The 72089-nt window shown below is 35.1% G+C and overlaps 2 protein-coding genes across 2 annotated transcripts; both read left to right on the top strand.

The window, feature by feature from the left end:
- Positions 1–16056: 16056 nt before the first annotated feature.
- On the top strand, positions 16057–27960 carry LOC129262573 (mucin-5AC-like). The gene is made up of 4 exons (XM_054900708.2): positions 16057–16257; positions 20633–20808; positions 23095–23226; positions 24846–27960. The coding sequence occupies exons 1-4, from the start codon at positions 16167–16169 to the stop codon at positions 26727–26729; spliced, it is 2283 nt and encodes a 760-aa protein (XP_054756683.2). The 5' UTR covers positions 16057–16166; the 3' UTR covers positions 26730–27960.
- Positions 27961–44163: 16203 nt separating this feature from the next.
- Positions 44164–71356, top strand: LOC129262574 (thrombospondin type-1 domain-containing protein 4-like). Its single transcript, XM_054900709.2, has 7 exons — positions 44164–44291; positions 44725–44932; positions 48907–49080; positions 49706–49882; positions 52954–53130; positions 61591–61741; positions 68521–71356. Exons 1-7 carry the CDS (start codon positions 44224–44226, stop codon positions 68634–68636), a joined length of 1071 nt encoding a protein of 356 aa, XP_054756684.2. The 5' UTR covers positions 44164–44223; the 3' UTR covers positions 68637–71356.
- Positions 71357–72089: the final 733 nt, after the last annotated feature.

Raw genomic sequence — 72089 nt, 5'->3', positions numbered from 1 at the left:
AAGAAAAATACCTTTGCGTTTCTATAGAGTATAGGCTTATCACTTCATTTATTTGCCTGGTTATACACACTTTACCGATGTATGTCATGGTAGTTATATATTAAGTTCGGCATTCAGTAACTTGAACAAGAAAATATACCAAAAGCAAGATGTGCACAAAACGAAAGTCACCCCTACTTGTATATCCAAATACCTTGACTTGAACGATAACTTTTGGTCAATAATATTTTGCAGGAGAGCATCGATGTCCTCATTATCTATCTATGTGGAAATGAGGTGCCTATAGTCATGAAAGAGTGAGCCCACATCAAATGCAAAAATTTCACTTTAAAAAAAGTCATAATGGTCGTTTGGTGATCAGTAGCTCATAATGGTGCCTTTGTTGTATGCGGTTGGATGTAATTGATATTAAAACATTTTATCATGTGACCCCATCAGATACCTCTCATGAAAATATTGAGGTTCAGTGAGCTCAATATAATATGATCATATTTTTACAATTTTTTAAATAAGTGAAATCAATTGATGGTTTCAGAAAGAATAATCATTCATTCTCTCTAAAGCGGATATGAGGATATGAACATCGGATGTTTTTTTCATGTTATTCTTGTTATTGTTATGGACTTGAATAACTAAACTTGATTATTTTTTTCTTATTTTGGCAAAAAGAAATATCTTTTGAGTTTGGAAAGGGATGGCAGTTTTACATTCTATATGAGCACACTCATGCGGTACGTAAATTTCATTTTAACACATAATGTATATTAGCTGATATTACACACTGATGGTTCAAGAAAATGTTGGAGAAATATCATAACATGACAGTTGAGTTTTGATTGTTTTAATGTTTGTTTTTGTTTCATGCACTTATAAAGTATTTAAAACATGTTAAAATCCAGGGTTAAAATCGTCTAAGGAATGACGGTAAGCCCGATGGCACACGAGAAGCCACACAGTTTGTAATTTGTGCTAGTCTTATATTTTTTGTCCGAATGTGCATTTTATCATGATCATGCATTAAGAAGAAAAAAGATATTGCCAGTCGGGTTAGATTTAAGAGAGAAGTTGTATACATCATGCTCAATAAACATATCACTTTGTACATGGTCCAGACAATTTTTGTCATTTTTCTTTCGTATGGGTTTATAATAAGCTTACTTGTAACACAAATTGAATTTTAAAAAAAATTATATAAGTAAAGTACACTGCAACAATCCCCTACTTTTCCCCTACGTCCAGTGAAGAAACGCTAGTTCATGCTTTTTGCATTAAGCAATTTCCAAGAACACCATGCATATCAACCACTCTCAAATGTCCTAACTTGTAATTTTAGTGGGGGTAATGTTGAAAGATCCCCATCCACAAGAACATTTGTGTCAATCACCCCCCCCCCCCCCAACCAAGCATACCGATCGACACCCATGGTCAGAGAGTATGACAAAAAGGGTTGAGAAGTACATGTACTTTGTACAGATTAGTACAGAGCTGTGAAAGGGATAAGGAAAACAGAATAAAAATCATTATTGATTTTTAAAAGTAGATTAATCTCACAAATGTGGATTTTGATGCGTGCATTAGATTTTGGAAGAAAATCTTTACAATTGTCCTTGGAACTTTTAGTTTATTTATTTACTTTACATGAACATGTAGATAATGCGTACAATTATTTTTGTTGTTCAGCTACATTATTATCTAGCTACAGGTAGCCAGGAAATGATATTGCCAATGATGTACATGAAGCCTCTTCGATAAAGACCCTGACCGGTGTAAAAACAATCATATATTAAAATAAAGGTAATGATTCTTCCAATAGTTAAAAATATTAAATAAAAATCAAAGAAACTACTCCTCCAAAGTACGCTTCGATTGAGCACCCCCATGTCGCCTGGAAATGATGACGTCACGTTGTGTCAGGAGGGTTGTGGTTCCATAGGTTTGTGTACAAAAGCATTGGGTATTTTCTTCCATTTCCATGTTATGAATCCATTTTTTTTTCGTTTTCAGATGAAAATGGCACTCAAAATTATTCACTGTTCAAATTGTTGTAAACCTACAACTATTCACTACTTTTTTGTGATTTCTTTGTTTGGCTCTTATTGGGCCTAAATTGCTATGTCAGGAAAAGTTATTATACATAGTCTAAATGCAGATAGAATTGAAATTTGCGCCAAGTAAGCAGGAAATAAATATGGCAAAAACTAGTTCAAAACTGTAGATTTCATAAATTCAAGCTTGTGAGTAAAAATATATGTGATATCCCTCTGTGATAGAAGTGAAGAGAATGAAATGCGTTATCTGGAAAGCAAAAAAAACCACCCAGTGTTACTGTGTACAAACCTATGGAATCACGACGCTTCTTACACAACGTGACGTTAGGGTCTCGAGGCAAGTGAAAAGCACAATAAAGCCTATTTTCTAAGCGGGGTTCGAAGCCCGATAATTGGAATATTCTTAAGCAAAATACTCAGCTGGGAAGCGGTGAAAATTAATATAGCATACCTTGCTGTATTTAGTAGCTTATAAGCTTTCGATTGGTATATAATTTATGAATTTCATTTTCGGGTCCGGTCTGGATCTATAAATAAAGGCATCTTTTCTCATTACCTTTGAAGTACAGTATTTATGAAATATATTTTTTGCAGCCATTATGAAAGAGCATTATGTTCAGATCTACATGTACCTTGCCAGTTAATTAAATTGCTAGTAACTATTCCATTGCAGTGTAACTTTTACATGTAGTTTGCATAGGCGGATCCAGCTTTTGGCGAAAGGGGGGGGGGGGGGGACCGCCGAGCGGCGCACATATTTTTGCACTATAAATGAAAATGAAAAGGGGAAAAGTCAAATTCAATTCAAATTCAAATTCATTTATTTCACTTCCATCAAACAAAAACAAATTGTATACCATATATAAACATAAATATTTGTATCCGTTGCAAACAAAATTAATAATACATATGTTGTGAAAAAAAACACTTAGACGATTTGGGCAACACATTGTAGGTTTTAAATATATATACTATTTTTCAATAGAAATTAAATTAAGATGGAAATGGAGGAACCCACTAAAAAGCAATGCTGGTACAATGTGGGCCCCTCAACTTGAAATAGATAACACAACAAATAACAAAATAACAAAGTATAAATACAGATAATCAAATGAGAAAAGAATGAATAAAGGAGAGGGAAATACTCACAAAATAAATACAAAGTAATAAAAAATATACAGTTTGGTGAAGGACAAAACAACCCGTCCTAAAAATATCTACCCTTCCCACCCCCCCCCCAGAAAAAGAGAAGAAAAAAAGGGGGAGAATGCCCTGAGAAGATGGATGGGTGCTGCTGTACGTATATAGGAAGGCGGATAAGCGGAGAGGAGAAAATAGAGGAGAGGATAGACACAATAATGAGCACATCTGAGAAGGACTTGTGTCAGTTTTTTTTTTTTTTTAAGAAACAAAGGATAATAATTATTTTATGTTTTAATTGTAGTTTAAAGTAATAATGATGACTTGACAGAAGTCTGACCCTGTCAAATGCTCTTTTCAAAATGTAGGATTTCCAGTCATGCCATTTTGCATGACCACACGCAGATAATATTTCCGGGGGGGGGCAAATCTCGAACATATTTTTGAAAAATAAAAACGGACCGAGCTGCTCATGTGGCGATTATTATTTTTTTATAAAGTGTAATAAAAGTATTTGGTACACATCTCACATTTGCACATTTTTCATAGTTTTCATGAAATGTTAAGGGAAAAAATGTGTTTTCACAACAACTGATCGGGAATTTGCCCCCCCCCCCTTCCCCCTTGCTGCGTACGACCATTCCCTGAAGTCCACTTAAACATATATCATTACAACATAGAATATACATGAATTTAGACATATAATCTTTCTTAGACATATATAGAGAGAGATTGAAAAACTTATTAAAGAAAGAAACAAGCAAAAAATAACACAAAATCTCGTGTACTAACCCTTTTATTGCGATGAGGCCGATACTTGTGTATATTAATTGAGATGCAATTTTTTTACTATATATACACAGGGGCGTCAATCTTTTTTTCACATTGGGGGGGGGGAATCATGAATCAACTTTCCAAAGGCGCTCGATCACACAAAACAAACAAACTCACACACACTCATATATATATATATATATATATATATATATATATATATATATATATAACTGAAATTTTTTAGTAAACTGACCTGAAAATAGGAAAAAGGTGCCTTTTAAAGACTGTTTGTAGTAACTCTTGAGGAGAATACATATCTCACTACACAGATAATGCGAGTGCCGAGGGCGAGCTGAAATTTCTTTATATTCTGACCAGAAAGCTTGATATCCTCTGCATTTTGGTACCTATGATTAAGATGGGTATCTAAAAAAGACAAAACATGCGAGCGCAAAGCGCGAGCTTAAAATTTTGATATTTCGATCTGAAAAAAAATGACAGTTTAATGGACGTTTTTAATAAAGAACAAGATTATATCCAACAAAAGATTATTGCAAATCGAAGCGGGACTTCTTTTGAGGCTTAGAACTGAGAACGGGACATTCTATTCACCTATTTAATGATGAAAAGTGTGGGGTTTTGCTACAGAAATGGTGCGAGCGCGAAGCGCGAGCTGAAAATTTTTGTATTCCAATCTGAAAAGCGGACAATTTGAGCACGATTTTAAACAAAGAACGAGTTGTGTAGCTCAATATCGCTTGCTGATTTCTGTGTAACATTACTATCTTATTTTATTTTTGTACATGCGGAATTATTGGAGGAGGGGGGGGGGGCAAAACGATATGTTTGCCCCCCAATCATTTCTATTGGTGGGGCGAAGGACTATCTTGGCCCCCTGACGAGCTTGAAAAAATAGCCTTTTTTGCCCCCTGACGAGCTTGAAGACCTTTATTGCCCCCCCCCCCCTGACGAGCTTGAAGACCTTTTTTTGTTTTGCTTGTCAATTTTTTTTCCAGGTACGAAGTCCTTTATTTGTGATTGAAGACTTTTTTCTTGCTTGTCAATTTTTTTGGCGGACGGTTTTGCCCCCCCCCCCCCCTGTGGAAAATTGTAGGTACGCCACTGTTTAAAGTGCTATACTGTACGTACAAATATGACCGACTTGTGAGTTTTGTTTTGGTCATGGTTCTTTAGGATTTTTTTTGTTCCAGAGAGAGTTTACTCAGTCCACTTCAATATATGCAAAAGGGAGACAATTACTGTATTCTTGTTCTACTGCAAATTCCAATTATTGTTTGGTCAGCCATATTATGAAAGAACAGTACATTTCAGACCAAACTTGCCAGTTAAAGGACAAGTCCACCCCAACAAGCTGACTTGAATAGATAAAGAAAAATCAAACAAACATAACTCTGAAAATTTCATCAAAATTGGATGTAAAATAAGAAAGTTATAACAATTTCAAGTTTCGCTTAATTTTTCAAAACAGTTATATGCACATCTTAGTCAGCATGCAAATGTGGGGACCGATGACATCATTCACTTACTATTTCTTTTGTATTTTATTTTATGAAATATGAAATATTTTGATTTTCTCGTCATTGTCTGTTAACAAAGTTTCATTCCTCCCTGAACACATGTAATTCCATTATTCTAACATTTTGTGGTTCGAGCAAAGGGGTACTAATATTGTCGAATTCGTAAAAATTGAAATAGTGTATTATTCAAACAAAAACAAAAGAAATAGTGAGTGAGTGACATCATCGTCTCTCTCATTTGCATATCACCGAGTTGAGTATAGAACTGTTTTGTGAAAAATAAGCCAAATTTTAAAATGTCATAACTTTCTTATTTTACATCCGATTTTGATGAAATTTTCACCATTATTCATGTTTGATTTGTCTCTATTTATTCAAATCATTTTTTTTCTGGGGTGGACTTGACCTTTAATGACTTTGCCATTATTTTCCTGCTATATATTACTGTCATGCGAACAAAAGAAGCAACTCTGTGGAACAAGTTTATGAGGAAATGTGTAAAATTGTCATTGTCATTTTACATGTGGAAATATAGAATTTCTTGCTTTTTAAGTGACTCCATTTATGAAACTTGGGGCCACGTGACTTCAATTAAACTGGCATCATGAAGAAATTACATAATTAACCCAAATCAAGGGGAGTGTCAATTTTGAAGGATATAAAGTCGCTACCCTCTTTCCATATATACCCAGTAGATATATTCAAGAAGACATCGTGGCCTCGGAGGAAACTTTCGAGAGCTAGCTTTGTTCTGTAGGATCTTCAAAGTCGTTGTTCCCAACTGTTTGGAAATATGCAGGATGGAATCTCTGATAGAATGACGTTAATTTCCCGTCGCCATCACACCATATATGAAAAAAAACGAAGATAAGTGATCAAGACTTGTCTGATTTGGTAAACACGCAAGAAACTAAATTTGGAAACCGCGCGCTGTATAATTATGTATAGGCCTACACAATACAACCAGGGAGTTGGGAGTCTCCCTAATACAACAGCACGGCAGACGGTACAGTACACAAGTCTATGGCTTATGTTGTGCTGCTTTGTGCGATCCGATTGATTATGTAATCCATATACGATAGTCTACGCTCAAAAACCTTATTGTAGGTATCAGGGGAAACATACACGATGCGATTCATTTATGATGTTTTTGTGTGTTTAATTTGATTTCTTTTATAATTATTTACAACGAAAAGTCCTTTCTTAGGTAATTAATATTCATTTTATCGGTAGATCACACCATATTTCTCAACCCAGTAATCTTCCCTGCTGTTAACAAAGACTAACAGCTGAACGGGAGGCGTGTCCACTTTTAACGACTTTCCCTCAAAAATCTGAGGGAGTGACGTCACCGCTGAGCAACTGATCTAGACGATATTTCCTCGGAGTACAGGTTCTCGGTTTTGCGCGCACACTCGGCTGGGCGTACGCACGGAATAGAACGTATATATCGGTGCAAATAAATTCGTTTAATATCGTCTAGAACTAGACTAATGGGAAAGTTGTCCTTGCCCCTTGTCATAATTTACTTACCCAGTTGCCAATTTGAAATCTACATAGTATTAGTGATCTCAATTTTAAAGCAGCTATAACTTTCTTATAGCTTGTCCGATTTCTTTCAAACTTTCACCATTCTGTTTAATCTATTTTTCTCCTTCCCAACACAACATTTTATGGCCAAGGCTGGATTCCCCTTTAAAGTTCAAATGTATACATTAGGGCATGGAATTAGAGTAAGGTTAGGCCGAAGTATATGAAGTTATCTTTTTTTAATTGATCGCGCAACTTCTGTTTGGGTCGGCTCCGGGCGTGTAAAATCTTTATATCAATTTCTGCCGTCACCTCCATAAAGTCAACTTCTCCCGCTTTTCAGCTCATTACTAAACAACCATAATTTCGGGGCAAACAGGTTCCTAATTTTAAAAGAGGAAGGTATAAAATTTGTGTCGTATTAAATAAAAAGTACAATATTTTGTATCAAATTCTATTAAACTTCATGTCATTTCCTTGCACATTCATCTCCTGTCCTGTTTTGCGCCCTCAGTTTGAAATTTTGAATGACACTTAAGTTTCTTTATAATTCAAAATGAAGCGCTTCAGATGATAAGTCAAAGAAATTAGGCATCCTTTTTTATATAATTTCAATATAAATCACAGAAGTTTCAACTTTTGGCGCACTATTTTCCTTGTCATGAAGTTCAATAATCTTAGAAAATCAACTGAATTAGAGGTGATGTGGTATTAGAGAGATCTGCATTTGATGAAACATCGATCCGCTCTTTGAAATTCCAGAGTTTCATTGCTCTGCGCGGAGAGGAATATCTTCCTTCCGGCATATACACTTCTTCTCCTCTGTTTTGCGAGTTAAATATGTGCACTGTCGCTAAATTGTTTGTAATCAAATCTGATCTGTATTCAATATATCATTGAGAATACCCTTTTCTCTGGACCCTTTTCATGGCAAAAAAAATTGATAAAACGCTTCAGCTTCCGCGCTTCGCGCGGGGTTATTATTATATTAATTTCCTCCATTGTATTCCTTTTTTGTGTGTTCACAATCACTTTTAAAAACAAGGTTCAAAATCACAATATAGTCAACTGAATTGGAGCTAATATAGCTACTAGAGACAAGGCTCCTTTTCATTTTAATGTATGAAACACCAAAAGCTTCGCACGGGAGGGGGAAACTCCCCCTCCCTGCACCCACCCCCTGTAAGTGTTGGCACGCTTCGCGTGCATTTACCGCCCCCTCCAAAATGAAATCCTGGCTACGCGGTTGGGCCCATCTCACGTCCCTGTTTAAACAAAGAAGACTAAAATATTTCAGCAATGTTTACTATCATTGTCTAGTAGTGGTTGAGGAATTGATTGACTTTTTACTTCTGCAATTGTATTCATTGATGGTTATTTTTACCTGCATTTTCTTCTACTTTATTCTACCTGAAGGTTTATGTGTGACTATGCTCCCGTTAAATGTCACTCATACTGCCACACCTGTATGAACATGAAGGACACTCACATTTTATCACATTTTGAAGAGCCAAATAAATAAGTTTGAAGTGTTCTTGTGTAACATTTTAGATGAATAATTTCCCTTTTCATTCTGTTTTTTCTCTGATTTCTTATTGTAAATAAAGTTCTTTGGTAGGTAATGGATTTTTTCCCAAGTTGATGTGGGCATAGCATATATTTGCCATTTTGCAGAAGATGGAAAATATTGGAAAAACACATGATTGAAAGTTGTATTGCAGTTTAGCAGTCTATCCATACATTTTTTTTAAATCTGTATCTACTGCAAATGTAAACACATGCTTTATTTTGCATTCAGAGTTTTCAAAAGTCTATCAATTTATTCAGCAATGTGCCTTTCCTCCCATCTGTTCAAAAGTATACACAGAGTAGCATGACTGGCTCATTATGTGACATAATTTGATATAGTATTTTACAAACACTTTAGTGGTAATTTCATTGGATTCTGTTTGAACTCATTTTGAGCTTGTTACCAAAACTGGTATTTATCTTTAAACAGATTGTGTTCACACTTGAAATTTAAATACGTGAATATTCAACTTGTTGTATCAAACGTGAATTTTAACCTTTAGAGTACTAGAGTATATACCGTTCTTGTTTTTATATGCTGGCTACATGTAAGTGCATGCAAGTAGGCCAATTGCATTTTATTGTTTGTTAGATTCGCTGTAAAAATTAAATTAATTCCTAAAACAAATAAGCTATATCCTCTACTCAGTCAGGATCTGCATTTTTATGATATTTTTTTAAAGAATGATTTGTTCATTTGGCTGCTGTTTTTCTTTAGGATATAGTAGTATATGCATTTGCCTTTTTTATATACAAAATTTGAAAAATAAAAAAACCCAATAAATCAAAACTTTTCACTTGTCATCAAAATTCCATCCTTTTCATCTTACAGATAACAATATCATTTCGTTTTCCAGAAATATATATTTAATTTACAAATGACTTATTTTTATACTATACTGGACCACATTCCTTTGAAAATATAGTGGATTAGGCTAGTATAGAAATGTAGGCCTACCTAATGAGCCTAACATAAATTACTTTGTGATGTAGTGATTGCGTTCATAATATGTTTATTCATAAGGGATTTGTAGAACAACTTGGTTTCTCTCAAAGGTATTTTTCGCTATCATTTTCTTGTAAGAATTCATTTGCTGAATTAGAATCATACCCCAAGCTTAAGGGTCAATGGAAATACACTTGAGTGACAGCTGAAGAAGAATATTTAGGGGATTTTTGTCATGTTCTGTCATTTTCAATATCAAATAGTTATTATTTTACAATATTTCAGTAACTCTTTTGCAGAGGATAAATCATGATTTATTGCAATGACTGCTCAAAAAACCCTAAATCTATGATTTTCGTTTTAACACAAATACAACATTTTCTTGTTTTTGTTGTTTTATGCATTATTTTGATAGAGGATTTTGATTTACCATAGTGGTACAAATGCCATCCAATATCATTTTTCAATCTTCTGAATAAGCAATGAATAAAAATGATTTTAATCCATAATCTCTTACTTATTAAAAAAGGCCCCCTAAATGTGAAAGTGATTGCCGCCTTAAATATAATCTTCCTATTCTTTTCCTGTAATTTTCTGCTGATGGAAACCATAAACAGTTGACAGAGAAACGGAAGTAATCATAATAATGGTGATCATTTGATAGCCTACAGCAGTACCATTACATTTCAGATATAGTTCAAAGGACACTTCTCAAGGTCAAAGGTTGACATTTTTAGAAGCCAACTTTTCTCTTCTTTCAGCAATAAGCTGTTGTTTGTCTGATGAAAAATTGAGAATGTTTATCATCGATGTCAGAGTTGACTTCTAAAGTTTTTAATTCATAATCATTTTAGAATATTCAATTTCATTTGATGTTGTTTTTTACATATTTCAAAACTCAAGGGATCGATTTGGGCTGTTGATATGTAGATAAATATGAAATGTAATTTCAAATCTAAAGTAAAATCTGATGGGGTTTGAAAAAAAATGACTAGGAAACAAACTGACAGGTGTTTATAAATCATCCCATTATTTTTGCCTTGAAATAAACTATTGAATAGAGTGATACAAAATCAAAGTAGTACGAAAATACAAAATTATTGAATAAAGAGATACAAAATCATAAAGGCATGAAGTTAGTTCATATGTGTGGATAAGTTAAAGAGTGAGTGATAAATGTATTCCCTTTGATTTTGGGCTTTCCATTGGAGCAATTTGGTAAGAAGTTGGATTTGTCTGCAAGATTGTTTTCGTATTTGTGTAACATTCTTATTGGTGTAGATGTATAAATTGATCACAAAATGTTTTTCTTTGAAGAAAATAATTATATTCTCTGGAGCCTTTCTGTTTTTTATTTATTCTACCTCTACTTTTGTTACAATCCCTGTTTGAAAACAATAGCTCCTATTTTGTACATTAATGTATGACCTTGGAAAGTGGCATTGTTTGTTTTTATAGAAACTTGTTCATGCAACAGACATTTTAATGTTTGGATAAGTAGGGTAGTATAAATGTCATTTCCACTGACTTTATGTGTCAGCAGTGTTACCTGTTCACTACTATTGCAGGTGGCACTCATTAATGTTATCCATTATTCAATCACCCTCTCCTCAATGGTTAACAGTCAGTCCGCAGCCCGTCCGAAAGTGCTCTATTTTATTCAGCGCTATGCATAGCCGTCCGTGGTTATGCATACGTAATGAGCTGTGAAGACGAACTTTCTGATCGGTGTTTTTTGCTCTTAGAATCGTTTATTCCTCACAAAATTGGTCTTATTTTATAGATAAAACTTTGAAATTTCTGATCAGCTAAATAAAATGCACATTTAATGTATTTTGAAGACCGATATTTAGCTTAGAAAAAATGATTTTTTTTCAAGAAATATATGTGAATAAACAGAGCGCATTTTTGCACCGAAATTACACTTGCGTCAAATTGATATTATAATCAATATAAAGCGTAGACATTCTTCTTTACGACTAAAAAAGAATTATGAAATTTCATGATGTAGCAAAGTCAGGAACCACAAAAAACCACGGCAATGTCCATCGCAAAATGATTGGAATTGCAGTAGAATTGCCGACGCGTTCTGATTGGTCAACAGCGGCGCACAGACTTACAACATTTTATATAGCTTAAAAAACTCGGAAGTAATATGGAAAAGATCGATGGCGAATTGCGTATGCGCATTGTTTTGGCGTGTGCAAGGTCCCTGGTTCGAACCCGCCGGACTGTTTTTTTTTTGTTTTTTTTTTGGGGGGGGGGGGTGATGGGGATATGTTTATGCTTTTTCTTTAAATCATATTCCTTCATCGTTCCTACCCAGCTTTATTCTCTTTTTACTTTCATGTGAAGTTCTATTTAGGCCTGTATTTATTAAATCATGGAGCTATTAATAGCTCTATGATTAATTCTTACTTCTTCTTAATCACTGCTTTTGATTTTCAAGTTCTTGATTACACTTATTTGGGCAGGGGTGGGAAGGGAAGTGAGTTAAAGGTCAAGTGCACATCAACAAAAAATCATTTGAATAAATACAGAAATTTCCCTTTTTTAACACAAAACAGTTATATACACAAAACAATGGTATGCAAATAGAGTTGATTATGTCACTCACATCACATTACTTTTTAAATTTTTGTTGCATTTTTATTATATAAATTTTAGCAAATTTGATCTAAAAAATCTTCCTCGAATCACAATAGGTTACATTTATGGAAACTACGAATGTTAATGGAGGAATTAAAATCCCTCTCAAAATTTGTTAATGAAAATTAAAATAAAATATACATGTCATGTACATGTATCAAACAAAAAAATACACAAGAAATTAGAGTGCTTGTGACATAATCGGGTCTGTAATTTGCACATTGACCAAGATGAGCATATAATTGTTTTATAAAATTAGGCAAATTTCTCAATGTCAAAATAGTAATTTTTTAAATTTTGAATCATAGTTTTTATGAAATTTTCTGCAATACTTTATTTTTCTTTAAATTCAAATTAATTTTTTGGTGGGGTGGACTTCTCCTTTACTCTTTGCTTGGAATAGGGAATGCACATTAATATTTATCCACGAACAAAATTGTCTAAACATATGCAAATCCGTAATTGGACACATGCTCACTTTCCTTTCATCCAGGCCACTCCCTCACATCCACCAGGTTTACAGTCTTATAACAAAAATGATGAATTAATTATAATACCATCACACCATAGCTCCATGATCACACAACATTCATACAGTGCTTCACAACAAATATTTCACTTCTGTTCATATATGCAATAATTACTGTGGAAAACAAAAACAAGGCGTAACCACATTCAAATACCGTTTAAAAGGACAAATATATTATACCTTCGAAAAAAAAAATTGTGAACATACATGGCACTTAACCTTCAGCACATTAGATAACATATAACAGAGTTGCTTGAGAACAAAATATGATTATGGGGCATTGCAAGAAACTTATGTTCAATTTCAATTGCAAATCAACTACATGTTTGTGTTTAATCAAAGGACTTACCCTTAATTTTGGAATGTGTGATTGAGTAGAAAGTTTCTTGCAATGCACTATTAGTAACATTAAAAATGTTCTTTGGTTTTGAATTGTGAATTTTTATTTTTGTCAAGCTGTATTCCTGTCCAAGTCAGTATTCTTAGTCCTCCCCAAAACTGTGCTCTAATTTTTTTGTTTCCAATATCGATAAAGATAAATTTTCTGTTGTATCAGTCCAAAATTTGCAAACGAAATAAGGGCTTTGTCGAAATCATGGTCTGACCATTATAGTACATGATGGACTCTCCCAGAATGAAGTAGCAAGCAGAGACCAGAGCCAGCAAGTATGCAGATCTGTGTGTAGAAGAGACAAAAAAAGAGAGAAATAGTCTAAATTACTAAATAACCATTCAAAGTATGAATTATGTTACATGTACGTCAATTAAGAGACTAACTAAGCTAAGTTAAGTCTAAGTACTGTCTGTGACAGCCACAATTTTTTTATTTGAACAAAATGGTTTATAAATACTACTGAGTACGGTAGTACCAGACTTTTTAGTTTGACTTTAAACTGTTTATAGTCTCTAGAGTAGACTGTCTGAGCTAATCATCATTTAATTCTTAACCGCAGCCTGGGCTGGGCAAAAATCATCATGGGGCTCAACTTCGACTAATTAAGAAAAAAGGTTAACAATTTTCAACATAAATCAAGAAATATCTCAATCTATAATAAAAACTTGATGGAATTCGGAAACCTGATAATCATTGAATAAAACTTTAGAAGGGATCTACTTATTAAGCTTCGTTTATATTGAGTCTTAATTTAAAAAAAACAAGTCCACCGTCCACAGACACATATAATGCGAGCCATCTGCCATCATTACAGAAGTTTCAACGTATGGGACCAAAGGCGAAATTCTACAAACCCGCGACGAACGTAATTTTGGCATTATTTCGCGCCATCGTGGAGTGAACGAGAAGGTTACTTCCGGGTAAAACGTAAATTTCTCGATTTTTAGGGTATCATTTTCTCTAAAATAAAAATATAAGGTGAGTTTGCGTCAAGTTGGTTCTGACATATTTTGAACAGTGACTTTTCTTCTTTCTAAAAAATCCTGATCGAAACAATTTGGTTATGTAGCAAAGTCAGGAACCAAAAGTGAAATTCCGACTACAAAATCGCAGTTAAAATATTACTAAAATAAGCATCAATTAAAGAGGTAAAAATGGTAGGTTGAAAATGTCGAAATATGGAAAATTATATACCAAACTGTAGATGAAGGTCTTGAGAATAACTTACCACAATTCGTTTCGACGTAAACTGAAGTTAGCGACCAGGACAGAGCTATAACTTCAGCCCCTCCAATTCAGTGGGAAAATCAAGCCAAATTGATCGCACGTTTTCCTTCGGAGACCGCTAGAGGGCCGCTGAATAAATTTCCGTGAATATGCTCATTATCGCGCGAGCTGCGGTCTGACTGTTAAGCTCTAATTTCCAGGCAAGGGGGGGGGGGCGTGGCAGGTGAAATAAAAGGGAATGGGATTGTCCATAACAGTGACAAATAAATTCACCATTTATGCCTACTGTAGCTCTGAAAACAGAACAAAATTGCCAAAACACTATTTTGAATTTCATATGATTTGATATGTACTTAGAAGGATTTCCCCCTATAAATCATAGAGATATAACTTCAATGTATAAATTACAAAGCCCCATTGCACTCTTTCATCAATCATGCCCCCTATTTTTTGTACCAAAGTTGTACCAAGAACTAGGGACAAATGATAGAGTGTAGTTGTGCTTGTTGGAAGGTGAGGAGGTGGAAAATTGGAAAGGGGATGCACCCCCATTATCATGTAGACCATGGATCCTACTAGAGACTAGTAGACTGTGGGCAGCCCCTTGGATAAGGATTGTGAACTCCCTTTGAACCATACCTGTTTAAAAGGTGAAAATAGCTGGCATGTTGACAAGATCTAGACTTTTCATTGAGGCCTGATAAGGCTCTATTAAGAGCGTATTCACACCCGGCTGATAAGAGAAAAATATTTTTGAAAATTTACAATAATTTGTTTAGCCAGTTCACATACTATGGGATTATAATTTCATGCATTAATAAAGCCGTGAAATAGAAAAAAATATTGACAGAAGAGTGCAACCAGACTTTTGCATTGCTTTAGCAACAGATGCATATTCTTTGTCGAGGTGTCCATGATAGAAACAGCTCTGTTGTAAAAGAGCATTCTGAATTGTTTGATGGTTCTGGATGATTTATTTTCGATCGGGCCTCCCACACTTTCTTCAAGTTGTGTATGGTTCAGGAATAAATTCAATCAAATTTTATGTGATGATGTTGTAAACCCTAAATGCCATGTTTGAGTATCAAGATCTGAAGAAATCTTGTCTGAAGTTTGTATAATGAAACTCAATTGACACATGTAATTGTTTACATATAGTCTGGTTGTTTTGGAGTTTAGGACCTGAAATGTCATGTTTAAGCATTTTATCGTCCTAAAACATTTGACAGTGTGTTTTTGTTTGAAGTTGAGGAATATTTGGAAATAAAAGTCACGTCTGGATTTCATGGTGGTAGGCCTGTAGACATGATGTTACAGAAGTGACAGAAATTCTTTCTATTTTCATGCCAAGTGACAGATCTTATATCATTATAACAAGTAAGCTTTAAGTTTGTACTGGTCGGGATAGTTCACCTGATCAGATAGCAGGTGAATTTGAAACCTTGGACTGGTAGAAATGGGCTTACATGCCAATGAAAGTCTAGTTATGACCTTGATTTTTTTTTGCATGATGTATTAAGACAATTTTTAATTGTAATAAAGGTAATTTTTTAAATCTCACTGATTTTTTTCTCTGTGTATGACCACCCCCATTAACTTGAAAGCTGCTACAGTCTGACTTCAGACCATAGGTATAAAAACTTTCTTAAAACACAATTTAATTGTTCTAATATAAATTTCTCCTGTACTTTTTTTCATTTTCCAGATTGTTGGTTGTGATGGAGTATTGGGTTCTGGACTAACAGAAGACAAGTGTGGTGTGTGTGGTGGATCAAACACAGATTGTCACATCTTTTCTGGTATATTTGACCAACCTACAATGAAGATTGGATACCATACACTCGTTACTATCCCAGCAGGGGCTATGTATGTTAACATCACAGAGATGACCAGGAGTAGGAACTATCTAGGTAAGATTGAAAAGTATTTTGGTAATCTTTTTGACTCTATCGAAACCAACTTCAGATTGATTGATTTTATGTCATTGGAAAAACCCCAATAGTTTGGTTGATCTGGAGTCAGTATCTCCAGTGTGTACGGTGGTCATCAATTTGACCCTTACTATCCAAATGAATACAATATTAGTCATATATAATTATGTTTCTCATTCCCTTCAACAGGTTATATTTCCACTTTACCAAAATATTTTGATCATAATTGTAGAGATGTTGTGGTTCGATGGATAAGTCTCCGGACTTTGAACCACAATGTCTAGGGTTCAAATCCCGCAGCAACACCCGAATCCTTTGGAAAGGTGTCTATCTACATTTGCCAATCTCCACCCAGGTGTTGTAAATGGGTACCCGGCAGAAAGAAATTCCTTGAATCCTCAAGCGTCCAATCAGGGTAGCCTTGCTAATGTAATCAAACATTCATTTTTGTTTAATAATTTCATATAGTAATAGAATTATTCTTCATCATGTACAGTATCAATTCATTTTGAATATTGAAATATAAGCCTTTGCTATGAAACGATTCTGGTTCTGATCACCAGGGTTTCATTTTTGTCTTTTCAATTTTCAAGAAAACTTTACTAATAATATTAATTTGTGAATGAAGAAAATATTAGTTTTTACCCTAAAGTTAAAGGAACAACAGTTTCAAACATATTCATGTGTCAGCTTTTTAAAACCTTATCAAACTAGGCCTATATGTACCATTTGAGATTGAATGTCTACTCAGCATTTTTTAACATGAATACTTGCCAACTTAGATATCATGTCTTTCAAGACACTTTAAGATCAGTCAGGAAAACATATAAGTGATATCAGTCTTTGCCACTATAATTCAAAGTCATGTACTGAAAAAAAAAAGTGATGATTTTATACATTGCAGGATCAGCATTACAACTCATCAAAATTTTCCAGTCATTTCTAGTTTATATCAGAAAGCATTGAAATGGTAGTACATCACTTTCCTCTTTTACCAGATATGTTCATATCAAAGTTAAGCGTATGTTTTCATGGTGTTTCATGTTTTACAAATGTTAACTCTTCAAAGTCTGAGGCTTCATGAAAGCCTTCATTAAGCTCTAGTAAATCTTAAGATTATTGATCTATTGAAGGTTGATTTAAATGTCATTTAAAAAGAAACACTATATTATAAATGCACATGTATGTTATGGGGAAATTCTATTAAAACTTAACATTTTTTGGGGGGTAAAATTTTGACTTTAAAAGCATCTTCTTGCAATTCCTGCCTGCCCAACACCTTAGTAAAAACAAACCCACACTCAGTCACTTTGAGGACTAATCAATAATTAGATTTCTGAGGTTTCATAAAATGTGAAGTTGAAACAATTCCAAACTTTTCCTGTGCGAACATAGCCATCGATCATTTCCTTCAAATTTGACTAACGATGTTGGCTGGCCTCAAAGGTTAAAACCCCAGGTCTGATACACCTGCCCTCTCCCCTCCGCTGTTAATGACCCAAACCCTGAAGAGTGATTTGATACTCCTTAAGGTCTTTCAATGTCAAGGTACAAATATACCAAATTTAAACGAAGGGCTTGTTTTTTCACTGCTTTCATCAAAAAGTTGTTTGGCCTGTACTTAATAATACCCTTTTCAAACTGGCCTCTTCATTTTTCCCCAGCAAAGTTCGCCGGCGAACTTTTCCGGCACGCATTCCTCACTTCCCCGGCGAAGAAAAAATGTACCCTTTCGCACTGACATCTCTTCCCCAGCGAAAGTCAACGGGTGATTTGCTCGGGCGGAAGTAAGTGCAAACCCGGTGTCAATGAAAGCGCGCTCTTTTTTTAATTTGAATTTTAATCGTACTCTTTCCTTATTAATTGCAGATACCTAATTAATTTTATCAGTGAAGTTTTGGAGATGACGGCTGGTAAACACTTCTCAGCAGCTGCTGCTGATCAGCTTACTTGGCACGTCCATGCAGAATTAGAATGAACGAAAAGAAAATTGTAAACATTGCTTCAGACCGATTACAAAAAGGTTTTAAAAAAATTACAATATTATTCTAGAAATATTAGAAGCAAAACGAAAGAAGAATCAAAGTATTTTGATATTTTAAGCACATTTTTAGCATGTAAACTAACACTTGTATAATAAATATCGTTAGTGAAAAAAAAACTGTATGTTCGAGGGTATTTAACTCGGCGTTGACATTGCAATGTCATGTCTAAAGTAAAATGACATACAAGTATTACAAATGAGTAATATAGAGTATGTCAAGAAGACATTCATTTGAAATTAGTTAATGTAAACACATATATATAAAAAAAAAAAAAAAACTAATCATTAAAAAAATTCAAGAGAAAAGTAGGTCTTATATGTCCTTCCTGAATGTCTCTGTTATATTATCAAACTTTATTCACAATGACCTGAATTCAACTTCATTCTAAAGGAGCCGCTAATAAATCACCCACCTAACAACATTTCAATCTGTGTTATCAAGGATTCCACCTGTTTAACAGAATGAAATAAAGCAGATTTGAGAGTCCCAGAACATTGAACCCATGGAATAGTTCATCATGTTTCCTAACCAGTTGCCATGTTTGTTACAACCTTGTTTCAAACAAGAATGTGAAAGTCCATCTTATGTTAGTCAGCTCTTTTCCACTTCTGAATCAAATGTTCACTATATTGATAGTGAGTGAGATTGCAAAGTTATTTTGTCCCCCACCCTGTAAATTTTCAAAAGCACCTTGAAAAAGGGTTTGCATTTTGAAATATTTTGTTGTGAATTGTTTAGTGAATAAATGATATATTTGGATGATATATTGATATATTTATGAACAAGTTACAACAGTGTTACATCACTTACATGTACCCTGTATGAAATAAATATATTTCATTATGCCTCCAACATGATGTGGGCAGCCTTCACCATTGCACTCCCGCTATCCCTAAGATGCTATTGGACTGTTCCATTGCTAATATAACTGCAGTTTGATTTAACAACATTTCAGTTTGGAGCCAACATCTACATCCACCGCATTGTCCTACATATGCACAATTTGAGAGTGTTTCATGACAGGATTGTTGGATGCTTTATCCAATAAAATATGTACTATCTGACAGTTACCATGATAACAGACATCTGAGCTTCCTAGTCAATCAAAATCAAGGAGAGTTGTCAGTTCTGACAATTTGTCAGACTACACATGTTGGTGAAACGCTCCCCAGATGATAGAACTTGTCATGCCTTTCTCTGTTTCCTCCATTTGTCCTGGTGGATATTTCATCAACATTTGTCATCTGACAAGTTGTCAGATCTGACAGCTTTCCTTGGTTTTAAATGGCTGAGAGGCAAAAAGTGTCTGTTACTATGGAATCTACTGGATAAAACAGACTTTGTCAGGTAAAAAATCTGACAAAGTTTTGTGAAATGCTCCCCAGAACTCGGGTGCCTGTATTCAATGGCGGTTGAAGCATTGACTATCCAGGAAACTACTCTGCTGGTGGAACCAATGTGATTAGACAAGATTAATAGAACCTTTCTCTGTTTCCTCCAGTTTTTTAGATCTCGGGTGGAAACCCTGTATTCAATGGCGGTTGGAGCATTGACTATCCAGGAAACTACTCTGCTGGTTGAACCAGTGTGGTTAGACAAGATTAATAGAACCTTTTTCTGTTTCCTCCAGGTCTTCAGATCTCAGGTGGAAACCCTGTGTTCAATGGCGGTTGGAGCATTGACTATCCAGGAATCTACTCTGCTGGTTGAACCAGTGTGATTAAACAAGATTAATAGAACCTGTGATGTCTTTCTCTGTTTCCTCCAGGTCTTCAGATCTCAGGTGGAAACCCTGTGTTCAATGGCGGTTGGAGCATTGACTATCCAGGAATCTACTCTGCTGGTTGAACCAGTGTGATTAAACAAGATCAATAGAACCTGTGATGTCTTTCTCTGTTCCTCCAGGTCTTCAGATCTCAGGTGGAAACCCTGTATTCAATGGCGGTTGGAGCATTGACTATCCAGGAAACTACTCTGCTGGTGGAACCAATGTGATTAGACAAGATTAATATAACCTTTTTCTGTTTCCTCCAGGTCTTCAGATCTCAGGTGGAAACCCTGTGTTCAATGGCGGTTGGAGCATTGACTATCCAGGAATCTACTCTGCTGGTTGAACCAGTGTGATTAAACAAGATTAATAGAACCTGTGATGTCTTTCTCTGTTTCCTCCAGGTCTTCAGATCTCAGGTGGAAACCCTGTGTTCAATGGCGGTTGGAGCATTGACTATCCAGGAATCTACTCTGCTGGTTGAACCAGTGTGATTAAACAAGATTAATAGAACCTGTGATGTCTTTCTCTGTTCCTCCAGGTCTTCAGATCTCGGGTGGAAACCCTGTGTTCAATGGCGGTTGGAGCATTGACTATCCAGGAAACTACTCTGCTGGTGGAACCAATGTGATGTACACCAGGTCGGCCAGGAGTATGAGTAGCAGAGGAGAACAGATCCTCATCATGGGACCAACATCAGTAGATTTGGATGTGAAGGTAGGAGAATCTATTACCACTTATATGCTTTTCACATTGCATTTCCTTAACCCCATACTATCCTTAACCCCGGACTATCCTTAACCTCATACTATCTTTTTTTGGATTCACACTGTCTTTCTTAACCCCATACTATCTGCTTAGCCGGGGTTAACACCTTTACCCCGGACTATCCCACAGCTCATGAATATTGATTATTTTACCATACAGAGCGTGATTAACGTGCAATTTCGACTTCTGTGATTGGCTATTGCTTAGCCCCACTTTTCCTTTGCCCAGTTTCGTTTCACACTGCATCTCTTAGCACCGCAATTGTGGTGCTAGCACCACAATAAGCTGGCTAACCCTGCTTTTTTGCAGGGCCAGATAGTACCGTACTATTTACCGTGCTAGCCCACTTTGCTAAAACGTAGTGTGAAAATGAAGTGGGCTAAGCTTAACCCCGGGAAATTGGTGGGGCTAAGGCCCCCCTTAGCCCCACCAATTTCCCAGGGTTAAGGAAAAAAAGTACAGTGTCAAAAGCATATTAGTCCATTCCCACTCGGCTAATGCCCACTTGGTCTCTTCTTACATGGTCTAAGCTCTAATCTCGTTTTGTCTTCTACCGGTTACTCTAATAATATTATTTTAGTTCAAAATGCCTCTACTTTAGAGTTTACTGACTCAATTTAAAGTTAAACTACAATAATTCTATTTAGCACACACTTAATCTTATATTCTATCTCATTAAACTGGTACAATAATAAACCCAAACTTTGTTAGATGAAGAGGGAATAAGAAAAATTAATTGCCAATTTAGCAATGAAATCTTAGTAATGGAAGAAGAATAAGCTGTTTTCATTCGCCATGACCATTGCTTATCCTAGCTATTATTTATTTCAATCTGTATGTGACATCCAATGGTTTGTTTTGATTACCTTTGAATTTGTTCTGTTTGTTGGTTTCTTATACATACAATTACATGTATATCATGTATCATAATTATCATCTGCAGTCCTTGCTCCTTAGTTGACACTCCATTTTTGTCACTCTGTGATGAAAGACATTCTGTTTTCCTCCTCTATACTGTTAACTTCCCAGTCTTGATTATTAAAAAAACAAAATATTGAACCCTTACACAAACTGGTATTAGACATCAAGATACTCACTTAACACATAGCCATTACTAGTGCAGACGGAGTGATATAATCTTATCTATTTTCTATATATAAACATTCTTGATGGGTTTAAATTCAATTTTGTAGTGAAAACCGTGGGGAATGGTACCTTGTCATCATGGTTCTGGGCTCACGTAGGAGTATTGGTTCCTGTTTATACAGAGATTCTCATTGACATTTAATGAGATTCTAAATACAGTACCCAACTGATGAGATGCATACCTGTATCAAGTAGAAAAAGTAGAAAAATCATTGTTTTAAATGCTCATGGCATGATACCATAGATTGAACATATCTGTCAGTGAGCAACAATTGAATGTCAGAGACATATTTGAACAAAGCTATTTCTTACTCATAGCTCCCAATGCAATTTGTTGCTACAAAGTAAAATAGATAGAACTGCTTGATCTGTCATTGGGAATCTTCGTAAAATATAGATATTATATTGTTCAAGTATTTGTCACTTCCTATTCTTTGTGCAAGACATGTGTTACTTGGTTGAGCTGTTGAATCAATCAATCATTGGTGTTAAGTTATATATTGAATGGTGATGTGCTGATATGTGACATTGACCTGAATTTGGTCAATTGAGTGTCACATTCAATAATTAAAAATGAAGTTTAATGATGTATGTGAACACTTATTTGTTTATTCAATATTCGAATAGAACAGATGTAAAAATAATGTTGAAATGCAATATGCTTCATTCATTTTAATCAGTTTATCATTCTCTATTTGAAAACTTTTTTTCATTCCTTTCTGCAGTTTCTTGAAGGTGAATTATGGCACATATTTGCAATCATTAATTCCTTTTGAAAAGTCTTCAAACATGTCAACATTGATTGATATTCCTTTAGTGGTACCCTATATGTCTAATGAATTTTTTGCAGAATGCATTTTTTATCCTTGGGATTTTTGTAATTGTTCCTCAAACGAATATTAATAGAAGGTGTAATGATGCATCATATAATTCCTTTGATGGTGATTAATCCATTGTATGCAGCAACTGGTTGCAACCTATACCAAGTCTTTGAAGACTTACAGCATCTCGTAGTCAACAGGTTAAATGTTCTGCATTTGTATTATGACTGATGAAGGCAGTGACTCTTCATACCTTCTTCTCTTACAGATCATTTACCAGGAAAGAAATCCCGGAATCTCCTATGAGTATGTCATTCCAAATCCTCCAGAGGAGAAGGAAGAGCGTCCCCCACCAAGACGTCAGGAGGAGGAGGAAGGTGGGAGGCAGACATCACAGCAGGTTAGTGAGGAAGTTGTTCCTTGTCATATTATCAGAGGAATTGTCAAATAACATACTTATCCCACCACTGCCACCGATTTGGAAAAGTTTGAATGAAGCCAAAGTGGTGATGGAAATGAGAAAATGAAGTTAAGAAATTTTGACATTAGTCAATACCTGATTGTTCATTTACCTATTTTTTTGTATGTGATCATAAAACTTGTCATATTACACTTTATATCCTACTCTTACCAAAGAAATGGTAGAAGAGTAAGGATGGTGTTCATCAGATAATTTTATACACGATATCTCACTGCTATGCCACTGGTTAAAGTTTGAAGCTAATTTGTATTTTAAAAAGCAGTTTAGATATAGGCCTACTGACACTGAAAAAGCTTATTGTCAATTTTGTTGATCAGTAATACTAACAAGAGCAATTTTTATTATGATTTTGAAATTTGATAGTTGATTTTTGTTTTCTGTTGTGTTATCTTTGCTGTGATGTAGACTGATAAAGCATCAAGCTATTTTGCTTTATGGGAACAAGTCATTGATATAATTTAGATATTTCACTCATTTCTTGATATTTTTTATTTGAAAATCTAAATAATATTGAATTTCTGTTGTACTGAACTCCTACATTTTAGTAGAGGTCTAAACCAGCTTGCAGGAAGTGTCTTTCAAAGTTGTTTATTTCAAGATCTCTGAGTATCTTGTTATCCTCCCATTGTGTGTTTTTGCTATTATAATTCCCAATAAAAGTTACTCTAATATTCAAAGCACATGTCCACACTCTCCATAATAGAAAACAACTTTGTGTAGACCATCAAAAATAGCTTCAAAATATTTATGACGGGACCTTGTATAGCATCCAGGCATGATAAAACTAATTTGACATTTTGGGAGACAGAAACAGCTTATAATCTTGATCGATTGTCACCTTTAATGGAATAGGAATGGTTATCATTGTGCCATCTGGTATGGGATCCCATGTGGATTAACAACTAGTTCCTCACACACTTAAGGGACATTTAATAAACCACATTTCCATTTACTTGTCATAAAAATAGATTTCATATGTATGTACTTTTGAAGAGTTAATGCTTTACTCACACTTCAGTCATAAGTGATGTACAATGCAGGATACAAAAGGAGGATGTTTCACAAATCCCAGATTCATGCCTCTACTTTAAATCTTGTGTAGGAGTTTGTCTTTTGTATTTTACCATTGGTGACTAACTGTCATTTCTTATTATTGCAAGTATATGAATGCAAGTTGACAAATGATTAGTAATACAAGTTCTTTTTCTTTGAAGTTATGGATTTGGATTTCCTTTGATAAGATGTGGCTTCTTCAAGGAGCTTGGATTTCTAAAAAGTTAAGTTTAGGTATAGAAGCATCATTACCAATGTCATGTATACATTTCACACAATCTGATGATAAAATACTATGAGGTTTTTATCTCTGTATGCATAACTGACAATTTGATTTACATTTCTTGAAAAGTGATTTTCAAGAAGATTGGATCTTTGTTAATATTTTGACATTTTAAGAGCATTTTTTTATTTGATAGAAGGGTAACGAAAATGTCAATTCAAGACCATAATCATGATTCCCTCTAATTTTTTTCTTGTAATAGAACCCAAGGGTACAACCCAAAGCTACTCGACCTCCATCGACTACCACAAGACCTACTACAACACCTCCAACAACAACTGCAAGGACTACAACACGTAGTACTATAAGACCAACAACAACTGTTCCTACAACACCACCACCACCCCCACCTCTGACAACCACAAATGCACCAATCAAAGAGGAGCAGCCTAAATCTGTAGGAGAGAAGGAGATGAGCATATCAAGTGGTGTACTGCCAGGAAATGGCATGGGAGACAAGGAAACGCCTGAAGGATACCCAGGAGTTAGGTATACCATCTCAGAGTCAGAAGAAACACACAGAGAGAATCAAGGTCTAGAAGCAGGTCCAGAGGGCAGGTACTATAACAGACCAGAAGGGTCTCCATTGTCAGGAGTAAGTACAGTGTCAGGGTCAGTATCAAGAAGCAATCCTACAGTGCCAGAAGGTCAGAGACCTTCTGGACCTTCTGTAGAGACTGGGCTGGGGAGCAGTAGACCTTCTAATCCAGGTAGATCAAACACAGGCCGCGGACGTGACACTATTTATGTCCCAAGTGAAAGTTCTGGCAATGTACCAGCAACACAGACTGAGATCTTGCGGGGTGGAGAGAGGGGCCAAGGAGAAACTCCCAGAGAACAAGGTCAAGGAGATGCAACCGGAAGGGCCGTGCCACCAGTTTATGTTTCTAATCCGCAACTAGGACGTGGGCCATCTCCTGCAAACTCAGAGAGACAAACATCAGCAACAGGTACAGGAACTCAAAGAGAACCAGAACAATCTCGTCCTTTTTATGGGTATTACCCAACCGGATACAATCCTCCCGAAACCAGAGTACCTGAGAGTGATGCCATTCCTCCTGTTTCAAGTAATTCTCAATTAGCCTCTCAGTCATCGTTCAATAGACCTACAGGTAATAATCCACCAAATCCACAAGGTTCTTCAGGCAGTAGCAGGCCTTTCAACTATAATCCAAATCTTCCAGGTGGGAGAGGAACAACTGATAACAGTGGACCTAGAGGACCGTCCCATCAAAATTTAGGAACAACTGCTCAATCGGGAGTTACCAGTGGTAGGTTTACTTCAGGAACAAATTACAATCCACAGTCCCGGTATCCTACAGGAAACAGAAACCCAAGCATTGGTCCTAATCCAGGACGCCCGAGACCCATGTATGGAGGAGATGAGCCAAGTGGTGATATAGTATACAATCCAAATTACAGACCACCTACTAATCAGGGTTTTCCTCCTTACAACAGCCAGGGAGTACCATCACGTGGACAACCATCAAACCCTACAGGACAGGGAATTCCAGTGAATGGGCAGGGTACACCTTCCCAAACAGGAGGATATAGGCGTCCTGGTGTGGGGCAGGACCAACCTACATTTGGACAAGGGCGACCAAATATTGGACAAGGAGTTCCAAGTCGGGGCCAGGGGGTACCACCCCAGACAAGACCTGACCGTTATCCTTTCCGACCAAACCCAGATGCGATCCCAGACATGCCTCCACAGACGTCCTCTAACCTTCCCCAAACTAGCGGACAGATTGGCATCTACCCCAACCCTGGTCAGCAACCACCATCTGGACCTATCTTTGGGCAGGAGAATCCTGAGACCAACTACAGCCCATTAAACAGTGGAGTTCCTAGACCAGTTGTCCCAATCGGGGGTGAGGAACTTGATGCTTACACCAGTGAAGACTACAGCTCAAGCATCCCAGAGGAGGGGCAAGGCAATGAAGCCACTTTTGATAGGCTCCCTGGTGAACCTCATCCTGCGGTGAATCCAGAAGCTCTTTACATATGGATGGAGACGGGGGTTACCGAGTGCTCTGTGTCATGTGCAGGAGGTAAGTCCCATCAGTTCTTAAATTCAATAACTTAAGTTTTGAGCAGAAGCATTAACCTTAATATCAGAATAGTTTACTATCAAGTGTACCATATGCTTGTCTTACTATCGTGTTATACTTGGTGAAAATCCACTGTAGGTTTCAGAGTTCAATAATCATTTAAAAAACTAACTCTGAATTTCCCACAGTCCTGTTGCACTTAACTTTTCTGCATGAAGTCTGAAATACTTTTGGCAAGACTTCTGATTGCACACACTTTGAGTTTAATCAGATTATGAAAATAGGTGTTCTGAAAAGGATCAAGTACTTACATGAATTCAAGCCAAACTGATATGACAATTTTGAAATTCTATAGCAATCATCTTAGACACTTGTTGATTTAGCAGGAGATAAACCTGTTATTTTCGCACCGCCACCATCCATATTCTGACAGAAGAGGCAAAAGACATTCTACAAATCAGTTTAAACAGGAAATAAATATTGCAAAATCACCTTGTTGACAGAATGTTCCTTTCAAAGGTGGATTATTTTGGTCAAAATTTGTCAAGAATATTTGTTTTCAAAGGCCATCAACAAACATCCTGAGGGGGATGAAACAATTATTGTTGTATTTTTCTGACTAATTTTTGTGACGTTGATTGATTAAGGTCTTAATCTTCTCCATTATCCCTTTTCAGGTTATTTATGCATTTTTAGGAGCATGATGTATTATTTCATTTTATATTTGCTTATGAAGATAGTTGCCAATCAAATGAGATTAAATGAAAATAAACAATTTTACGTAAAACTATTACACGATATGAATGTTTAATATTTCCTCTTCAAAGTCAACCAAAGTTGATGAATTGGACCAGAAAATGTAGGAAGTTGTCAATTGAAGTTTGTCTCTTGTGGGACATTATTATCTTAGGGTTGCAATATTAAGCTTTTATATGATAAGGTGTATTTTTAGAAGACTTGTTGATTATAATATAATATAGGCCTATATGAAATAGATATTATTTGTTTATAAATTCCATCTGACATGCTTACTGATTATGTGCTACAGGGTATTTCTTGATATTGGCTTATATGTCCCTGCAAATGTCAACAAATTTTACCAAGAAGAGAATCATAATCATTTCAGAGCAAGGGCAGACCCAGGATATCCAAATTAAGTTTGATTTATTTATCTTTACATTTCCAACAAAAATAACATGCATCCAATGTAAACAATTTTGAACTGTACAAATAGGTAAATAGTAGGCTAGGCCCTAAATAGATTGTAGATTTTAAAAAATTGAAAATAGAGGGGACTGCAAAGAACTGAGCTTGTATGCTGCATTCCTCTTGTACATGCATGGAAAAGATACAATATTATTGTGAAACTAGTATGGATAAACTAAATGGGGGAGGGGAATAGAAGGTCAATATCAAAAATTAACATAAGGTTTGAAGTAATCTATCCAAATTGGTAAATTTTCTCTCCCAGGAAAATTTGACAAGCTGAAGAAAATAATGTCATCTGGTGCACCTGTGCACCCCTCCCCCTCACCCCATCAGATCTTTCTTGTCCATGAAGTTGGTCAGGATCACATGTTGTGTTGCCTGATGGGTTGCATGAGTTATTTTGACTAGCATTTAACTTGCATTGTTTAAATTACGATCTTATGCTATACATCTTGATATTACCCTACTGCTTTTTATTTCTGTTGTTCCTTTTGTTATATCAGTGGATAAAAATTAATGCAATTTAATGAATAATTCAGATTTTCTAACAATTCAGATATCTTCAATATTTTCAAATTGTTTTTATTTTAAGAATTATTCTCAGTTGATAAATATGATCCAGTCCTGCTTGCACTCTTGTATCTTAAACAAAATCACATTCCTTTTATTAAAACAATATTGTTAAAGATATTTTCTTCTGCCTATCTAGGAATAAGGATTGTTTTCAGTACTGGTTGGTAATATATTTCTCAATTCATCCCATCTGTTGGTTGCATTTATTATTCTTTCTTCAAAGAAACATGTGTGAAATCTGAAAGCCACCGGCTAGATTATAATCATATTTTATATTGACTAGAGCCCACCAACATGAAAACTACAATTATTATATACTTCATGTGACTGTAATAACAAACTATATCCTCTTTCACACAAGAGGTTTTACAAGTTTAAAAATAATCGAGTGAGACGAAGGAGATTTCATTTATAATGTCACACACTTACTATTCAACTTTGATGGCAAGATGAGATATTAAAAACTATACCCCTTTCATAAACCCAATAAAACCCAATTATGCGGCTAATAGCAGCATAATTTGGTCGTAAAATCAGAGGAGGACAAGAGTTATCCGCATTATTCTGATGCTGCTATTATCCGCATAATAGCGGCATCGGGACAAGATTTTGAGTTTATGAACGTATTTCCAAATAATGCGGATAATTGCCATGGTGCGGTCACAAGGTCACCCTTTTCCAACACAACCGCATTGGAGGGGGCGTGTCCAGTTGTCATGGCGATTATCCGCCTTTTTCAGGACGGGCGCTCGTAAAAATAATGCGGATAATTTTCGGAGTTTGTGAACGCAATTTTTATTGAATTATCCGCATTACTCTTAGGCGGCTAATTGGAAGATAGGTTTTATTGGGTTTATGAAAGGGGTATTAGTCACAGAGAGATATTGTATAAGTTTGTACTTGTAGGCTCTATCTTACAAGGAACACCTTTTCCTCCTTGCTAATCATACATGTAGGCCTATTTCTTGCACTAGGTAGTGAATTATAAGCATTAGCTAATAAAATGTTGTCAAGAAAATCCCTTTCTTTATAACAGTATACCCTTAATTTTGCAAATGTACATTCCCCACAGTAAGATTCCATGACCCATTAGCAATTAAGCTGATGACCTTGTGGCCAGTTTGTAATATGACAATGTTATGTTTTCACTATATGGATTATAAGCATACATACAATCAGTTCTATTTTCTGCACATTTTTCTTCTGTATAAAGAGTTGAAAACTATTTATATTGGGTGTATATGAATGGGGTTTAGACCATTGATTAAACACAGGCTCATGCCCATAGGCAAGACGTCTTACATTCCTTTCACAAAGTGACATAGAAAAGGCAATATTTAATTAATTCAACAATCATATTACTTTTGACTTTTCTATTCAGGTCATAATTGGAATTTAATTTGTTTGTTCACTATTAGTTTGGGGCGTTTTGTGGTCAGCCTATTGGCATTGAGTTGACAGAGGTAGTGTAAAACTGGATGTGAAATTGAGTGTTCAAATAGCTGCAGCTTGCTGTCATGTGACATTTCTTCTTGTTCCTTCTTATTTTAGTCTGAATACTGGTTGTTTATCTTTGCAAGTTCAGCTTATTATTTTCCCACTTCATCAATTCTAGTTAGCCAATTTCTCTTTTTCATTACTTATATTGTCTATTTTCCTGTCTGAAATATTAAACGCAAGAGCGTAATTTCTTTTCTTGATCTTCTCATCCCCTGTGTGCCTTAGTTTTATGATATTATTTTTTCATTCCAATGCAGCAGTGATATACAATGTAATCTGGATCAGTTTTGGTGACAGTGAACATTCAAAGTTATATACATATTTTCTCAGTAGCCCCAAATGTAAATATTTGTCAAATGGTGGGAACTTTTACTGTTATGATTGTTTCGGGGCAAATCAAACATCTGATAAGATCAAGAAATTCAACCCTGTCACTCCCTCAATTGTTTGTATTCTCAGTATGATATGAAAGGTCACCGTCTACTGATTTGTACTTCTAGTTTAGAAATGGAAATTAATAAGAAATGTGAATTCCTTGCAAACATTGAACAGACAATTGTTTCTACCTTTAATGGTTTAATCAAGATGCTGGTATTCACACAATACTGGATACAAACACGCATTCATAGTACTTCTATAGACATTAGACATCACCCTTCCTACATTCATTCATCAAATTAATTGAACAAAGTCCATAACTTCCTGCCCCATAAATTTCAATTAGAGCTCTCATTGTTTTGCATAAATTTCAGTATGTGCATCTACATGTAGATAATTGATTGAATTATTCGAATAAAATCCTGATAAATTCAAAGTCATGCTGTTTTCAATATTTCACACTCACCATGCTAACTCATCTCCCATCACTCCTTTTAATTTATGACCCAACGTGATTGATTCACAAATTCCTGAAATCTGGGGCAGAAAATGATAAATGATAAATGTCAGATAAAAAACGTGACATTATATCAGTGTTTTCATCCCCGATACACTTCCATCTCAGTTGAGGCCCATTTTGCATGCCAGTCATAATTAAATTCAAGATTCCGAGAGAATTGATACATCACTCATCATGGCTTTCAGGCATGTTAAAGTTTAAAGGAATAACTGAGCAATTCTCATGAAATTTTCAGAGTTTTCAGACAATTTTGGTCAACAAAGACCAAAGAAATGTGACTTTTCACAATCATGGTTCTCAGGTGCTTTGAAAAAATCAGAGAGATGAGAAAAATCTCTCTGATCATAATGAATGGTGAGAAGGTTATACATGTAATTTGTTCTCCCTGAGAAGAAATTTTAAGGTTAATTTATCAGCTTTTTAATACTATTTACACAAAAGTCACTAAGTACAATACTGTCTCTGGCTGTCAATAAAGATATTTTTCAGGTTATTAGAGCCTGTCAGATTATCTCTTTTATCTGATTAAGTGATCTCTATCTGTTGACTTTCATGAAAATGAGCATTAGATACACAATCTTCTATCTATCATAAAGCTTCTGTCAGAGAATGTTTAGAATCAGATTATTTCAAACTTTAACCTGAGCATTGGGTTACCGATGTCATCAATCTAATCTATCAAGGTATATTAGCGGTGGGTGGCACACCCAAAGATCAAGATCATGTGTCAATTTTTCTGGCAGATAATGATTATGAAAAATGAGTGACTGTTCAAAATGGCAGCCCGCCCTACTATTGGTGATATTCCTAAGGGAAAGTGATGTATACATCAAGAAAATAATTGGAACATTTTCATTCATAAATGGATCAAGATTAGTGGGATGTCTGTTGTAATGACTATTTCCACAATTTCTACATCATGAATAGTTTATATTTGCTCAGACTGAAGAAGAGAGAGATATACCCTTTTTACACACGCTAAAATTTCCTTAACCCCGTACTATAGGTGGGGCTAAATTGCCATTTAGCCCCACCTATAGTACGGGGTTAAGCTTAGCCCACTTTCTTTTTACACAGCATTTTTGCAAAGTGGGCTAACCCCACCTTTAGTACGGGATTATTTGGCCCTGCAAAAAAGCAGGGTTATCCCAGCAATTGCGGTGCTAAGAGCGATAGTACGGGGTTAAGATCGCTAGTGTAAAACGAAAGTGGGCTAAGCTTAACCCCGTACTATAGGTGGGGCTAAATGGCAATTTAGCCCCACCTATAGTACGGGGTTAAGGAAATTTTAGCGTGTGTAAAAAGGTACGAGTGAAGTACTTGTACTACGAATGATCAACAAAAACCACTAGTCCGGGGTTAGCGAGTTTCGTGTGTGAAAAGCAAGCATTCCTTATCCGGGGTTAGCGATAACAATTTGGCATGTGTGAAAAGGAAAAAAAATAGTACGGGGTTAAGGATAGTACGGGGTTAGCGATAGTCCGGGGTTAAGAAAATCCTGTGTAAAAAGGGTAATAGAGAGAGTTGAGTTGTGGAATAAAGTATTCACAGTCAATTTCTTTCCTCTAATGAAGAGTCTATCACTCCCTTTGCTTGTGAATATTGTTCAAAATTTAGCTGTGTTTTAGTGAAAATTTATCTGAATGTATTTAATGCTGCAGTCACATTTCTCCTACGGTTGCTGTACGGCGAGTCGAAAACTGTCGTTATATTCATATGTAACTGGTACACAAATTGTTAAAGCGGCTGTTTTCGACTCGTCGTACGGCTGCCATATGGGAAATGTGACTGCGCCATTAACTTGGTTTTGATTTGGACAAAAGCTTAAGAATGCCTTAGCATATATCTCATCTCCTTTAATATATCCAAAAAGGTTTTGAATCGAAGCTTTCTGTAGTCCATGCTCTTTCAATTCTTAGCTTATGAGTAAGGAGGTTTGAGGTTTACATCTTTGATACAGTTTTGATATAGGTCACAGACACTCATATATTCTATCTTCTTGACCTATGTAATAGCCATTTGCCATTTGGCCGGAATCTTATGAATGTAAAATAATAAAATATGGCCTCATTAGATTCATATTAGCCTGAAGGAAAGTATTGGATAGCTATCGGCGATTATTCCTGGCGGTCAGTAATCTCATGTAACGGATGGTTCATATGGAAAATTACCTCAAGTTATTTGCTGAAAAATTTGACAACTTCCAACTAGTAATTGGTCAATGAATGATGGATTCCTGCAAAGAGTCTGGCTGGTAATAAAGTATTTGTATCGTCTTCGGATATTTGAAGAAGGTTGGATTGCCAATTCAAAGATTTCACTGCTGATTTACATTTCCGTATAGCTGTCTAATTCTTCTGAGTTTCCACTTGAACTGTGGTGTGGAGATTATCCGGGTGCAAGGTGTAACGTCTTGTGATCTTGAACTGCTTTAATATCATTCCAAAGAATGCTAAAAGATCATGAAATATATTTCATTTCCTAGACTTACAGAGGACACGTTCTGTGTAGTTTATAAACATATGACAGAGATAGATTCTGCTTGAAAGCCAAGGTTTTTCAAAAAATCTAAATGAAAGCGGAATATTACTAGTTTTACAATCGTGCATGCTTTCTTGAAATTATATAAAATGTTATTATTCCGTCCCCAATATCTGATAAGAAAATATGACAAGCAATTCAACTTGATATATTTTATTTCTTTCAGCTTTATGAAAGCTTAATCTTATCTGATTGTATTTTTTTTCTCAAGACACATTTATCAACTTCTTAGCTGGCTTTCTGCCATCTATGTCTTGATGGCTTTTTCTGAAGGTTTTAGGAATTAAACATTATTTGCGTTCTTTGTCTGCATTTTAACTCAATTGGAGAAAAATAGAATGACAAACAAGATTGCTCTGCTGCACTGTGATATGTTTTCATTTGCAAGCATTTTAACACAATGTTTGTAAAGATCGCCTGTGTTAGTGTAATCCATCTGCTATGATTTGAGATTACGTCTAAGACTTCATTACTAATAAATTGGCTCCATTTTGCTTTGGTCTAGATTTAGCTTTGATATTGGTAATTGTTCAGCCATATTGAAATGTTGAAAATATTGATCCTAATCACTTTTAACTCCTGAAAAAAAAAGTATTATAAGGAGAACAAATACCACAAATAAATGAGGCTGCCCAAACTGTTTTATTTTCTTTTCACAGTTGGTTTTTTATGTCTAACAAAGTTCATTGAATCATGCTTCATTTCAATGATGGGGGCTCCACCAAAAGAAAATCGAAGACAGTAATTACAGATAGCCCCCTTTCAGCAGTCTTCAAAAGCTTCACTCTTTACAGTTGTCAGACACATACTCTGCTAGTTTGGTCCAAAAGCATGATTTCCTGACATACCTCCTTTAGAATGTAGTGCCCCATTCTGCAATCCTACCACACTTTCTTTCTAAAGACATTTTCTTGCAGGGTCTCAATTCAACTAGGTTATAAGGTTCAATGAAGAACACCATCTTTTTCTTTTACAGTAGCATGGTTTTGATATTTAAGAAACAGAGAAAGTAATACAAATGCATTAGTAATTCCCTTGAAACACCAAATATAATGGCCGTTTGAGCTTTCCATTCCTACTGCTCTCTCGGGATCTGGAAGTTATTTCCGAAAGAAATGAATAAGACATCGGAAATCGTGAATTGTTTGGGGGATTATAAAATATGTGATATTTGAACTAAGGGTTGTCTTTATAGTGGATTACTTTGGGTATGATGCTTAGACTTGAGAGAAGTAAGTCTGATGGCTCACAACGATTGTCTTTATTTCAAGCAATAGAGAAATAGTTTGTTATTCTATTGATGATACTCTTGAGGATAGTGTGAACAAGTGATGCAGACTGACAGGGCACATTGATAGCAGCATCAAGTAAAATGATCCTTGTAATACTAGCAGTTATATTTCCAAACAAAACAAATTTATTATATTGATTGATGGCTAGTTTCTATCTGATATGAGTTATTCTTCTACTGTGTCCTGTTCATAGTTGGCCCAATACTGTCCCATCTTATACTACTACCCTTCTCTCTCCCTCTCCCTCTCTCTCTCCCCCACAGGTTTCTTTTTTTTTAAATCTTAATTGCATTCTGTATCACTGTTTTTTTTCTGCTCACGTTCATGAATGTTAATTTCAACATTTCTTTAGACTTTACTCATTAACCCCCTTTTAACCCGCAATATCCAAAGATAATTTACTCTATATACAATTTGAATATACTATGGTAATGGACTGAATAATTTGCTTTCCTTACCATATTTTTTCACAATTCATTTGTCTTTGCTTAGTATTTTCTTCTTTCTACAAGGCCAAATGCTTTATACTTAAACTTGTCTGTTGGCCAGTCTCTTTGTTCCCCCTTTTCTCCACATATCTGTCTTTCTCTGTTTTTGTCTCTTTTTTGTTGTCTTACTCACCCTACCTATCTTTCTATATTTCCTCTTTTTCTTTCTCTCCATCTCCCTGTTTCCTTGCATACTATTTTTCCGTTCAATGTCCGAGCGTAGCCAGTAGCCACCATATTTTAATTCCATCTTCTGTCTATCCCCTCCTATCTTCTGCTATTTCTTTAATTCCTAATCATCGAATATTTTCTTTCTCTTTGCTATCCAGGCCCTCATCTCAGACACAACTATCAAGTTGCTAAATTGTTTTATCCTTGATTCTTGACTTTCTTGACTTCCTATTCCCCAGTGCTGTCATTTCATCCTTCCTATCATCTAGATTCTATCCACTTCAATTTGTCCTCCATGTGTAATAGATGCGGACCCATTCTGACTGAAGAAAAAACATCCCGTTGTAGAAAGATCAAGTTCTTGAAGTGGCATTTTAACTCCTGAAAATAGGAATACACATCTTCAGTTATAAGTATCTTTAGATTTTCCCCCAAATGTATGTAAAGCTACAGCAATGTGTATATCTTTGTTGTCTATGTCTTTGTCTATCTTTTTAGCAATTTACACAATTCTCAAATTTATTATGAGAAGTATTTAATAGGCATATCATGACCAGCAAAGGGAAAGCTGAAATCCTGTCATGAGCTAAAACCAGAATTTAAGTAGGGTCTCCTGAATTGTGTGGCAGTGCTGGCCTTTGTGGCGTTTTTCCATGATTTTAGAGAAAACAAATTATGGTCAAGGTGTTTTTGCTGAAAATTCTGACACTGCTTTGTGAAGAAAAAAAAATGTGTGTAAATGCCCCTCATATGAAATAAATGTAAGGAAAGTCGCTTGTGCTCAGAATAGAAACTCAAGATTACATTGTTATTAGATAGGGAAATAGGGCTAAAACAACTGTTTTTAAAAAGAAAATACATCTAGATGTTTATTTCAAAGAAAGTAAAAGTTTTCATACATACCTGCATAGCTAAAGACCAGAAGGAAATAGGCTTGCAATTCTGAACTTCTGAACTCTTTTATGAACATTACTTTAATCAATACTTGGGCTCTGTTTTCAATTTTTGAAAGCAATGATTTGTTTGATTCTATATAAAATTGCAGTCTATGAGAAGCATAGATAAAGTGCAAAATACTTAGAGAATTTACTTTTCATTCGTGAAAACGGAAAAGGAGGAGTTGATAATATTCTTAAACAACCCTAATCCTTCTTTTCAAGGAGAACGAATATCCCATCACATCTAAAAGAAGTCTCCCAATTAAATTACAAACAATCATAGTTATACATTTGCGTGGTGATCCAAATTTAAACAAATACTTTTTCGAAGTTTTTCCCCATTACTCCTTGTATCCATTTGGGAGGGGGATGGGCCGTTGGTTCGTCAAGCATGACATGAAAACTAAAAAATCAATTTAGCAGGAAAACCATCAGATTACCGGAGGTGGTTCAATAAACATAGGTAGTGGGATGTTTATTGGCTTCCCATCCTGTTGCCGTGGAAATGATACATTATTGGATTAATATCATCTTCTTCACCCTTCTAATCAATGTTGACAGTGATGTAGGCAACATTCTGAAAAGGTCAAACCTTGATAATGAGGTCAACTTTCGACTCTAATCCGAAAGCCATGATCTTATTTCATGTCAAGTTCAAGAGTGAGATGACATTTTTTCTTGGAGGGGGGGGGGTAAAAGATGATTGATTTTATAATGAAAAAGAAAATTTGTGTTAAAGAATCATGCCTTTGCCAGCCTTTCAGCGGCTTACCCTCCTCTATCCTCTCACCTACTTTCTTTCTCTTTTTTTTCATTTACGCTGGCAAATACTAGAGAAAAATATGTGTACAGTTAAAATGGATATGTAGTTTGTATTTTGTTGATAATTTCATTATATGATAATTTTCAGGGATTAAAAAAAAAGATATCAAAGTGGGGAGTTTGTGATCATTCTAATGGTAACATGCCATCATAATTTTACAAATATCCAAAGTCCGTATGCCAGAGAGCAATGCTGACCAAACTATCGGCAAGCATTTGTAACAGTTATTGAGGTCATGGCTTCAACAAAAGACAAAAAATGTTGAAAACGCAATTATTTGAAAATTAACGAGGCCATGTCTTATTTATTTTTGTAATTAGAGGGAGGGAAGGAGAGACCCCTATTGCCAGCAAGTTTGGCCTAGTTTACACCTCCTTATAGCCCCGACGCCAAGTGTCTTGAATTGGGCTATATGATTCAAGTGCAGACCAGTGATTTGCAAATTGTTGGATTTATTAATCTGCAGGACATTTCCTGCTATCAAAACCAATCATTTTGATGTCTCAATCGTGTTTAATAGGTCGATAGAAGTGGAGTGATTTAGCAGAACTCAAGATCATAGTCATGGTGAAAACCTCAGGCAAATACCAGGTGATAATTTTGAGTTCAGATAAGTAACTGTCAGGATCAAATAATATTTGGAATGATATGTCAGATGCGCTTTAGGCCAGTGCATTGAAGGTTTGTGTAATAAACAGTTTTAACATTCTCATCATTCATGTATATAGCGTGTAAAATATGGTATAATCATAATTTCATCTTCATATTTAGATGTATACCATCTTATGTTGTGCGTGCTTTGCAGAATTTGTATTTGGTATTTGAAAACTCTTTCTGAAACTTCATTTGTTCAAAGTTATTATAGCCCTGCTAAATACCTTGTGAAGCCTTGCATCAGCTTTCATGTATGACTACAAAGTTGTTGAAATGTGTTCCATTATGATGCTAAAGAAAACTTTAAAAAGACAATCCTAATTCGATTTGCTGCCTGGCTCTTGAAGAAGTCATTGTGATAATGTACTAGGACACTTTGGTATTTGGTTGTCTTCATTTTGACCGGGTCATGCCTGGAAAGTGCTTCAAGATTTCCATTGACTAGTCCAAGTCTAGTGGTGTAAGACTCCAGGAAGATCTATTAGATCTAAATAAGATTAGGGATCCCTCTCTGAGTACCCTTAATGAAAACACTGGAAGTCACGTCCCTGTAATTGCCATGGGCATTCCTCTTCCCATTCTGAACTTGGTAGAGAGGTATGTGATGGGCTATTAGTAGGTAAAGGACTGACTGATGATCATGGTGACTTCCAGAGCTATACTTGGGATTGTTGGAGATGACAGGAAAATGGAGGAAATGAGTGATTGTGATAATACCAATGGATGTCATCACTTCCATCAGAGCGTGATGTTGATCTGATGATTGATGTCCCTTGTTAGAGGCATGTTCATTGCCCTTTAATTCAATGATATTTAAATTACTCTTTAGAGAGTTAAGCGAACAAAAAAGGAGTGAAAACTTATTTCGAATAATCTATGACATGTCAATATTCTCTCTAATACAAATGATTTCTTACAAAAATATTTTGTAATGATAGTAATGATATGATATGATGATGATGTCGATGATGATGACAACAATGATGATGATGCTGATGGTGATGTTGATGATGATGACGGTGAAGATGATTATGATGGTGGTGGTGGTTATGATGATGATGAAAGTGGTGGTGAATGATGATGATGATAAGAATATTAAATGCAAATCATGTTGAGACAATACACAAAGTGTTCATCCATGCACTTACAAAGCGAAAAATTCATTAAATTTAAAGCATAGCAATAATTTAGGCATATTTGTGAAGTTTTATTAAAGATATTGTTTTTGATCATTCAACACAACAAAACGCATAAGGGCTTGGTAATGGTTATCAACAGAATATGAACCCTTAACTGTAAAAATGAGGCCAAATTAACTCGCCTTTAAAGAAAGACGAAACAGATGTCCTAGTCTTAGATAATTCAAGATTTTGAAGTTTTACAAGTAAATGCCCAGTGGATGCTTTCAGAGAGGTTTTTCCATCTGAGTGTTTGTCCAGTGCGCTTGGAAATTATCTGTCACCATAGAAAGTGGTACTGGGTTATTTTTTTCAGTATCCATATGTATTTTGTTCAAAAGATTATCCCACAAAGAGATGTAGAGTAAAGTTTTTTCTTCAGCAGCAAAGCAAAGCCTGGCGATATCTATCCAAATGGATTGAAGGCCTATGCTTCACTGTTTGTTTTTCATTTCCATCTTCTAATGTTTCACATAGATGTCTATATTATTTAGTGGCCTAGCTGGAATCCAATACCAAAGTCACACAAATCCCCATGCATCCCCTTGCGGTAGCTCAAAAAATGATGTGATCAAACTTTAAAGGACATCCACAATTAAATTTCTTCACTATTTAGGGTATACCTCCTAGTCAATTTTTGACTTGAATGAAATACTGAAGTCGAAACCAAATTTGAGAATTATCTTAAATTAAAGTCTATTACATCCAAATATATTACAGGCTAATTATCTATGTGTTAACCCCATGAGGACCATTTTTGTATGTGGAACCATACAAAATGGGCCTCTTGCAACCTCTCTTACCATTGCCTTTTGCAAGGAAAGTTACATATGACCACTATCTTTTAGTTGATAATCCTTGATTTGATTTATGATGATCTATAGATATACATCTTAAACATGATAATTTAAGACATTTTAAGACATTTTGGGTCAATTTCTGTTTGCTACTCAAACTGTTTGTGAGGTGTAAGGAAGATATCTCCTTTAGTCTGTGTCCTAGCTGGAATCCGATCCCGAAAGTCAAACAAATCCCCATGATACTCTCCATGGGAGTTTGCTATGGACGTCATCAGTAGTTATTAAGGTCATTAACATGCTGTTCATGACTTGGCTACAGAAGATACTTGTGAGCCAGCCAAACATCATCCCTGATAACAAGGGTAAACTGGGATTTATGAAATTGATTTAATTAAGAAGATTATTTCTTGATTGGGCTCACATGCTACAGTCAGTTACTCCTCTGTCATATCATCGTCGCATTGTCTTCTCATTCCCATCTCTCAACTAGTATCTTTATCTGAAGGGTAAACTGGGATTTATGAAATTGATTTAATTAAGAAGATTATTTCTTGATTGGGCTCACATGCTACAGTCAGTTACTCCTCTGTCATATCATCGTCGCATTGTCTTCTCATTCCCATCTCTCAACTAGTATCTTTATCTGATTTTTCAACTAAATCTTCATTTATTATCTATCTGATTCTCTTTTCTTTTTTGTGTCTCTCTAACAGTCTCTTTTTTCCTCTGTCCTTGTAAAATATTTTCAACGGATTGGATGCTGTTGGTGTGCTCTTACACTGGGCACTATCTTGGTTTTCAGTAGCGGGATCAGAGCGAGCTTGATATATTTTCATCTGGTTTTACCTTAACTCTACCAAAACCTGTTTCTAACTCTCCATTAGAATTGAGTTATTTTTATATTCCTATATGTTTGTTGTTTTGGGGAGGTTTTTCACTATGGCAATGAAAATGTAGTATTTATTTTTTTTATTTCACATATTCAAGATCCTTCAGCTTATCTCTATTCATGCTCTGAAAGGGTTTCATCAAATAGAATTTTTTTTTTAGATCAGCAGGTTTTTTTTTTTGCTCTGAAAAACATGTGATTTTGATTTATGTTTTTGTACAATGGTATTACAGTACAAAAACAATCATGATTTGATTTTCAAAATATCTTCTATTTTTATGAGACCTCTATCTTTCTCATTTTTGTAGTCTGTTAATCTTTATCATAACTGTGTTTTCTCTTGTATTTCATATCTGGCTTTTGTACTTTGTTTTATGATACTTATTAATAAATTTATCTTGTTCAAAATTCATCATTTTGTAATTCTACCATTTACAAAGTATATGGCATGGGCTTTCTCATAAAAATTTACATGATCTGAATCTTGTAATTCAAGACTTAATTCTATAATCACTTCTGTCACATAAAATCACTTCTATCTTACTTCACTCCAATTTTCTTAATTCTCTTCCTGATTTTTCCTCATGGAGTGCAAAATTGTTGATGGATCACCTTATTATCCAAATGAAAGACTCACATGCCAACAAAACCACATTGAGAAGATGATGTGAGAACTTCAATGGTGGAACTAAAAGATTCAAAGAAGATGTGAAAAATACAATAATATGTCATGCATTTTTTCAGATGGCATCTCCAAGCTCCTCAGTTTGTCATTGTCCATGAAACCAGACATCCTCTTTCATTTATGATATCAAGTGGAAGTCTTTCACCCCTGTTCCACATACATGGAATAATGTTTCCAATTTACTGAATGTAATAGCATTAGGTTCCAGTGCCCAATCCTATTATTGTGAGGAGTTTGGAGTGATATCACAACTGTGGAAAGAAGAATGAGTGCTCATGAGAAAGGGAGCATGGTGATGTTGGTAGTAGGGTGGTGTGGTAGGGTCATTATGAGGGGTGTTAGGAGTTCGTACTCGGACACCAACCCCATGTGATCATTAAGGTCCACTACGTTCACATCAGGTTTGGATTAAGAGACATGTGTCAAATTGGGGTCACAGAGTAAATTTAATCAACTCTTAATCTTCTTGCTTTACCTTAAGAACTTACCAGATCTAATGCCCCTCCTATTACTCTCTCTCTCTCTCTCTCTTTCTCTTTGTGTCTTTCTCTGACTTTCTGTCTGTTTGTCTCTCTGTGTGTCCCTGTCTCTCCTACTTCTCACACCTCATCCAGGATGAATTGGATTTGGCAGGGACTGATGAGAAATATTGGGGTTAATTTGCATAGAAGAAGTGTTTTTTTCTCCTGTGGATAAAAAAGGAGAGACGGTGGGTGGAAAGATGTGTGGGTTTTTGAATTCCGGTTATAAATAAATATAGTATCTGACAGAGCATTAGAGCTCATTTATTATACATTTAACATTGGCAGAAACAGGCTGTGGCCACATTAATGTAATACTAATAGCATTCACACTTTTTATTAGATTAATCTTTCCCCTCCAAGTCAGTGACTTGCATATCTTCATCAGAGTTTGGAATGTTTATTCATCTTGATTTCACCAGATTTAGGTTTTAAGGGTTATTTAAAAGTGCTTCACGTTGGGTTGGCTTTGAGAGTGGGATTTCACATCTATAGATAAAATCAATGGAATATTCCAGAACTATTTTTACATTATAATGTTTCCGGTCTGTGACGTACCTGTATACTGTGACGGGTATCATTAATGTTGGGAAGAAGATTTTATTTCTTCACCATTTAGACCAACCTGTAGAAGACTGAGCCCACATCAGGCTGGGGTCTTTGAAAAAAATGTGTTAGAGCATAATTAGCCGGCCTCCAACAGGCTTTTTATTTTAGTGGTGTAATGTGTTTACTCAAAACTTTTAATAGATGTAGGTTTATGCTCATTATTCTCAGTAGTGTTTTGGCGATACTTTCATTAATCTAACTTCTTTTATTTTTCAAAAGTGGGAATAAAAAGTAAAAGGTATTTGTCATTGAGAGAAACTGATAAAACTAGTTTTCATTTGTTATGTATAATAAAAGTACTTGATCATCATAATTCCTAATTCAAAGATTACTGTAAACTAAAAGTAAGCTTTGAAGTTCAAATAAGTTTGAGTCAAGAGTAAAATGAATTACAGCCACTGTGGGAGCAGGATTTCCCAACTGAAACTAGTAGGACTGTACATGTACTACATGTAAATGAGTGATTATTTTCTTACTCTAATCAGCCCTAACCAAATAAATTGTAAAGCTTTGTGGTCTTCAATGTTTGTAAAAGATCCCCCAAAATCCAGTGGCCATGAAATTACTCATTTTTGAAAGAAAAATAAAATGAATTGTTATATTTGTTTAGTATCAATTGATTGATTATTTGGGACAAATGTGGTTTGAATGAGGGTGTCCATGTGGGTGCAAAATCAATATACAGCAGCAGAATAAAAATGATGGATTGATATGAACGAATAAAGCTGTTCATGCAATTCAAGTATGATTTATTAATTTGCTTAGAGTAGAATGATAGTACAGATTTATCAGGATCATTTTGATGGTAAACCCATTCCTGTAATTCCAATACAAATTACATGTGTAAAGTTGAAGCATTGTTCATTCTTTACTAAATCTACCAGGATCACCACCCATTCCTGTAAAGCCAATAGAATTTACATGTGTAAAGTTGAATTGATTGTACATTCTTTAGTGAGCCCCTTCAAAGCTGTTGAGAGCTGTGATTTAGGTGATGACATTCCTCTCACCTTTGATCATTGATGATCCTTGTCAAGTTCAACCTAGTTTACCTAGAACTGAAGTGGATCACACTTTCTCTCTCAGATCACTCACCGTGCAATTACCAGATGATGGATTGCACAAGTTGAAAACATGTGTTCACTGTTTAACCCAAATCATTCTATTTCACTATTTTTCTTTCCTGTGAAAATATGGAATTTATCCTACTGTTTTGGTGCGATATGTATTCATTGTTACCATCAATATTTTTGCTTAATCTATTTCTGCAAGACTAAAGGCTGATGTGTGACTTATGGAAATCTTTGAATTAGTAAGAGATATATTGGGGAGATGTTTAAACTGAATGTGAATAAACCTATATGTTCATCGCGTTATCTTCATAACACAAATATTTGGGGTAAAAATTCAAATTCTGCATTAATAAAGGTAATACTTTAAAAGTATGTGGAGATGTGCAAACTTTCATATCTCTTTGAACATAAGATGTTAAAATTTAATACAGTAGAAACCACCTGCAAATCAAATTCAGATTGACTCTTGAAGTATTGCATAGGATTTATCCCAAGATCTAGAAATCTTTAATTGATGAATTATTGTCAGTTCATCTAATTAACTGTTCATTTTCCTTTTCTCTCGTCCTTGTTTCTTCTTCATTCCTATCTTCCTCCCTCTCCCTTTCTCTCATTGTCAATCCAGGTGTCCGAGAGACTATCGTCCAGTGTATCAGTGAGAACTCTTTCTATATTGCTGAGGACAGCATGTGTAATGCTGATTTCAGGCCAGCATCCAGGAGAAAGGCTTGCAATATTGAACCATGTCCTCCAGTGTGAGACCAATTTATCTTTTCCATCTTTTCTTAACTTAAATAAAAATCTGATGGTGGAGCAAAGAAGATACCTGTAGGCCTACTGCTTTGGTAGAGCGGCAAATTCCACTTCATCTCTTGGTCAGATCTAAATTCTGAAACATGTTCCATAGCAACATGCCCATATGTGTATCAGGAGGGGTGTTATGACATTTTTCAACATTTCAACATTGACATTGGCAATGTTCTATCCTTTAGAATCCTTAGGGATAACACAATGCTCTTTATTTATGTTTGCATAATTATCTTAGTAAAGCATATCATTCTGTAATCTATGTTTATCATACTTGGAAAACAAATCCATACTACAATTTTGTTATGGTTTTCTTGATAAAGTTATCTTCACAAATGCCTGGTTTCATCCCTATTACTTTCCCCTTTTTCTTTTCATCAGTTGGGAGGAAGGTGAATGGAGTGCATGTAGCCGTTCCTGTGGGGAGGGTCTTCAGATGAGACCGGTCACCTGCAACCAGAAACTAACCCCATCGGTCACTCGTCCAGTCTCTCTTGACCAATGCATAGGTCTTCCCAAGCCTTTGACCACTAGGCCATGCAATGCAGAGGTGGCTTGTACAGCATGGAGTCCAGGGAGTTGGGGAGAGGTGAGGAGAATATTTTCTGAATTCACTCTTCTCGAAATGAAGATTGAAATTTACTGATTGGTTTTTATTCTAAGTACAATCAGGATCACTTATTTAGGAGGGGGAAAAACATCTGCTACATGTTTGTTTTCATATTTTACAGGTGTGATATAAGATACAATCATTTGTTACATGAAGAATAAAACTGTAAATATTGATTATTTGTGATATCCTTCCCCCTTCACATTTTTTAAAGAGAGAGATAGAGAGAGAAAGTATTCTATTGATTTATTCTTTTTACTAATGAATATGAAAAAATATCAAAATGAACTGGAAATTTCATCATTGACAGTTTTAAAGGATGATCAACCCCAAGTTTTGATTATTTTATGTAATTAAATAGGTTTTATAGTGTAGCCAGCATAAAGAAAAATATATTAATCCCATATGATTGTTCATCATCTTTTCTGATCATTCAACTAATGAACACCTTTATTGTTGATATAAAAATCTAATAAGATCACAATGAAAGTTGTTTGAAGTATTTATGTAGTTAGTCATCAGTACCTCTCAGATGCGGATTCTGGATTTTGAAATAGAGGGGACACAAAAAGCAGATTTGTAAATAGAGGAGGCACAGATGACAATTTTCTTAGATATTCTCAAAATATAGAGGGGGTATGCACCCCTTGTGCCTCCACCGGGATCAGCCACTGCCTCTTGAACTCATTGCAAGAAATGTTCTGTTACTGTTAGGCCAGTAAAATTTTATGAGTTTGAGATAGTAAATGGAGATTTTACTTCATTGAAAATAAATATATCCATAAATTAAAGCTGTAAAGAGAGAAGTTTAGTTGAGAAAATATCCCCCTTATGCAAGGAAAAGTAACAATGTCACACACAAATTTTTACTTTGATAATATTTATGTATACTTTGACTAATTGTTTTGTTGTATTTTATGAATTGATGACACACGTATCTGTTCCTTGACCTTTTAAAACAAATAGAAGGTGAAGGTCATAAAATATCTTCCAAAAATTGTATGAAGTTGATATTCATTTTGATGTATGATATTAAAGATAAGCCCACTCCAACTAATGTTAATCTGAAGTATTAAATGAAAATACTGTGTTTTGTGGGCATTATCTGGAACTAAGATATAGGTCTGAAACTTTGTTTAATTTTGATGCATGTATATTATTTGAATTTTAGCATAAGGCACAAGATGATTCATTAAAAATAGAGCTTTTTTCCCCACTGAAAATCAATTGCTGTTAAAGATCAGTTATCAGTTTTTAATGAACTGAATGAAACAAAACTTCTCCAATCAGGGAAAAATATTAAATAAAATTTCCAGGCTGTTCCTGCTTTGGTTCATGATACTCATAGGATCTTATCAATGAGCAATTATTTCACTGGGTATTGGCTCATCTTGAATCAACTTGAGTTTTAGTATGCTACTCATTCAACAGAAGCTAGGGTGTTTCAAATTATGTTTTCCCAATCTACTAAATAATGCTGTTCATTTGACTCACCTGACTGGATGAAATCAGACTAACTCCCAGTCTCAATCCATTAAATCTAGGATAAAATCAATTTGTGTCTGGCTCAGCAGGAATCAAAACTAGCTAAATTGCTGGATAGTTTCAGATTTCCCCATTCTGTTTCAAGTTCAATTCCCTCTATACTAACTAGTGTGGGGCAGAGGGGGGGGGGTCTGTCATGCACTTGGATTTTTTTTATTTTATTGACTTGTCATTTCAAATTTGTTCATTCATCCAGGCTGTCAATACTTATTGACATTATAGAGAAAAAGATTTGATATACTAAAATTGTCTAGAAATGTGGTCTCTCTTCATCCTTATGAGCATTTTCAAATTGTGGTACATTGGAATGAATAATACTCCCATCTGATTTCAGAATATTTGAAGACAGGATTTTTTTGTCTGATCACTTTGAAAAATTTTCTTATTCACAATAATCTTCCCCATAAACTTGACAACAGTATTTAAGATAAACATGCATTCCTTTCCTATCTTAGCCAATGAAACAGAACCCCACACAATAATTGGATATGCCTCTGAGATAGACTTTCCTCTGCCAGTGTTACGTTTAGAAGATACCTCAAATTCTTTCTCAATGTTGACGATACTCAACCCTCCAACGAGACCCTTTCAGGTTCAAAGACAGCGATTGAACCGATTCACAAATCCAAGTTTATCCCTCCCGCCCTCCAAGGGTCCATCCAGGGTCCCTGTCTATCATACATAGCTTGTCTATCATAACGGACTTGACATACAAACACAAAGTAAAAACAGACCGCCGTTACCACAAATACCTCAACTACCAGGTGCGGTCTGGTTAGTAACATGTCTATTTTTTAACCCTCTCAACCAAGTAAATGACATCTCATTATCCACTTGATGTTAGCATTTCCCCGTTTTCATTTTGATTTATCCTCCTGACCAGTGCCATTTGATCATCTCTGCAATAAGAATAGCTGGATTTATTCTGAGTAATTTATTTCATAATCATTTTTTCAGCTATTTCTAAAAGGTGATGTGACATATATTCTGAAGATGATTATGGAAATAGATGAGTGAATGAATAATAAAAGTATATGTAAAGAAATATATTGTATTTTCTTTAAGAAGATAAACCAAGATATTATTGCCATTTGCTGAGATACATTATTTAATAAATTTAAAAATTACCGTTTGCACTACTAATTTTTTTTCTTGCTCTTCCTTATTTCTTAATTTCTTTCTTTTGTCTCTCTTATGCTATTCCATCCCTTCTTTCAACCTGTTCTTTTAATATCCTGGACCCCTCCTTCACTTCCTTTATCATTTTCCTTCTATATCTCTCTTCCTCTATGTATTATCCCTGTCTTAATCTGCACTCACTTTTCCATAGTTAATTTTCTCTTGGCAGTCTAACAAAAAGTTACAGTTGACTATCTCATGGTTTGTAGCGAGTCTTGGTTTACTCTCTGTTGCAAATTGGTTATATCTTTCATGTTATCGGGTCCCTACTTTAATAGATTTTGCTGCTTTTTTTTTCACTGGCCAAAATTTCTTTTTAAGATGTATTTTCTCTTTAACCATACTCACCTGAGGCTTTGGCCTAGAACAAACATTTACCTTTTTATGGCCAAACAATTATCCATCTTTAGGTGTGTGTTTTTTCTCACTTGAAAGTGATTTTCATCTCTACCTTTCTTTTCACATCTTACATGGGAATACTTATGTTCTTGAGTAACTTCAGGGAATAATTTTCCTGCTATTGCATCGCAATTTGCTCCACATTTTCGAAAGACTGCTATGCATAAAAGTCTTTTGTATAGCATATTTTTACATAGGACTGTACATTACTTAGTTGAGAGCTTTTCTCTTATGACAAAAAATGCTATTCAAATTTGTAACGCAAAATTATTCCCTGTTTGATTAATGAAAAGTTCTGTATGATTTTACTAGATGAGTTTGAAATAAATGCTTCTTTCTTTCAAAACCATTGTCATATCATGCGATGTAGATGTGTTTTGAGGTCTCAGCGGTAACACAAAAATTGATTTTTGATCCTGCATATTTTGGTTTCTTCATGGAAGAGATTATGTTTTTGTATTCCATCACTTTATTGGCAATCCTGCACATTAAAAGAAAAGATACACTACACCCAGGACAGTTTCCTTTTGAGGGGAAGTGCAGGGGACATAAATTAGAGATACAGACAGATCAAAACATTAGGATTGAGTAAAATCCAATAGAAATTTATTAAGATATATAACAAATACGAAGGGAGTTACAGGGCATTGAGTAACACCCAAATGATACAATACGAGAAATAAATGAAATGAAGTACAGGTAATAATTAGAAGTTTGCTTTTGGAGAGGGGATGATATTAGTACCCAACATACTTTTAAAGTGATGATATTATAGAGTACAAGATTGATATGTTAATTTTCATTCTCTATCCATCTGTTTGCCACCCCAGTGCTCTGCAGAATGTGGTGAAGGTGAAAGAAGGAGAGATCTGAGATGTATTAATGAAGATGGTAGTGAAGTACTTGAATCTGAATGTAGCCATCTTACAAGACCAGATGAGACGCAATCATGTAATGCAGGAACATGTACTACATCATGGTTCACTAATGAATGGGCAACACAGGTAAAACAGCATTTCATTTTTCCTTGTATGATTAAATAAGTTTACAAGGCAAACTGAGTTAATGCCAATGTGATAATGATAAAAGTTGATGTATTGTTATTTCCTTAAAATTCTGCTTTACTTATTGCACCATTGGTAGTGGTGATTTTTTTTGTAGATGTTACTGAAGTTTTTCAGCATCTGTTAGTTTCTCGAGTACTATGAAGACAAAAAAATAATAATACAGGATTTAATTTAGAAATGTGCAAAATTACAACATTAGTTTGTAAAGGTTAAGCCTAACTTTTGGGGAAGAATAATATCATACATATGCATATCAACCTGGCTGTATATTACTTGGTGTACCCCCTCTATTTTAAAATGGCAATTTCCATACCAAAATTATTTCTTTCTACAAAGTCGATTTTTTAGTTTAAAATCTTTGTGAGGTAAATAATGTTTCTTTATATTAATACCCCCCCCCCAATCTTTTGAATGAAAAAAAAAACACCACATTTTCCTGTCTCATTGCAAAGCATCTGGGCCCTCCTATGATTGTTCTTTACTTGAAAAATCCTAAATGCTATGGAAGTGAACTTTTTGACAAGTTTATAATCATTCTGTGTCTTTTCATTTTTGTTTGTAGTGTTCATCAGATTGTGGTAGTGGAACATTATCTAGGGGTGTCATATGTAGTACAGAGGGTACCACAGCAGGATCAGTACCTGATGGTCAGTGTAGTGGTCAGCAGAAACCAGATGAGGTCAAGACTTGTACCGAGGCACCTTGTGGTCCAAGGTGGTTTACTTCAGAATGGAGCAGGGTGAGAAGTGATTTTATCTTTATAATAATTTGAGTAAAAATGTAGACGTACTGAGACAAGATCCTGAAAATAGTGAATGAAATATTATGAAGAAAAATTGAAAATAACTTATTTTAAGGTCAAACGTTAATTAGGTTTCAATGATTTGTAATCAGTATTAAAGATGTTTCACAGTCAATTATATTTTGACAGTTGTTTGCTTTTGGCTTTATAAAATTGTTCTAAATTTGCAAAAATATCACTCATATACAAACAAAATCCCTTAGGAATTTAATTCAATTACATTTGCCTGCCAGATAAAAGGTTAATGAAGTTGTTTATTTCTAGCCAAATTTCACCATGGTAGCACTGAAACATCAACTGAATTTTATTTCTGGCAAGTGAAAACTTTCATGGAATTTCCCAGGTGTAAGTAAATTTTTGGCCCAAACTGAATTTTGACACATGTCTGGGGCAGCAAGTTGTTTTTTACCATGTTATGTATGATACTCAAAATCAGTTTCATTTTCATGGATAGAACATTAGTATTTCTAAATACCATACACACAAGACATGAATCTCAAACTTGGCTGTTTTAGTTGGTTTATATTAAAGTGCAAGGAATGTTCTTAACAGCACATTTTCTATCATGGTCTCAGTTGGCTAATTCATCTTCATTAGCATGGCTCATTTCTGACTTATTATTTCCTACCGAACTTTACATTCCCATCTTGTAAATGCATCAGAATTACGCCAGAGAATAACACTCATTATGAGAAGACATCTTGTACAGGATTTTATGATTAATTTCTTCTCCCCAATAACATGAGGCTGCTATTCATTTATTAACATGAGACTGAAAGCCAAATCATGTAGGAAGTATACCAGACTGTACTTTTAAGGGGTCAAGGATGTTTTCATTAATAATCTGATATTAGCTAAATTACCCTTAGAGACTTAGATTGAAGCAGTGTAGAAGCTCATGTACTATGTAAGATTCTTTTTGGCGCAGGTTTCTTAAGATTGCAGTTAAGAAATCAATTTTACTATGACAATTTGACATCTATTTTTTATCGTGATTAGGAAAGTACCAGAGGCCACAAAAATGCAGCTCAAAACGTATATCCTGCTTACAAGACAAAACAATCAAGAGACTATTTAGGATCCTTTAAAAGAAAAGAGTAGAAGTTCATGTATTATTTTAGTTCTTTGAATATTTTGTTGTGTAGGTCAATATTATCATGTATAAAAGTTGAGATTTATTGCTACTTTAGGTTTGGTATTAGAGTTCCATCAAACACATGGCAATCATTGTCATTGTCAGTTGTAAGCCTTTACTCATTGATAATATTACCTGGCGTTTGTGTTTATTTCTTGGCATATTTTAGGATAGGTTGGATAGTATTCTACCCTCAATAGAGAGGTAAAACTTCTTCTTGAAATCTGGCTCCTTGCAAACTGTTAAGATACTTGAAGTGTATTGATAAACATCCCAATTTTGCCTCTACTTTAGGAAGTCAAGCACCAATTTAGGGTGCTATTTTGAGGATATGTTTCCTCAGAATATGCACAATATGTCTTCAAAGAGTTCAGCGTCCTATCAACATGATGCCTGGCAGTACGCTTCAATGTATATATTATTGATGCCAATTATGATTGGTTGCTTGTTAATCATGGCTATTCTTATAGGAGATGGCTATAGTTTAACATTCTGCCCATTACTATCAAGTACTTTGCTTATAACAGACAGTCTGAGAAACATGAAAAACAATTAAAATGGATAATGTCATTAGATTCATTATTTTAAGTGATGTTGTCAGAATGTCTGTATTTTGTATTTTTTTTTTGAATTTGAATGATTAATAATTGACAATCCTTTCCTATTACCTTGTCTTTGTATAAATATCAATTGAAATATACTTTTTTTTACATTTATGTTGGCTTAGCTCTCCAGCTTAGCCATTGAAAAACCTTTTAGCAGCATGTGATAATAATGATCATATTTCTTTTCATCTTTTTGTAATTGTGTATTAGCATTGTTATGAAAGAATTTCTTACTATATTTGATTGGACCTTTATCAGTAGTGTCTCTTTGTCTTTTGATATTTTACCCTCTTTGTTATTCTTTAATGTTTCAACTTGTTTTTTTCCTTTTTTATTAGATTACATGATAAGGTTATCTTTGTTAAATAAATCATTGTAATACTTACTCAATACCTCATTGTGCCAAGATTAAACTATTTGGAGAATGGACAAGTTGTCTGTGACACTGTCCAGAAGATCTGGGGAGCATTTCACGAAACACATAGTCAGTGATTTCACTGACTGTTGTTAAAAGCAACTGCACAAATCCTTGCATCTGATTAGCTGGGAGAAGATTAGTGAAATTCACCAACAAAGCTTTTATGCTCCATATTACACAACGTCCCTATATAGAAGAAATTTCTGTGTGGAATCTTTGACTTTGACCATTTCATGTTGTTGTCTGGTTTCTCCAATCTGTCATCAGTTTTATTATAACTGAACAAGAACATTCATTCAGCAGCAGAAAGAGAGCATGCAGAACAAAGAATACCTGAAGCCATGGATGATTTAAGTGATGTTTGTTCACTACTTTCAGAATGTGCTTTCGTGTAGAATTCAGACAGATCCTTGTCTTTCCATTTCTCCATTATATCACCCTATGGTTTCCATCTTCTAATCCTTGTTTCCTCTCTTCCCACTCCACTTCCTCACTCTGCCTTCACACCTACCTCTTTAATTCTCACCTCTTGTCCTCCTTCCCTTTGTCTTTCTTTCATCTCCATTTCTTCCCACTCTCTTCTCCCTCTCTGCTTTCCTTTTCTATCTGCTATTCATTTTCCTTCCCCTCTCTCTTTTTTCCTTGTTCCTCTTCTTCGCGATCCCTATGTCGTCTCATCTCTTCCCCCCATTCTGACATGGGTGTGTCACAGAACTATTTTAAACAATCATCCGATGATCATCTTTGAAAGGGGTTGGTGGCTGTTCTCCTCCATTACCCTCTCACACAACACAATATTCTTTATTAATTCTAGAAGAAATGCTTTACTCTTCTTGTTTCCTCTGTGTAGTGTTCTGTAGCATGTGGAACAGGAACTCAAACCAGGAGTGTTGTCTGTGTGTCATCAGACGTCTCCCCTATGATACTACCAACCTACCAGTGTCCTGTGACACGCCCGGAGACCAGCCAGCCCTGTGAAGAATCAGAATGCGCTGGAGTACACTGGTTCACATCAGAATGGTCTGAGGTAAGTTTGTCCTTTTAGCGTTGGCAGTGTTCCATTGTTTGCCACCTTCTTCTAAAATTTAATAAAGATTAATTGTGTACTTGAACCCAGACCAGTCAATGCCAATTATTCATAATAGAATAGAACTCTCAAAACACTCATACCCTCCTGGGGGGGCCACTTCCATTGACGAGTGGATATCATGCGCGACCATGGGGTCTTGAAAAGCACCCTAAACACGTATTTTCCATATTCTGAAAATGCACCCCTTAACAAGTATTGGCGAGTGAAACCCTACCCTTAACAAGTATTGGAAACAAAACGATACTATTGGCAAGTATTCCCCGTATTGAACCCCTAAACAAGTACAGCGATATTTCAATTGTTATGTCACAGACGTCGGTAGTCGGTTTTACCTACATCATTGGGTTTAGTACAGCCCCACCTCTCACACCTTGCGCAAATTGTACTCTAAACACGTAGTGTTGACTCTTGGGGCAAAAAGTACATCCTTTATAAAACATTTTAGTCTTAATTTTTTATACCCTAATTTAAATTTAACCCTAAACACGTAGCCTTCCTAGCGAAAATAGATACCCTTTTTTCATTATTTTAGTGTTTTTGACACCCTTATTACGTTACGTACGTAACGTGCCCTATCTTGAAAAAGACATCCTTTTTACATGTTTTTTGGTCGCGCATGGTATCCACTCGTCAATGTAAGTGGCCCCCCTGGGCATACCCTGTGGAACGTAGTGTAAAGTATAGAGATGTTAAGTAGATGCGAAATGTTGGTAAAAAGTTTCAGTAAAATGTTACTTAAAGTGCAAGGGAATGTTCTTGAATCTGCTTAATTATCAGTTTTTTCAGTCTGATAATCATTTTGATCATTTATGTTATCTACAATCATAGGGCTGTTGAAAAAGCTCACCGTTTTTTTTTTTGGTGGGTTTGTGCAAGAAGAAAAGATATGATATAGATTTATTTGTGTGCCTCTTCAAAACAAATATTCCCTAGTCGTTGTCATCTGAACAATAAATAAATCCATTTCAGGATCCAAACTTTTCAAACCAAAGCCCCAAAATGCAACAGTCTTACCCAAATTACAAGACTCTTATCAAAAGTGATGTGTTGTCATGGTGATCAGAACAGTGTATTCTCCAGGGAGGGTGAGGAAACTTCAAACATATGTAGAATCACTCTGTTCCCTCCCACATCCATGTTTGTCTAACCTGGCAGACTTCTTAACTTTCTTGTTTTCAATTTCATCATCAGCTGCTGTTCAAAATTCGCATGTACATTCAATTTTCACTTGGTCAGGTGTAGTTCAAGGGGCTATGTACCCCCTTCTCTGCCCAGGGGGTCACTCTCCATGCCTGTTACACACTAGCATCCAGGAAAAATGTCACGGTTGAAAAAGGGCCTGTTTTCAGACATGATCCTTGTCCTCATTTAGAACTGGGAACCCTCTTTTGTTGATGATTGTTTTTTTTCATTGATTTATCTTTTTTATTATTTTTTTATTGTTTTCATTTATTTTTTATTTCATTCGTTTAATCGTTTTTTTTTTTTTTGGGGGGGGGGAGACATTTATCTTCTGATTTCAGGAGTGCTCTTAACTTAATTTTGAAACTGTCCTTCCTATATTTAGAAAAAAGCCTAGATCTGCCCCTGAACCTGATTCTGTAATTTATAATTGCCCAAATGCATAGTATCCCTCAGTTTTCTGATTCAGTTTTTACAAATTGCAAATAGTTTCAATCTGTGTGATGATATTCTTTTAATTCACTATCATTTGTCCCAACATATCCTTGAAGTGTGTGTGTATGTGTATTGTTCTTAAATAACATTCCATACTTACAAAAATAATGCTATTTTTAGTCACTGTATCTTTTGGAGAATGTTTCCTCTAGCTGACAAACTTTCCTGTTCAATATCAAGGCTAGACCAATATCATGTTAAAAGTTGCTCCCAACTACCCTTTAATATGTCCAATATGTTTTAAAGGCTCATCTTAAAGAGTTTGGTCATGCTCTTTTTTTTTGGGGGGGGGAGGGGGGGGGGTCAGAAAAGGCAAATTGAAATAAATTTAGTTAACAAAAATTTTGCAGTGTTTTTAATTCTTTGAAATTGCCAATGAAGAATGAGGACTGTAAATGCACAAAAAGGTAGATATTTATACAATGTTAAACTTGAGTGAAACCGGAGCTCTTTCTATTCCTTCTCTGTTTGTCAGGCCAAGTTGAAAGAGCAATCCTGCAATTTTTTTTTCATGGTTTACCAGATGAATTTAAAACAAGTACTCTTACTTAGAAAATTTAGGAGGAACACACCCCTAGCTCATCTCATACAGCAAGGAAACAGCTTTAGGAAATAGCTATAGGAAAGAGCCCATAACAAACACCTACTTGTACTATTTATTTTCATTTGGAATCACTATGTTGGCAATTGTATCATGAAGGAGTATATGGGGGAATTGTTCTTTTCTGTAACACTTCTGTAGCAAAGACCCTGCTTTAATAATTGTTGCTTTGATGTTATATATTTAAAAAATTCAGAATTTGTGATTCATTCTTCCGCAGTACAGATAGTCAAGAATTCAAGTGTTGTTCAATATACATGTAATAGATAGGAGGCATGATAGCTCAGTCTGTAGAGCGGAGATTTTGGATTCCCACTTGGTGCGCTAGTGCCTTTGGTGAGGCATTAATCCTAATTATCAGGTCCCTTGTAGAGGACCTTAACCCGTCGGTCCTCTGGTTGCTTGCTTACAAGCATTCATGCTTCCTTAGCAATCTGGTAAAAAATCACCACCATTAACCATATTTTCCCCATGAATAAAGTAGAAGAAATTTTTAAAAGTATAAGTTCATGGTCACTAACAGATATTTTAATAATAATAATAATAATATAGGTATATTTACCCAGGGTAGCCACTTCAGTTTCGAAAACTGTTCTACCATTTGGCCCTGCTATTATTATTTTGGAGGATTGATTATGCTTCCACTTCAACGTAAACGAATTAAACTTAACAGTAAAAAAATAACTTTTTTTCCATCAGTAGTCAGCAGAAATGCCTTTCCATTCAGGATGAATATGAGCAAAATATTATTGTCAGTATCATATATAGTTGCATAGACATCAGAAATACAGATACTAGTTGAATATTTGGGTTGAATATAGACATCAGTAGCACCGTATCAATTTGAGGCGAAGTCCAGAAATCAAATCATATTACATCGAATAGTATAGCCATGAGAACTGAGCCCTGAGGGCAAGAGAAACACAAGTCAGATGTATAAATATTTCTTGATCTGTTGAATTCCCCTTGCTGATGGGAGTGTCATGCTATGTGTGGATATTATCCTATACACAGAACTGCAGAAGACCAACAAGATCTAAAAATTAATAAAAAGTTATGATTATAGTCTTCAAACATGGGAAAGAAGAAATAAACTTTTCATGTACGACAGAAAATTTTACTGTTGAAGAAAGCAAATCATACATTACATTGGTAGTGCAAAAAAAAGTAGGTTTATGGTGTATTTTGTTTGCTGTATCCTGTGTCCTCATTTAAAGACACAAAACAAACATTGTAGAATATGCTTTCCTATATTTTTCATGTAAAGCATGAAGAATTTCAGTGTTAGTTAAATATTTCTGTGAAAAACACTTATATGATGGATAGAACTTTAAAACCCAAGTAATCAGAGAATATCTCATATTGAATAATAATAATAATAATAATAATAGCAGGGCCCGCTGGGAGAACAGTTTTCGGAACTGAAGCGGCTTCCCTGGGTAAATATACCTGTATTATTATTATTATTATTATTGAATAGCATTTTTCAATTTGTCAACACATTATACTGCATCTTTTGTTTTAAGTATCATTTCAACAATAAATTTATTTAATTTGATGTTAGTAATAATGTCAACAACCTCTATAAATTGATGTGAAAAGGAAAAAAAGAATAACTTCATCCGAGTGTGAAAAGGTTAAACCAGACAGCTGTATTCTAATTCAGCCTATGGTGTCCTCAATGAGATCATAATGAGTCAAACTAGGCCTGGGAAAGGACAAGGGTTTTTCCCATGAAGACTTGACTAAGATCCCTGTCCAAATACATTCACAAGTACCTGTTGAGGCCGATGATGTATGTCATGTTCTTGTGTTGTCAATGTAATTAGTTTACAGTGATGGTATCAGGTGTACTTCTGGCATCTTTAGTGTTATCTACACCTGACGAGAACAGACCTTTTGTCTTTGACCTCAAACAGTACTAATCTAATGCACCTGAGCTGATACTGAGTTGAAATTTTGTGACCTTTACATGTAAAAAAAGGTAGTTTAGTGTTAACAACAAGATGATCGCATTGACATAAAACTTATGACAAAAATGATGATGATAATATTCTGTACTAATGCATATCGCAGTAACACCTCACTTCTCTGTGCATGTCTAAATACTTTTTTATTATTATTATCCTGGCTTTAAACCAGCAAGCCTTGTTTACAGCACAAGCATTTCAAGGAATAAATCCTTTCTAGGTACCTACTTGCCTCACCTGGGTTAAGTAAAGCACAATGTAGATCAGTTACTCGCTGAAGGAATTAATGTCATGGGTGGGATTCAAACCCATGACCCTCTGATGAAAAGATGAAATTCAAAACCACTAGACCATGACACTCCCACATGGTGTCTGTGAAAATATCCAGATTAGAAGTCATCTGATTTTCCTCTCACATTTTCTGATGGAAGATTGTAATTGCATGTGCACTTCGTTCAAAAGAACGACGAGTATAAACCAAGTCATAGTTGTTTTAAATTGGCAATTAATTTCAAACCTTTGTGTTGAGGAACCCTGTTTTCATTGTACTGATAATGGAGAAAAACCCAAACAAACTGTTAATTCATTAATTCATGGTACCGAAGGGGCAGGGAAGAATCACACTGTTAAATGGTGTATGTTAAAACATGGATTCTATGAGTAAGATTAGTAGAAATGAGAGGAGTCACCGTTTAGAGCAAAAGATGAGGAAACAAGTGGAAAATTGAAAGTGACAACTTCATAATGGAGTAACATAAAACAATTATGGATGGAGCGTGAAAAGGAACCTTACCCATGACACATAGTGAAATGAATGGAATAAGAAACATGATCAAGAATTGTTTCCTTTCATTTTGAAACTGATTCAGACCACATTTTATGGCTGGTAGCAAGAGGGTAACATTTGAGAAGTTCCAAGCAACAAACAAAGGAAGTTGAGCCATTACATTCTGTAATCTAATTTAAGAAGTTTATGATCAAATTTCATGAGTTTGTTCAACCAAGTTTGATACTTTGATACATATGGTGTTCTCTCATCAGAACAAGTACATTCAATCTAGCCCTTCAACTTTCAGAGGTCTTGTTTTATAGTTCAGAGTTTTAGGAACACTGTTTTCATCAGTGTATTTGATTCTTGCTCGAGCATGAAATGTGACTTTGGACTACAGAGTGAAGATCTGTGAAAATAGTCCGCTATTTCCCCCATCCACCACCCTCCCCTGAAACACAAAAAAGTTGACTTGGGATTGCAAAATGAAGATGAAGCCCACAATAACTTTTTCCAAGGTACAATCTTTATTCATCCCCAACTAGCTGGCTAATTCATTAAATAGTCCGCTATTTCTTCCATCCACCCCCTCCCCCGAAACAAAAAATAGTTGACTTAAGGCCACCGCACACCTTACGACCCGACTGGTCGCCGACTGGCTTGCGACTGAGTGAGGGGAGATGAGTCGCAAGGCAGTCATAAGCCTCGACACCGCACACCTTGCGATCCGATCTGCGACTCACGCATGCGCTTTTTGCTTTTTGGCATAGCAACTGAGAAAGTGCGCTTACTACTGCGTATGCGCGTTGTTTATCATATACGCGTCGTGCAACTCTGCTGTCTGATTGGTCGGAAGTTGGATTAAGCTTGCGATCCAGTCATAAGGATTCAACATGTCAAATCCTTCCGATTTTCCTTGCGACTTGTCTCTGACCGGTCTGCGACTCGAAGCTGACAAGAGCTGTGACGTCACATCTCCCCTCACCCAGTCGCAAGCCAGTCGGCGACTGGTCGGGTCGTAAGGTGTGCGGTGGCCTTTATGATTGCAAAATGAAGATGAAGCCCACAAAATATTATGCTAACTGCATCTATGTCACTAAATATCTTGAAGTTGTGATTTTAAAAAAGGCAAGAGCAGAAATAGTAGGATATTTTCAGAATTTGGGCTGATATAGAAATGACTACCAAACATAACTACTTTAGGAACAATAGAATATAGAACAATTGGTATAGAAACCAAGCAAGGTAATGTTCATAACGATCAAGGTGGTGAACATTTTCTTATTCACCATAATTATGCTAATGTCTGTAAATAAGGAATTTATGAGGTAAGGTCTCTGAGTTATTTATTTTTTTGGGGGGGAAAGCAGCACTGTTTTGACACTTTCAATATGAATTATGTAATATTGATGAGTCATAACTTAATTATTTCAAAGTTGAGAGATGTTCCTGTCTTAAACTCTAATAGTTTTCTGATGAGATGCTTGAAAACAAAGTTGCATTATCTTGATTCTTTCCAAAGCTGTCAAAAGTGCTGAGAACACACCTAGTCCTCAAGCTGATTTTGTCTGCAATGGTTTGATATCTCAAATGCCATTATCCAAGGTCTCATTTTGGGGACGGGTCTTTTTCTCTGACATTTTTAGAGGCAATGATAAGTGACAATTTATCTTTAATCAGCATGATATAAAATGCAAACTTTCTTTATTACTCATTTATTTTCTAAGTTCTCAGCATTTCTCATACTTTCTTTCGTTTCCTAGAATTCTGCAGAAACGATTTATTGTTGTGAATGATCATCCTCAAATATCTATCATTTTTAGTGTAATTTTCAACATTTTTTTTGCAAGTTGTGTCTTGATGACCCTCCCCTATGCCATTCCTTCGTGAATTCAACACACATTGAAAGCTACCCACTAGATTCTTTCCTTGTTTTACTCTAATCCTTCCAAAATGTATATGATTGATTATTACACATTCTATCGATCTGTAGGGAGAATGTATGTCATTGGGCCCCTTTAATACAATTCATTTTGTGAACTATCTTAAGTTTTACTTATTTGATTCACCCCCAAATTAGGCCTTCGTATTGGAAGCATTCAGGGTGGGCTCCAATACATGTTTCCTTTCATTATCATTTTGAAGATACCATTATCTATTAACATTTACATTCAGCTTTTTCCCCAAGGAAAGTGTCGGAGGAACAGTCTAAGTGATGTAAACATTTGGTTTTCCCTTTATTACCATAAATGATCAGACACCACACAATTATATTCTCCTCTTTATATTTGTTAGACTTGTTAGGCATTAGGTTTTCAGCTTTATTAAGTAATTGTACATTTTTGTTCATCTTTAATCGAGACATTTGACAGTTTTCCCCATTTCATTTCTTTTGGGAGAGAAAAGTGAAGGGTGTTAACACATTGATTCTTCAACAAAGGCTTATTGCAATATTAATGTGGGGGAAACATTGTAAAATTGTTAACATCAAGATTTCTGTATATGAGTTATCCAAATTGCTACACTTACAGTTTATGGTTCTTAGAATGTAGTCCTTTGATTTGGCTTTACCACATGAAATATGAATAATGGCTGTTGCTATACATGTATATGCCTTTTATTCTGTTACATGATTGAAAAAATGGAAATGTGAGTGATGAATGTTTCCCGATTATTTACTTCTGATCTGTATATAATTAATGAATCATGGTTTATTTCTTATCTGATTGTTATCACTCGCATGTATCCTCTTGTATATTTCCAAGTTTCAAGTGACTACAGATACATTGCAGTTTGAATCACTTCCACTTAGCATTGTTGTTTTGGCAGTACAGCATCTTTTTCAGAATTTTTTTTGTACATTAGATTATTTATCATTCTTCAGTTGCCATAGAAACAGAGTTGACTTGGTTTCCTTTGACATACATGTAGTTGTTTTTCTTTATTTGGACATAGGGTAGGGAATAATACATAATAAGGGGAAGTTCTGGGAACATGTTCTCCATCATATACCCCTCCTGTAGGTGTGATATCTTATACATTAATATTTGTAGATTGTTAGATGGAATATAAAACAAATAATCGCCTTTTTATTCAGACAATGATATGTAGATGTACTATCACTCCCTCTGTAAATGTTATGCATATCTGTCTTCTGCTTCATTTGGGGAAGATAGCTATGTCCAACCAAGGGAGGGGCCCAGATTATTTTGAAAGTGGTAGTTTGTTACTTCAGTAATGGTTACTTTCTTGTTGATTATTCAAACAATAAATTTTGAATTATGAAGTAAACAAGCAAGAAATACAACAAGAAATAGCCAATCTTTGTCATTTTACCTTCACTTAAAATCTTATACCTATTTTCCTTTTATCTTACTCAGTGTTCACAAAGCTGTGGTGGAGGATTCCGGACGAGGCATGTCAAGTGTTTAGATGGTTTGATGCAGGCTAGTACACAATGTGAACGAAGAGATAGACCAAGTTTGACACAGTCATGTAACATACAACAATGCAGCGTAGTAAGACCAAATGGTGAGTACAATATAAGTTAACTTTGTATTGATTGTATATTGCACAGCCTCTCTGAAAACTAGTCATTGGCTTATCAAGGGTTTTTACCATGTTTAAATGAAATAAATCAAATCCAAATCAGATATTCACTGAAACATCAGTGAATTGAACCTTAAATATCTGCTACATTCATAACTTACTTTATTCATCTCATTTTATTGTTTTATTTTCTTTGATATTTTATCAACAGTTTTATATATACCTTTCACTATTATTTTCTCATTTTAACTTAGTTATCAAAATTAGTTTTTTGTACTGAAAGAGAAACGAGTTAGCCTTTTCAAATGATTTTTTTTCATAAATTTGATCTTGTATATTCCTTTTCAACTCAGCAAGTTATAATTGATTATTACTTAGAGTCTTATGCATTCATGAAGTTTTGTCAGGTGACTGCTCTTTTCTTTCTAGATTCATATACTGTCCATCAGCTTTCAAGAAGGATTAAAAATTATTCCTGGGATTAATTATCGAAGGCCCTTCTCTTTGTCCAATATCAATTCTGTCCGAGAAGACAATGACATAGCAGAACTCTACACCTCACCTTGTACTTGTCAGAGCTTTCCCTTTCCTTTCCTGACATATCATTCATCATTTTATTGGGAAGTCTACCTGAAACATGATCTGATCTTACTTTGGACAGTCCCTAGTTGGATCTAAAAAAAGGATGGCAGAAATTAAATTTAATTGCTTTGAAATTGTATAATCAGTAGTGCATGCATGAAGCTATCCGTTATTCACCAGAGCTACATGGTAATCAGAACCACTTTTTAATTTTCTTCCTAACTCAACATTGTAATTTCTCCTCTGAAGAAACGATATTGTGTGATTGATAATCACAGATTTTTTTCTTTCGTGGTGAAGGATCACATTTGCTTTATAATTACCGGTACTTTTCTAATTAAGAAAAATTTATAAGTTATTTTGATAAGGCTGAAGAACAGATTTCCTTTGTTAAAGGTCAAGTCCACCCCAGAAAATTGTTGATTTGAATCGATAGAGAAAAATCAAACAAACAAACCGCTGCAATTTTCATCGAAATCGGATGTAAAATAAGAAAGTTATGACATTTTCAAGTTTCGCTTATTTTTCACAAAACAGTTAAATGCACAACTCAGCGATATGCAAATGAGAGAGTCGATGATGTCCATCACTCACTATTTCTTTTGTTTTTTATTGTTTGAATAATACAATATTTCAATTTTTAAAGATTTGACAATAAGGACCAACTTAACTTAACCATAAACTGTTAAAATAATGGTAATTCCACATGTTCAGGGAGAAATAAAACTTTGTTTCACTTGACAAAGAGGAGAAAATTATAATATTTCATATTTCATATAATAAAATACAAAAGAAATAGTGAGTGGGTGATGTCATCAGTCTGCCAATTTGCATACCGACCAGGATGTGCATATAACTGTTTTGTGAAATTAAGCGAAACTTTAAAATGTCATAACTTTCTTATTTTACATCCGATTTTGATGAAATTTTCAGTGTTTTGCTTGTTGGATTTTTCTCCTTTTTTTCAAATCAACTTTTTGTTGGGGTGGACTTGTCCTTTAAAGAGTATTAGTGTTTTTCTCCCTTAGTTTGTGATATTGCTTCTCTATCTTTATTGGATAAACCAAAATTAAACATAAGAATATTCAGAACACAGTCGTCCTTTGTGAGTGTGTGAAGCTTCATCTACTGGCACCAAAAGAAATCCTAATAGTCCATCACGACTGGACTATCTTATGCAGGTGAATGAAGAAGAAATCACCTTAAAAGGGGGCTTCAGTGCACTTTTTGTATAGTTTGTGTTTTCCCTAAAGAGATATTTGTAACATAGGGTAAGGGGTAGTACACTTTTCCTTTTGTCCAACTTGCATCTTGGTATTATGTGCAATTGTAGGAAGATAAGCTCAAATTTGTCAGAAATTGAAACTTTTACAGAAATGCTTTTTAGATTCTTGAATAAGAAGAGTCATACAGATGCATCTCTATCATCACAATGTCTCATCATCGATGACTTTTCATCGTTAACTTGAGATTTAATCATCCTCAATTCCTTCTTTCTGGGCTTTTGGCGGAGGTGTGGGAAGAAGGACAAACGCAGGATGTGCTCTAAGCCCTCCAGTAAAAGTTGGGTTCACACAACAGTTCTAACTTGGGTTTACACAACAGTTCTAACTTGGGTTTAGATCTCTCTCATCTTTTTAAGATCTTACTATTTGAAATTGGATTAAGTTCTCAGTTGAAAGACTTTATTTAGCAGAAATTTTTTTTTTTGGCAAAGATTTTTATTACCTTAAACATATAAGCTGAAAGGCTCAAATATGAAAAAAAAAACCTTTAAAAGAACCCAAGCTCCTTGACACAGACTGGCTGATAATGTCACCTGTAATAATGTTGCAACAATTAGCATCAAAACACAACTTATAATTAGCCCTGTACAATTTGCACTGTGGTTTTTGTTTCTCCATGAATATTACCCGTTATTAAAAAACTATGTTGATCTCCTAAATCTTGCAATGTTAGAAATCCAAAAACTGTTACGTGGAAACATATCTTTCTTGAGTGTTGATCCCTGTCAATTATCTTCCAAACCAAATACCAAGGATTATGGGTAATGAGGAAAGTGTCAGATTTATACATGGTCATGTGATCGTTATCTGAGAGAGAAAGCAGACACAGGACAACTGGGAAGCTAAAAATACATTTTATCTTTCTTTATTCTTTTGTCTATCTCATTGTATTTCCATCTATACTTCCATCCATACAAAGAAAGGGCAGTTTGGGAAAAACATGAATCGGTAGCCTTCCCTGATTGTTCATCTGAAATCCCGGGGGGGGGGGGGGGCCACTTTCATTGACGAGTGGATACCATGTGTGACCATGGGGTCTCGAAAAGCACCCTATAAACACGTAATTTCCATATTCTGAAAATGCACCCCTTAACAAGTATTGGCATGTGAAACCCTACCCTTAACAAGTATTGGGAACAAAACGATACTCTTGGCAATTATTCCCTGAAATGAGCCCCTAAACAAGTACAGGAATATTTCATTGTTATGTCACGGGTCCTTCGGTCGTCGGTTTTCATTTGGTGTAGTACGACCCCACGTTCCACACCTCGCGCAAATCGGACTCTAAACACGTAGTGTTGGGGCAAAAAGGACATCCTTTATAAAAAATTTTAATTTTGTTTTATCATCCCCGCAAATTTGACCCTAAACACGTAACTTTCCTAGCGAAATAGATACCCTTTTTTCATTATTTTTGTGTTTTTGACACCCTTATCACGTTACGTACGTAACGTGCCCTTTCTTGAAAGAGACATCCTTTTTACATGTTTTTTTGGTCGTGCATGGTATCCACTCGTCAATGTAAGAGGCCCCCCCCCCCCCGGGTCTGAAATACAAGATTCATAGCGATTTCTTGACCCAAGTGGAAATTTAGAGTTCCTTACTAGTATTCAATTAGAACATCTCTTCACTAGTTCCTTTCAACCCAGGTGTAGATAGTTACTTAATACACAGTGCATACATGCACTTTTTATGTCATATAAAGCGATATATTGATTGATGATGACCGACAATGTACCAAATAAAAAGTCATGGAGGTGGTTTTGTTTCATTTTAAATGCAGCATTATATGCATATTCAGTCATCATCGCTTCTTTTTCTCAGGTCACTACACATGTCCAGTCCAGTGAAGGGTAACAGTTCTGTCTTTGGTGTCGAAAGACTCCAGATATTTGTCATCATTGCTTTATCTATCATTAAAAAATCTTTTGAATTTTTCTTGAAATCTATACAGTTTCAGTGATTCAGGCTAATGATAGGCTTTAGCAAGATCTGCTTTAAGGAATGGAAGCCACATATTCACCAGAGATTTTGTTCATAATTGTTATTCTAACTGACAAACCCTTGGGAACAATATAGGAATTATGACTTAATTCTTGCGGCGTGTACTTCCTTTTCCGTTCCTTCCCATAACCCCCTTCCCTTCACCTTTCTTTCCATTGATGTTCCAGACGATCCTGGAGTAAATTAGCCATACCCTTGGGGTATCCTTCTTGGTGAATCATTGAAGATCAACAAGAGAAAGGATCTCGGAAAGGGTGGGATGGGTGGGGGTCTCTTCATCGCTGGGGTTTTTCACCTTGGAAAGAAGATGAGTCACTAATATCATAATTTGGCAGCTTTTGATCAGGAGGACATGTATCTTCTTCCTTGTCATCAGGGGTTGTCATTCCAAGCGCCAAGGATAGGAAGGGATCAAGATCATATCTTATGCATGCAAAAAGCAAAGGCATTGATGTAGACCGTCCTTATCAGCAAAGTAAACTGAGTTATGCTGTCCACTTGTTGATCAATTTTCACAATTTTAATAAATGAATTTTAATCTTAAAACCTTGTAACTGATAAATTTTACGTTACTTGCCTGACTTGGAAAATCATAACTACTCATAAATAGATACAAAATCATCCATTTTAGAAAAATATTGTACAAAATATATATGTCTTATTGCTTACATGTAAATTGATTTGCTGACATGCATTCAGCTGCAAAAATTGTAGTGTGTTGGTTCGGTGTGTATTAATTCATGAATATTCATATAAAGCCTTGACCTCCTGACCAGTACATTTTTAATGAAAATCAAATAGTATTTTTTTACAGACAGACATTTATCTGTGTCATAGTTTTGTCATGGCATCACTTAATATTCTGAATCCTTTGTTTTGAAAGAGACGATGCATTTTGCCTATAATACAGTTTCATAAACAAGCAAATTGAATTTCTTGGGTGGCACGCTATTATTGAAGCAATTCCAAGTCTTCAAGCCAAATATTAATTTGATACAAGACACATTTCTTACAATATCTTGATAATTGACAAATCAAGACATATGATCATGAATGTCAGTCATAACATACTACTCAAAACAAATTTCTAGTTTACCCAAAGAACTTTATTATGCCATGAAAAACTTTTTAATGTCTCCATTTGTTTGCCATAAGGATCGCAACCACCTTGTCTTTAATGTTGACACCATTCTATCTCTCCAGCCAATTTGCTCAAGTATCACGTTCTTTGATTTATTAAGTGATAGTGGTTTTATTAGGTGCAAATTACATTTATCAAGAATTGGTGCCCCCAATTTTGTTGATAAGCCTAGGTTTCCTGATTTGTTTTTCAAATTACAACCCTATTCCATCCCCTCCACACCCTCTTCATGAGTTGGCTTGAATCCCAGTCCTCATGGAGAGGCTAGTATGGAGGAGCACGCATTGCAAATTAGTCAAGATCAACTATAATAAGTCAAGACTGTGATAGCCTTATTAAAACAAATTCAATTTGGCCAGTTAAGTACCTGAAATTTCAGCAGACTTTAACAGAAAAATTAGGAAAGATAGTGAAATAAATTAAAAATATATGAAATAAACTTTACCCAGATTGAAATTGAAATAGTATGAGGGCCAGTTTATTTGTCATTTTTTCAAGATGTTTAGCAAGTTTTGCAGCCAAGTAATTAAAAGTGCCTTTGGTAATGAGATGGCATCAGTGTATTTCCATGACAACAATGTATTATAGAATTTGAGAAGATGATATTCTGAGGGCAATCTCTCACAAGTGGACTTTTCCTCTAAGGGGAGGGGGGGGGGGGCAGTGACTCTGCCTTTAGAACATACATATTGATGCAATAATTGTGTACAATAAAGATGACACTGTATTTTTTTCCATTGCCTTCTTCACCTCTTGCAAATGTCAGTGAGCACGATGGCACATTCCCCCTGTATCCAGTGTGAACCCCTTTCAGAGATTCCCCCCCCCCCAAGATCGTGAATAAGTCCTGAATACACCCCTAGTAATTGCCAGTGATGTGTATAGCGTGCCTGGGTGACAGGGTTCATCTTTTATAACCAACTGTGAAATTTAGTCCAGCCTGTGAAATAATCTCTCTTATTTATGAATCCGGGTATGGTCATAAACCTCAATTTTCCTCAGTATCTTTTTTATATCATTCCTCTCAGCTGTGTCACAATTTTGGCAAGCTAAAGTTTTGATATCTCTTTCTTGGGGGGGGGGGGGGGAAGGGGAGGGTATGATTTCATTGTGAATCATGTATAAAACTGAAACTTCATTATTACAGAGATTATGTTAATTCATGTTTTGCTTTAAGTTATGTCCTCATACGTTTAAGCGAATTATATTCTGTAAAGTCGTTAGGCTTCAGTGAGAAGAGAAAGAATATAACCTTACTTTAAAGGCCCTGTCAAATCTTTCCATCAAGCCTTGCATGTGACTTGCCGATAACTATTTTTGTCACCTGCAGGTTGACTGCATTGACACTATCTTGCACGCAACTTATACGCAGAAGCGCACGCAAGTCTGATTTGCACGCAGAAAAGTTGAGAACATGATTAAAACTTTGTTGCGGGTGAATTGCACGCAATCACACACAAGGCTTGCAAGGAACGATGTGACAGGGCCTTTTAAAAAATGTAATATTAGTTCTTCACTATATCTCTATTTCATTCTATCATGCTCGTTCATATTCCTTAATTTTCTTTTGATGATTATGATGTTTATCAAAATTTTAAATTCACATGTTTTTATTTCCTTACAGACTTGAATATGATCTGATCAATTTTGAGTGTATCAAATTCATGTTTCATCAATTATAAAATGAAATAAGATTTTTTACATATATGTTTATCTGTATTACACTTTTTTTTGTTTCTTCCATGCAGTTCCGGCATCTTGTACTGATAGATTCTCATATTGTGATAAGATCCATCAAGCAAGGCTGTGTTCATACTCTTACTATCGACAGAGGTGTTGCTTCTCATGCTATCAACAAAACTGAAAATAAATTATTATATTGCATTCTCTCAACTCTCAAATCTTTTGATATGAAATGTTATATCTGAGAATAGAAGAATAAGAGTTTATTTAGTGCAGTTGCTCGGTAATATTATGGTGGCTGCAATGCTGCAAACAAATGAAGAAAAGATTGATGAGCACAACTCTTTACATCACTGCAAGTATTTGAATGAGGTTGGATGCAGAGGATAGAAATTAAAACTGCCTCATGATGTTAATTTCAGTTTTATGCATTGCTGCAGCTTTTATTCTTGAAATAAATTGACAGTGTATATTGTAAAATGATGTATTTATCTCTTTCAAATATACTTCATCCAGGAATTTGGAATATCGTTTAAATATGCACACACAAAAATAGCATCCCAACTTTCACTGTAATCATGATTTTAAAATGTTCAATTGCAAATCAAAATTGCAGTTTCAAATATGATTTTGATTAAAAATGATTAAAGAATGTGCCTTTTATCTATCACACTTATGCTACTTTAAAATGGTGCTTTTGGTTAACCCCTTGGATACTGGACCTTCAAACATGTGGGTTGGGTCTGTAGAAAACATGTTATAAACATAATCTTCTAGTCTCCAACCGGTTAAGAGGGTGCTATATGGTAAGATGATAATTTGAAGAGCTCTAATTGGGTTAGAGTTGTTTTGTTCATGTTCTTAAATTCTATTTATATGAGCTATATGTACCTTGAGATTGTAATAAGATGCATTAGGTTTTTTTTACCTGGTTATACTATGCATGAGGCAGATAGCCCAGATACTGTTATCCTTTCTTACATGTATATTACCCTGTAAACCATGGTGCTGTTTAATCTTAAGATGTGTTTCTACCACTCTTATTTGTCTCTATCATACAGTAATAATGTTTTGTACATGATTTATACAAAACAGTTCTCTTTATCATGATGAGTGGATTTTTAACTTTGTATATTCTCTCAGCAAAGTGAAGTGTTGTGGAAAATGTGACTATTCTTGTTAGGTGACACTTGGGCTTGTCATTAGCAATTAAATGTTATGCTTGGGGAAAACAGGATCTTACCACAAAGGAAATTATCATTATACAATGGTCCATTCTGGTTTTTTTTCTTTCTCTTTTGTTTCTTCATGAATAAAGCAGCATTATTCATTTTTTTAATCATTTTCTTTGACAATTTCTTCCCTTTATCAAAGCATAGATGAATATGTCAGAGCCAGTTTCAACATGACTTTGGGTCTATGTAGTAAAGTGCTGTAGATAGTGAGTCTTTTAAATTCATATTACAATTCATTCTACAAGTATGATTGGGTAAGATAGCCTGCTATTAATTGAATTCAATTCTGTATGAAATATAGGATAAATCAAATGGAATTTATTACATGTTTAAAAACATTGAATAAAATTACATTTGATTTGTGTAAATTTGTGGTTTAAATCTTGTGTAGTTTGATTAGTAGAGACGTCAAAACTTGTAGATTTCTAGAATTTTGCTGCCAATTATTTAGCTTTTAAGTACATTTTCTTTTTTTTCTCTCTGGGTTATATATTGTAAGATTTTATTCAGGTATGTGCCTGCATTAGGTTGTAAGTTATATTGCAATTTCTGTGTTATGCATTGTATTGTCCAGTATGTTATTTATGTATGTAATATACAACATCAAAAGTGCACATTGAACATGTTTGATTATATTTGAAAGCCATTTGTTATTTCATTTTATTTCTTTCCCAAACAACATCTATTGTGATTTCTTAATCCGTTGCAGAATTATTTATTAGATAAAAAATCAGCAGCAATTATGTGATCTTTAGTCAATGGTGAAAAAGGTAATTCAAGTTCTTAATGAAATTGAAAACGAATTAAACTGTACTTTGCAGAATCCTCCCAAACCAATATATTTCTATAAAAAAGATTAATCACGGTATTTTGTAATTAACCTAACTTGTAATAGAAAAAATAAAATATTTATATTCAAATGAATTATATTTCAGACCTGTTTAAGGTATTTGATTAAAGATAATGTACATGAACCAATATACATTGTGTCCCAGAAAAAAGAAAACCAGGATTCCCACATTTTTTTCTTCAAAGACAAATTGATTATGATATTCCATTTACATCATACAATTCATTATTCCTCTACATTTTGATATCTTTTATGTGACAAACATTTCACGCATTAATGAGCAAGACGAGTTTGAAATTTTAATGTCAAAATCAGGTTGCGCAGAAAACTTTGACCATGCTTATTCGACTCTCGGCTCATTGGCATTTCTTTTGTATACTTTATTAAGTTTCTCTCACTGATCCCCGAGAGTGGATTCAGATTAACACGTGACTTTCTGCGCAAATCCTTTCTGATAGGCCTCAATATTTATTGTTTGTCATCTGCCATGCATGAATGATTTGCTAAGCTGTTGGTCTGAAATTAAAGATGAGATTCCACTCTTACCGTAGTAAAAACATATTTAATAATTGTGAAATCTCTGAAAATGGGCTTCCTTTTTTGTGGGACGCACTGTATATGTAATTTATGAATCATTAAATATGTAGTAATATGAGGCCATTTTATGTGATAAATGATAACATTGTGTATGCTGATTAGTATTTCATGTTTGCTCATTTACATATCATTGTAAATATGGTTGTTTTGACCAGTAAAATGTATATTATATTCTTTAGCAAAATAAAATGCCTGAATTGTTATTCTTAAAGATTTTTTAATTTAATGATGACAGTCTTGATTATGATAATGTTGGTGATGATGATGATGATAGTGATGATGATTTTGAAAAGGATGAAGATGATGACAATCTTGATGGTAATGATCATCGTTCTCACATGGTGATGACAATGATGATGTTCATGGTGGTGGTGGTGGTGGTGATGATGATGATACAAACGGTGTCCAGTGGCGTAACAGGCAGGGGGGCAGTTCACCGGGAAAAAAACAAACTGGAAAAAGAGAAAAGGGAGAAAGAAAGGAAAAGGGAAAGAACGAAAGAGAAAAGGGGAATGAAAGGAAAGGGAAAGGGAAAAAGTGAAATGGACAGAAAGAAAGAACATATATAGGTAAAATGGAAGGAAAGCGGGAAAAGGAAGGAAAGCGAGAAAAAGGAAGGAAAGAAGAACATGTGAGAAAGTACAAAATATCCTGCATTAGCATGATTAGCAAGAGAATGACATAAAATTAAAAGATATGACTCAATGGCACGGGCAAGAATGGTGGGAAAATGGGAGAAAGAAGCAAAAAGAAACGGGAAATGAAGGTAGACCCAAAAGCTAAATTGGAAAATCAGAATATGAAGAAAAGGGACAAGAAAAAAAAGTAACTTCATAACACGAACGGGCTACCGAGGATTGAAAAATATAAAGAACGGGAAGAAAGACGGATGGCGTCTATTATAAACTTGCAAAATTTTATGCAATAATGGTCACAATCAGTACAAAAAAAT

The sequence above is a fragment of the Lytechinus pictus genome, chromosome 5 (genome assembly GCF_037042905.1).
Source record: "Lytechinus pictus isolate F3 Inbred chromosome 5, Lp3.0, whole genome shotgun sequence".
Taxonomy (NCBI): domain Eukaryota; kingdom Metazoa; phylum Echinodermata; class Echinoidea; order Temnopleuroida; family Toxopneustidae; genus Lytechinus; species Lytechinus pictus.
The sequence above is the reverse complement of the archived record's forward strand: the minus strand, read 5'-3'. Positions and strand labels throughout refer to the sequence as shown.

What these genes read in the sequence shown, in the direction of transcription:
- LOC129262573 (XM_054900708.2), top strand. Translation starts at nt 16,167, where the DNA reads ATGAAGATTGGATACCATACACTCGTTACTATCCCAGCAGGGGCTATG. An exon ending in CAGTAGATTTGGATGTGAAG is followed by an intron (nt 20,809 to 23,094) that starts GTAGGAGAATCT and finishes CTTCTCTTACAG; the next exon opens with ATCATTTACCAGGAAAGAAA. An exon ending in GGAGGCAGACATCACAGCAG is followed by an intron (nt 23,227 to 24,845) that starts GTTAGTGAGGAA and finishes TTCTTGTAATAG; the next exon opens with AACCCAAGGGTACAACCCAA.
- LOC129262574 (XM_054900709.2), top strand. Translation starts at nt 44,224, where the DNA reads ATGTGTAATGCTGATTTCAGGCCAGCATCCAGGAGAAAGGCTTGCAAT. An exon ending in ATTGAACCATGTCCTCCAGT is followed by an intron (nt 44,292 to 44,724) that starts GTGAGACCAATT and finishes TCTTTTCATCAG; the next exon opens with TTGGGAGGAAGGTGAATGGA. An exon ending in GTCCAGGGAGTTGGGGAGAG is followed by an intron (nt 44,933 to 48,906) that starts GTGAGGAGAATA and finishes TTGCCACCCCAG; the next exon opens with TGCTCTGCAGAATGTGGTGA.